The sequence below is a fragment of the Balaenoptera acutorostrata genome, chromosome 9, assembly GCF_949987535.1.
Source record: "Balaenoptera acutorostrata chromosome 9, mBalAcu1.1, whole genome shotgun sequence".
NCBI lineage: Eukaryota > Metazoa > Chordata > Mammalia > Artiodactyla > Balaenopteridae > Balaenoptera > Balaenoptera acutorostrata.
The window spans coordinates 55199245-55269830 of record NC_080072.1 but is presented as its reverse complement, the minus strand read 5'-3'; the positions used below and the strand labels follow the sequence as shown (position 1 = coordinate 55269830).

Genomic DNA, 70586 nt, shown 5'->3' with positions numbered 1-70586 from the left:
CAACTCCTGTCACTCTCAGATAAAGAGGGATGTCCAGCTTCCATTGGCATAAAGTCCAAGTCCCTTTCTTTGGCCAGAGAAGGGACAGTGCATCTGGCCTGAATGGAAACCTCCTTCCAGGCAGCCAGACTCAGCTCAGGCTCTGATGCAGGAAGCAGAAGGACAAGCCACAGCCCTTGTGCCAGCCACACTGGGGGCAGGGGAGGTCAGCTGTACAGCTGGAGTAGCTCACCTGCAGTGCTATCAACAAAGCTGTCCTGGGATGCTCTAAAGGATGATTGGCTTCCTGCCCTGGGACTGGTGGCTTGGACGGTGGGTTGGATGTTGCAAAGTTTCCCTAAACCCTGAGCAGCAAGAGGCACCGACCCAGTATTACAGGAAACATGATGGGATGGGGGGTACTAAGAGGGATGGAGAGCATGGGCATCTTGTTCAGAAAAACATCACTTTTTTTTAGGATTAGAAAACTAATGAATAATCAGAGAATTTTAAAACTATGGGAAAGTAGGAAGAAAATCCAAAGCGCCTGTCACACCTCCATCCAGATAAACCACTCTGACATGTTGAGCTTTTTTTCTACTTAAATAGACACATGTTCTTTTTTAAAAACCACAAAACTGAGGTCATATGGTTGATATGATTTTTAAATAATTACCTCCCAAGCATATCATAGCTATTTTTCCTTATCAGAATCCCTCAGTAACATGTCTTCTCATGGCTATGCTACATGGAATAGAACTGTAATCAAACCCTGACTGATGGGCCTTTAAAAAGCTTCTAAAATTTCCCTCAGAAATAATGCTTCCATAAATACCTTATTTTAGTCCTCATGTCTGCTTGCATTCTTGAGACAAACATCAAGAAAGACAGTTCCCGGGTCAAAGGGTATGACCGTTTTGGTCCGGTGGGCTGCCCTGCCTCTGGAGAAGTGGCACTGATGACATTCCCACCTGCAGTGCTTCAAGGTTCCCCCTGCCCTGCGCTGCTGCCAGCTGGAGCAGAGCCCCTGGCCACCGGCAGAATGTCAAGAGCCTGGGTTTTCTATGACTCCAGATTTGGGAACTCCCTGACTGAGGGGAGAACCTCGCACTCAGTTTGCGGGGGTGGGGTGCTGGTGGTTGGCGTCCGGGAAACTGAAATCTGAATCTTCAGGTGATGGAGGCCAGAAGGGGAGGGGAGTGAGGGTGGCTGGCACCCCTCCCAGCTCTGTAACTGCCAGTACGTGTGACTGTGAGGAAGACCCCCTGTGTCGTGCCCTGTTGCTTGGGGCATTTGTACTCTTTCTCCCGTTCTGCCTTTGGCGAGCAGATTAAAGCTGCTCAAAACCCCAAGTGATCCTTAGCTGCCCACCACATAAATGGGGAAGAGCAGCAGCTGAATCCACGGCCAGTGAGGTGGGGCAAGCCCAGCTCTACATGAGCTTCGAGAGGTGTTTGTTCTGAGGTTTTGCCGCAGAGAGCAGGTCTGCCCTACCGCATTAGCTCTCGGGAAAGCCAGAAGGAAAAAGCACCTTGTCCCGGTTTCCATGGGCGAGGAAGGCACTGAGGTGAGAGCGGAGGCAGCCAGTACCACGTTGGAAACTTGCTCCTGAGCTGATGGCTGGGCCTGGGAGCCCCCAGCACAGAATGGGGTGGAAGACCCCTGATCTGGGCCATTCCTTTGATTACAAGGTAGAGACTAAGACCTAGAGAAAGGAGTTGCTGCTTCCCCGGAGGTCACAGCAAATCATCCTCCACCTCTAGACCAGGCCACCCAGCTGTGCTTTTTCCTTGGACCTGGGATACAGATGGGCCACCTGGCGGAACCCTACCTAGCTCTTTAAATCATTTCCTCCCTCCCCCAAGCCTCTATCCGGTGGGACATTGGTTAAATGAGGTGCCGTGGGGCACGGTGCAGGTTGATGGCCCTTGGTGCAGCACCCAGAAAAGTACGGGCCTCAGATACGGCTTTGATCTGTCTTCATGCCACACTCCCCTCGCCATGGGTGGACAGAGTGTCCATTCAGGAGGGAGGAGGGAGGCCACTGCTGATGAAGGCTCTGTTGACATACCTGCTCTCGTGTCCCCTGACTGTTTACCCATGGCAAAGTCTCAGCCCGAGGGGTTGCCCAGGTCAGGCCCGCTGGCTGACATGAGCCTGGGACACATTCCTGGCAAGTTGCCCCTCCCACCCTGCCTCCCCGGGCAGGTAGGGTGTTCAGATAGCCTTGTCCCAGCCTGGCACCATACAGAGGAGGAAACTCAGAACCAGAGAGGAACGAAGACTCGCCTAAGCTTACACAGCAGGGCACCACGGCAGGGGAACAAAGGAATGAGAACACAGGCCCTGAAGCAGACACAGCCTTGGTTTCTATACCAGCCCTGCTACTGACTTGCTTTGTGACCTTGGGACAGTCCCTCCTCTCTGGGCCTCAGTAGGTCCATCTGTGAAATGAGGCAGATGGACAGATAGGTGACTGTAAGCTCAGAGGGTGTTTCCTAGTCTCTTCTCCAAAGATCCTGCCCATCTCTCAAGGAGAGGTGACCCGGGCACTGCCCACTCCTCTTCCAGGTAGCTGGTGGTCCTGGTGGCTGCTGTTAACACATGAGCCCCACCTCTGCTGGGAGAAGGGATGCTCTCTGGGCCAGCTGAGCTGCCCTGGTGGCAAAGAGCAAACAGCTTCACCAATAAGGGAGTGGGGAGGGGTGGGTGGGCACAGTTAGAAATCATTACCCAACCATTGGCAAGAGGCTGGGAAAAGCGGGTGGGGCAGGAGGGTCATACATGACTCCACAGAGCATCAGCCCTGACATCAGGTCACTAAGGCCAAACCCTCCATGCACAGAAGAGGAGCCTGAGGCCCCAAGGGCAGGGGCTTGGCCAAGGTCAACCAGCAGGCAAGAGCAGAGCCCAGGTTGAGGCATAATGCCTCAGGCCCAGCTTGGCTTTGGTCCTGGTGCCTAGGGGCCCTCCCAGGGCCAGCTCACACGTGTCATGTGGCTCGAACTCCCAGCTGTCTTCTTGGAACAGAGGTGAGATAAGGGACACGGGGTTTTGTTTTGGTTCTTTGGGAAGGGCAGAGATCAGTGGGGAAGGGTACCTGTCTGTCCCAGCACTGACCAACGGTCATCAGGTCATCCTGTTCTGGATGGGGGGAGCTATTGGCCTTGAAGAGGTTTCCTGAGGGGCAGGCCACTCTGGGGCCTGGCCCCCAAGGTAAGGGCCCTAGCAGAGAGAAAGAGTACATAATCCCTCACATCCAACCATAATTTACCACTTTTTATCATATGAACAGCTCCATTTTACAGATGAGGGTAATGAGGCTCAGTGAGCTTGAGAAAGCATGCCCACGGTCCCATGGGCAGAAAGTGACAGAGTCTACCAAGATCCATTAGAGGGTGAGCCCAGCCAAGGGCAGGGACCAGGGCTGACTCTTCTGTGTCCCCATGCCCTGCAGGAGCCCAGGAGTACACGGGGAGCAACAGTGCTGGCCAGTGAATAGAGTGACAGGGCAGGACCTCAACCCAGGTCTCCAACAGCAAAGCAGAGGGAGGAAGACCCATGGAGTGGGGCTCAATCCAGTGGGGAAATCTGGGATTGGATCTCTCGCAGAGAAACAGGCAGTAGGGATCCAGTGGGAAAGAACCTGGGGCCTGGATTCTAGTACTAGCCCTGGCATGGAGTTGCTGTGCAATTCGGACCAGTCCTTGCCCCTCTTTGGGACTCAGTTTGCTCACCTCCAAAATGAGAGGGTTGGGTCCTATGATGCAACACCCTCCCAGCAACAACCGCCTTGGATTCCTTGCAGCCAGAGAGATGGGGTCAGGGAAAGGGAGGAGCAGGGATCCTGACCCCAAAGGTCCTGGGAGAACTGGGATCAGGCTGGAATGGGCAGAGGGAGCTGGTCCTGTGAGTGCAGTGGAGAAATGTAGGGTTACCTGGCCACCTCCCCCAGGCAGCATGCCAGGATGTCTCAGTTGCTGACTCACAACAGCAAACATACACCACCCTGCGTCATTCACACTTCCGCACACACACGCGCTGCCTCCACTTTCAAAATTTAGTCCGGTGGGATCCAATCCCAGATTTCCCCACCGATTTCTGCCGGGTTACCTCAGCAGCTAGGGTGTGCCGGGGCTGGGGTGCTGAGTGAGCTGGCTAGGCAGGTCTTTCCCCTGCAGGGAAAACCTTCAGGATTCTGCCAGAGTTACCCACAATCCACCAGCGTCACCAACATGCACCAGGGCCCAGATGCCTCTGCCCTGCAAACCTAGCTTGTAGACCACCAGCAGGGGGTCTGGTAGAATGTAACTGAAAGCCAGACCAAGCCACTTTTTATCTTGTCAGGACCTTGAGTTTGGCCCCAGAGAAGACAGGTGCTCAGAAAACCAGTATGGGGGACCCAGAGCAGCTAGTGGTGCAGGAGGAAGGAAACCCAGAGATCAACTTGGTCTAAACCAGCTTCATATGGGGAGACTGCACCCTGGCTTCACCCAGGGTCAGACTGCACTGCTTTTCCTGCCTCCGTCCTCCAAGCCTGAGGGAAGCCTGAGGATTCGTCCAAGCTTGTTTCCTACAGCTCTGCTGCATAGGGACGCAACATGCTGTGGTGGGAAGAACCCAGACTCTGAGGCAAGACAGCAACTGGAATCTTGGCTCAACCCCCTATTAGCCTCATTCTGTTGTGCTACTTTCTGACCTTCAGTTTCCTCTTCTGTGAAAATGGGATAAAATTAATACCCGCCTTACAGGGTACTGTGAGGGTTAAAGGATAGACTCCTTGGGGAAAAGTGCTGGCTTCTAGAAGCCTCCCAATAAATGGAGATCCTCCCTCTCCGCTCCACCTCCTCACCATCTGCCACATCCCAGGCTTCTTCTCAAACTCAGGTGCTCTCATTGTTTTCCCTGACCCTTCAGTGCTACTTAGCTTCAGGACGGAGTTCCAGCAGCAGTGCCTCCAGAAGCCTTCCCCAAGCACTTCTGCAATTAGGGTCTCACTCTCCATTCAGTGCCCACCAAATTTTCTGGGCCCTAATTCCCATGGCCAGAACCCCCAGTGACCTACCCATGACTGACTGAGGGAAGTGATATTTCTGTAAGAGCTTCAGAAGGAAAGAAAGCCCCTCACACCTTTTGCTATCCTTGGTTCAGCCCAGATGAACTTGGACTACCTTTTTTTTTTTTTTTGGTTGCGCCTTGTGGCTTGTGGGATCTTAGCTCCTGACCAGGGATTGAACCCAGGCCACAGCAGTGAAAGTGCTGAGTCCTAACCACTGGACCACCAGGGAATTCCCAATCACTTCCATTTTAAGTTATGACTTTAATATTCACTGAAAGGCAGACAAGCAATGGCCATAATCTCTGCTATTATACCTGCTCCTTACATCACCCAGGATCTCAGTATCTGAAACACCTTTTAGATCCAAATGCTAGAACAACTCTTGTTTCCCCAAGGAATAAACAAACTTCTTCCTTTCTCAAAATGAGGACCAATAACGATCATGTTTCCCTTTTTGCCTTGGCTGCCAGGAAGCTCAGAGGTGACCATGAAGCTCAACCACTGCAACTCTGTTGACCCTTATGGGTGAAATACTTGTATATTTTCCCCAAAGTCCTGATTTTCCTTTTTACCTGTTATAGCATTATACGTATCCTAAATTGCCTCAAATCCTGCATAAAGTGGGGTAGAGTATCAACAGATGCTCATAGTGGGAGATGTCACATGGTTCAACCCAGCACATGTGGTCACTGTGCATGGGTGGGTTAAGGCTTGAAGTCAGATTTCCCATCCATTCCCACCCTCCCAAGATAACACCCACAAGTCTTTACCTGGATGGGAAAGTAGTCTCGAAAGTAGCGCCACACAGCCCAGTTTCGGACCCACTGTGACCTCCTGCCACCTTCCAGGGAACAAAATACAGTGTTGGGAAGGAGTAGGAGTGGGAGAGAGTGATGTTCAGGCAGAGCCAGTGTGAACCCCTGAGCTAGGGGACCAGCGCCCTATGCAGCATCCTCCTCCCTCCCCCTGGGCCCCTTTCCAAGTTCATTCCCTCACGTTTTGCAAACCCTGGATTGAGTGTGAGCTCCCGTGAGGACCACTATGTGACCTCAGAGCCACTATTAACCTCCCCCCTCACCCCCCATCCAGAACCACAGCCTGGCTTAGCCCAACGCTATTCACATAGTAGGTGCTAAGCAAAAAAGGGGCAGCACCCATGACGAGGAACTTCAGCTTGCGCAGGAGGGAGTGTCCCAAGGGTGAGGGGGTGGGGCAGGGCGACTTGTGCTCTTACCTTTCTTGGGAGTGTTCCAGTCAAACACCAGCCAGGTGAAGTAGAGCACGGCAACGAGCCAGCAATCGGTGCAGAACGTGTACATGAGGATGACGCTGCAGGCCACTCCTGGGGGGAGGCAGAAGGCTCCCGGTCAGGCCTGTCCTCCCTGGGTGGGCTCCAGTCCCCTCTGGGCAGGGGGTCACCACGTGATTGAGTGTTTACCATGGCACTAAGCTAGGCACAGCTGGGGCCCTGGGCAGAGGGGGCCCACAGCCACGGTGGGGGGTGGGGCGGGGGGGCAGGGGAGGAGCCGGCTCGCGGGGACTTGAGCCTCATCTCCTAGGCTCTGATGGGCTGTCCCGGCATCGAGGGGCACGTGGGCTCCATGTTGTCTGGGCAGCAGTGCCAGGGTGGTGGATGTCTTGTGAAGCTGTCCTTAGAGCTGTTCTTTCTGCCCCTCCTGGCATGTTCTCCCCACCCGAGTGCCCAGCATAGTGACTGTGGACGAAGGGAGGGACCTGCCAAGTGCCTCTATGTCTCAGGACTTGGGCCGAGTCACTGTCTCAAGTGTGGGGCAGCGTGACTTTTACCCCATTTTAGAGATAACACTGAGGCTCTAGGGGGAGGTAACTTGCCCAAGGTCATCCAGCAGAAATGAGGCAGAGCCAGGATTCAAACTCAAGTCTGGGGGGCTTCCCTGGTGGCACAGTGGTTGAGAATCTGCCTGCCAATGCAGGGGACACGGGTTCGAGCCCTGGTCTGGGAAGATCCCACATGCCGCGGAGCAACTAGGCCCGTGAGCCACAACTACTGAGCCTGCGCGTCTGGAGCCTGTGCTCCGCAATAAGAGAGGCCGCGACAGTGAGAGGCCCGCGCACCGCGATGAAGAGTGGCCCCCGCTTGCCGCAACTAGAGAAAGCCCTCGCACAGAAACGAAGACCCAACACAGCCAAAAATAAATAAATAAATAAATATTTAAAATAGTGTGAAAAAAAAAACAAGAAACAAAAAACTTTCCTTTAAAAAAAACAAAAAAACTCAAGTCTGACTATTAAGTCCAAAATCTGTACCAGGCTTTAGAGATTCACTAAACATTAGAAGCCCCAGACTGCTACTGAAGGGACCTGGGAGAGTGGGATTCCTGCCCCAGGAGGAGGGCTGGCCCCCTTCCAATATAACCAAGCACCAGGCAGTCTTAGGCCAAAGCCCAGAGCCCATCAGTCCCTCTCTCAAAACCCCCAGCGGGACACTTGAAGACTCCCTGGGGCCAGCTTCCAGTGGTCCCTTTATTCTGGGCCTGCTGGCCATAAGGTTGAATAACCTGGCACAGAAAGCCCTCATCAGAGCTTCTATCCTTCCAATTTTTACCGAGCCTTCAAGGCTAAGCTCAGACCTCACCTCAGGAACTGTTCTCCAGTATCATACTATCCTCCCACACGGACCTCTCATCTCTGAATTCTCCACACTAGGGGGGCCACATCTTCTTTGCCCCCTGTCACTTAGCACAGGACCAGGGGCAACAGGTACTCATGCTTGGGAAAAGCATGGCCTCTGTCCAGCATCCCCTCCACTGCCTAGGAAGGGAAGCCAACCCTGGTTGCACACCCTCTGGTGGGCGCTGCACTAGTCACGGGTGCTCTAGGGCTGCCTGGCTTTGGATTCCATGCTCTCTTCTTCCCACCGTGCTCAGCCTCCTCTGGTTTCCCGAGGGAGAGGGGAGGGCTGGACACAGACACTCTATGAGGCTAAGGGCAGGAAAATGGTGGTCCCTTGTCATCCACAACGCGGTCCTGTTCTAAGCCTCTGAGCTAGTCTCTCCCCAAGGTAGCTAAAAGTGGTACAACTATCTTGGGAGAGGCAGTGAACATAGAGTGGCCAGGTGTCCAGTTTTTCAGGACCAGCTTAGGAGTGTGATGTCACAGATAGGGAAGGTGCGTCTCTAGGGAAGCATTTGCAGCCTGTAAAACCCTGTTAAAGGCAAACTGTGAAGTACTTGAGGCAGCTTGGTGGATGGCTATGACTAAGTTAAGACCACTTACAAAGTCACTCACATTGTTGAGCAGTTTGCCTCTGGTCCCCATTCTTAGGCCTAGAAAAGGGGTCACAAGCCCCCTAGACTCCACAGGTATCCAAGCGCCTTCAGCAGCTAGATGTATGCTCCAGGTGGGCCCGGGAAGGGCCATGAGGTTCGGGCTAGGGTCTGAGCAGCCTGGAAACCTAGCTGCCATCAAACGCCTAACTCTGGCTGAGGGGTAGCGGGATCAGAGGGGGCAGAGCCCCAGGCTGCACTGCCCAGATGTCTGGGCTCTCTGGGAAGGTGGGAGTCCCTACCCACTGTCCTCACTCTGGTGCTAAGGCAGCCTGGGAGGAGGAAAGAGAACAGATGGAGAGTCCAGAGAGTGCATTCTAGTTCTGGACTTTCTCAGCTGGGGGGCCCCGCTCCCTCTCACCCCTGTGTGTCCACAGCCCCTATCATCTGGCTCATTGTTATCTGCGTCCCCCATTAGACTCCTTCCAGCAGACGGCCCTTCAGCCCCTGAGCTCCTTGGGAGCTGGAACCAGGTCAGATGAACATCTCCAGCCCTAGCAACCAACACAGGAAAGGTTTATTGAGCAAAAATGAATTAAAACCACCAAACAACCTGCCTTTCTCAGAGTCTAATCCCAGTCCTCTGAACAGTGGGCTCCTTGATCTACCCCTGGGTCATGCGGCTGCAGCAGGAACCAGCCCCCCTGGGGCCAGGAGATGCAAACAACTTCTGGTTCCACATGCAGAAGGTTCAGGACCCACCTTTACAATCACCCCACCCCACACATCATGGTCAAGCTCGTGATTCACAACTCTGCTCCCCAAGGCCCGTTAGCGGGCAGCCTATGGCTGCTCACTGCAGGGACGCAGCAGTGGAGCCCAGGAAGAGCATGGACACGCTCTTCCATGAAGCCGGGGCCCTGCCGCTCACTGGCCATGGCCCATCCCTGAGCCTTGATTTCCAACAGGGTATTGGGAGGATGACATGAGATAGTGTGTGAAGAGGACTTAACACAAAGATAAGTGTCCAACCTGGAGATCCATGGGCTTGGATGGGGAAAAAAACCAACATCTTAATTTTCACCCACCTCTTACAGAAATTTAATGTTTCCTTCATTTATGAATGTACCAGACCACAGCAGTCTTAGCAGCAGCCCCTGGAGGTAGTGACGCCAATAGAAACCAAAAATGTTTCCGTATCACATTTATGGCAGTTGGGGATATCTTGAAAAATCATTTATTCTCATCACTAAAGAATTATAGTGGGATTTCCCTGGTGGCACAGTGGTTAAGAATCCGCCTGCCAATGCAGGGGACACAGGTTCGGTCCCTGGTCCAGGAAGATCCCACGTGCCGCGGAGCAACTAAGCCCGTGCGCCACAACTACTGAGCCTGCGCTCTAGAGCCCACGAGCCACAACTACTGAGCCCGTGTGCCACAACTACTGAAGCCCACGTGCCTGGAGCCCGTGCTCCGCAACAAAGACAAGCCACCGCCATGAGAAGCCCGCGCACCGCAATGAAGAGTAGCCCCTATTCGCCACAACTGGAGAAAGCCTGCGCGCAGCAACAAAGACCCAACGTGGCTAAAAAAAAAAAAAAAAAAAAGAATTATAGTAATGATTATGCCTGCTGCTAGATCTTTTTATTTAACGTAATAACAAAAAAGAGTGTGTCACTATATGTGGAATTCGATGTCTTAATGTGTACATGTTTATATTTTAATACCATTGATTTCCTTTGAAATCCAGTGTACTTTGTAGTACACGTTTAAAGACTCTGAATAAGGTTTATAGTCTTTACCAGAATACCAGAGGGATCCGTGGCACAAAAAACGGAGGCGAGTCACTTTGTTCGAGAGGGAGGCCCACGGGGCCACAGCAGCCTTTGCAACTCCAGGCGAGCGCCTGCCAGTAGATTTGGGTGGCAGCGGGAGCGAGTGGCCAGGGCTGCTCAGGACAATAATTAGCAGCAGCTCAGCACACCTGCCCAACCAAGCAGGCCTGGATCCCACCTACACAAGGGCTCGGGAAGATGCTGGGCCGGTCTCCGGGCTGTGGTTAGGCTTGATGGATTATTAACCTACAGCTTGGGGCCAGTCCCTGCCGCATGCTGCATGGGTTGAGGTTCTACCAGCTGCTCAGCTCCCCATCAGCCAAGCTCTGACTCACTAAGACAGTGGGATAGTGGTGGCTTCTGGGTGCACATGGGGACTAAGGGAGCTGGTACAGCAGACTAGGCAGGGGCCTGGAGGCTGGAGTCCATGGGGTCTTGTTCTGGTCCCATTACTTCCTTCTCATGTGATTCTGGGCTAGGCTCTTCCCTCACTGGATCCCTGCTTCTTATCTGAAAATGGAGGGGTTACACAGTGCTCTCTACTCCGGGATTCTAAAAATTGGCCAAGCAGGCCAAGTTGGAGGTTTGAGCCCTCAGGGAGCCAGTTTAATTTGCTCTGTTCCCTAGACCAGTGTTCCTTTATCTTGTTGAGGCCCATATGCCTCTGCAAAAATCTGAGGACAGTAATTGTCCTTCACCCCAGAAAAATGTGAACATACTTTCACATATAATTTTGCGCCTAATTTTAGGGGTTCACGGAACGCCCTAAAGCCCGCTCTTGGGCCTCAAGGTGAAGACTGGCTATTTCAGACCAGGTCCACTAATTCCGGACTCCCTGGTGAGTGCTCTGGGCTTCTGCTTAATCCTTCACTCTGCCTCTGAATGACCTTCACCATCTCGGAGAGTCACGGAAGCTCTGTGAGTCCCTATTTCCTCACCTGTGAAGTGGGAAGTCAAGGAAAGACGGACACATCAAGTGCCTGGTCCACTGAGGGGGCTCTATAAATAGCAACCCCCATCCCATCCCTCTGCCCTGCCAAGGGAAGGAGGGGCAGCTGCTGCCCTGGAAATGTGGTCTCAGAGGCCCCCATGCCTGCTGGGAGGACGCGGCTCAGCACTGACACGGTAATTCCTGGTGATCCCCATTGGCCTGAACGATCCTGAAGGGTGGGCTGCCCCGAGAGACTCACTCACAGGCTCTGGAATGTACTCTACAATGCTCGGCAGCAGGTTTGTCTGCCCTGAGGTGCTGGGGAAGTCACTTATTATGCTGAGGACACTGGGGCCTGGGGAAGAGGAGAGGCTGCTGGAAGGGCAGGGCCTGGCCCAGGCCAGGGGCCCTTTCCTCCTCCTGGACAACCTACGGTACCCTGACCCCGGTCTGGATAGCAACCCAGGGGACGGGGGCACCAACCTGGACCTGCAGGAGAAGCAACCAAAGCACTGACGTGGGAGGTGTTGAGAGAGAGAAGGAGAAGCCTTGAACGGGCTGCAGGAAGCAGCTGGGGACCGTGTTCAGCAGAGGGTGGCTGAGGCCTGGGAGGGGGCTCCGAGGGCGCTTCCCAACAGCAGCTCCCTACACTGGGGGCCCACCACGCCCTGGCCCCGTGCGACACGTGAGACAGTGTTTTCCTCACATTCAAAATGAGGAAACTGACTTTCAGGGAGTTCAAGGAACCTGTGTAAAGTCATAGAGCTTGTTTGTGGTGGAGTCAGGACTCAATCCCAGGACCACACCACCCTAAGGCAAAGCAACATACCTGTGGGAAAATGTCTGCTGGGAGGCAGGGCAGCATGTGGGAACAGCACACACTTTGGGGGTCCTATAGACCTGGACCCAAATCTGTGTGACTTCGAACAAGTTACTTACCTTCTCTGAGACTTGGGCTTTCTATCTATAAAATGGGAAGCATACCACCACCTCCCAGTGAATCTTGGTGAGTCCTCATGCATACCTGGGGTAGAGCACTTGATCGGGGACCCAAAAGCTGGTAGGTGGGAGGATGCTTTTACCCCTCACCTCTCCAACATCTGTTGGGGAGGTGGCCCCTGCCTGCCCTCACCCTCTAAGCCCCGGCTTACCCAGCATGAGGAAAGACAGGACCCACTGGAGTACCGAGATGACCTGTAGCTGCTTTTCCACCTTGGACCTATTGAGCCAAGTGATGGAGAAGAGGTCCTGGAGGGCGGAGAGGATGCTGGAGCCAGTGCCTGCGACAGAAAAGAGATGTCAGCCTGTCCACCCTTCCCTCCAGCCTCAGAGTCCCCATCACCAAGTTATCTCCCATAGACACCTTCCTAGACACGAGAGGAGCACGGGCCAACACATCAGACAGATCTGGGCTCACATCCCAGCCCTGCCACACAACAGTTTTGTATTGATAATTCTGGACTGTTCACATGCTTCACTTCCCTGTGCCTCAGTTTCTATATATACCCAGCGGGAATGATGTCCCCCCTCAAAGGATCATTTTGGAGAACAAACAGGGTATCCAAAGAGGCTAGGGGGAGGCTTGCCATAGTTGCCAGTTTTCTTCCCTCCCCTTCACCCCAATCAAACTCCTGTCTTTATCCTTTATCTGGATCTAGTACAAATATTTAATCTTTGCTCTCTGTGTCTGTGAGGCCAAGGACAGAGGGCCAACATCCAACCTGCAATGTTTTTTTCCTCCAAGTGTACTTTGCGCACCCCCAATCCTTGACCCACTCCCCACCCCTGTATCTCCAGGACTAATACCCTTTCCCAGTGAGCTAAGCCCTCCTGCCCCACCACCAACGCCACCGACACCACCTTCAGAGGGATTCACACTTTGCGCTTCATCTCAGTGCCCAAAGCTTGGGGCCCAGAGAGGAACCAGCCAGGAACCTCTGCTTCCAGTGGCCAGTGAGCTTCGGGACACTGAGGGCTGCAATTCTGTTTGCTACCAAGCAAGTGCCAAGCCTATAAGTTAGGACAAGATGTGCCCAGTTAATTGGCTCTGTGGCCGTGGCCCCAGGATGACGCCCTGGACTCCAGCGGCTGATGGGCAGAGGGACCGGAAAGCCTGGTGATTGCAGGAGAGGCAGCGCTGGGGAAGAGCATGGGCGAGGCTCCTGACATACCCCATTCCTTCCGGCAGCCGGACCAAAGGAGTGCCCCGCTTCAAACCTCCACATGTGCTGAGCCCCAACTGCACGCCCTTTGCTGAGCACATCTTCACCGAGTGCCTACCTACCGTGTGCTAGTCAAACACATTCCTTCACACGACCCACTCTGCCAGGCCCCCCGCTGAGTCACAAGCTTGTCCTTGAGGGTCTCGTGACCTTTCACCCTGGCCTACTGCGGAAGTGGGAGGGCGAGCAGTATAAGGGCTTACACTCAAGCCCTTGTGTTTCTTCAAAATCTGTATTTCAACAAGGTTACGGCAGAGATTAGAAAGGGACACAACCCTCATCTGCCGAAAGTTAACAATTACTTTGACTTTCGGGAGGCGTGTAAATAACAGCAGGCCTCAAGGCAGACACATCAGTCCTGCCCCCTTCACCTGGTCTAACGGAGCAGAGGGAAGGGGCCTCGGCATGGCAGAAGAGTCAGATCCCAGCGCAAACCGTGGTTCCACTCACTATGCGACTTCGGGCAAGACCTCGAGGGCGCACAGCCGTACCCCCAGGGCATGGCGCACACCGCGTGCCCAGTAGCATCTACCGCCCCACAGGACACCTGGGGCGGAGGTGGTGGTATGTGAACCCACCGAAGCAAATGAACAGGCTGGGCTACACAGGCATGCCAGGGGTTTAGCACATAAACCCTCTACGTAACCCTTTGCCCTCTACGTAAATATCCTACCATCACAGCCGTTTCTACCTTCACACTTTTCCAACACCCCATCCTGGAGCCCGAGGGCCCTCTGGGGTCATCTGGTACAGCCCAACTGAACATTTGGGGAGGCTGAGGACAGGAGCACTGACTTGTCTAGGGTTACCTAGCCAGGGCCAGAACCCAGGATTCCCGCCCCCTGCTCAGGGTACAGCAGGCCCAAGGGTGGCCTGTGCTCAGAAGTGGGGAGAGTGTACTGGGTGAGTACAGGTGGGAGGGAAGTGAGGCCAAGCATAGGCCTGAACCCCAATCCAAGGGCCGGCCTGCCAAGTCATTCCCTAGCCACTGGGAATGTGCGGGATGAAGGGAAGCAGGGGCCATGGTAGGCGAGTCCCTGCCCTGGGTCTGGGGCAGGCTGGTTGCCTTGGTTGCAGAGAGGATAGAATGTTCTCCAGCACCTTCCTACTCAGAGTCTGGTCTCGGAGCTGTTTAGAAATGCAGGGCCCCAGCCTGGATCTACTGAACCAAAATCTGCATTTTAACAGGACACTCAGTCCAAAGTCTTAGGTAGGGTAAGCTTGGGGTGGGAGGCATGCAGGGAGGAGCTGGGGGCCTCCACCTTCTACTGGGCAGGGGAGAAAAGGTGATGGAAGGAAAGGCATCTGACATTATCTCATCTGACCACTTCCTACTGCAAACAGGACCCCAAAGAGTGCTTGAGGAATGTTTGAGGAGTGCTCAGAGAAAGGGCTCCCTGTCTAGCCCCTGCCTTTGGGTCAGGACCAACCAACTGGTCACACTCACTACATGGAGCTCTCCTGCTTTGGAGGTGGGGTAGGCATAGTAAGTCCATATTGGTGACATATCCCCCACTGAAACAACTGAAAAATTCTTCCTTGTTTCCTAATCCAAATCCGTCTGCTATTACAGGTCTCTCACAATTAGATAAAGTCAGGGTGCAGGAAATGTAGACTGTCTTATTCAACCGTCACCCTATTATCCACACAGAAGAAGAAGGCCTGAAGGGCTCCCACAAGCCCCAGGGCAGGTTGGCCAGAGCTAGGCCTTTCCCACACTCCCCAGTCTGTCCTCCCTGCCTCGGCCCAACTACCGCCCACAGCCCGCTCTGCAACCAACTAGGAAATGCAAAGTCCACTGAGGAGTGGCAGGTGTTCCTGTGGGCGGCACAGTGAGGGGGCTGCCTGGAGGGGGAGGCCAGGAGGGTGTTGCCACTCTGTGTCCCTCAGGCCTGGGCCCACTCGGCTGCCTCCTGGCCAGACCATCCCGACCTGGCTGACCACAGAGTCCAGCCCTGGGAGCTGGCCTGTCCAGGATGCTGAACCACAGGCCCAGTGGAAGCCCCCTGTGGATCTAAGAAATATCCAGTCATTGCTCCCCTGCCTAGAAAGCCGCTCCTTGCCTTGCCCACCTGATGACCCCCGACAATGAGATAAGGCAGCTCGTCCTTCAGAACCCAAACAGGCGAGCCTTTGGAGAGAGGTCACCTTTCCTTCTCTGGGATTATCAGCTCTAAGGCCCAGGCAAGCGTGGAACCCTCTAGGGCCATCTCACCAGCCCCCACCCATCTTGGAAAGAACCTGTCAGTAGATGAAGTCGGGAGAGGCCAGCAGAACAGAGAAATAAGAGAGGAATGGAGTCCTCCTTCCAGGTTCCCACAGCCCCTCACCTGGTACCGACTGCTGATTACAAGTCCACTCTCCCATCACACTGGGAGCTGCCCAAGGGCCTGGGTCTGATCCATGTCTTGGTTCCCAGTGGCCTCTCAGAGTCTGGCCCAGAGTCAACACTCAGCAAGGTTTGCTGAGCAAAAGGACGAGCAGGTCTCTGCTCTGGCTGATCCTCAGGCCCCCCTCCCCCACCCCTGGCTCTCTCTCTGTGGGGCTGGGTGACAGGTAGGCGGCCCGCACGGCCCATGCAGCTTCAGGGCCTCCAACGCGCTTCCACAGGCACTCTGGTTCCTCACCAGTCCTGTGAGTTTGGCATCATCACTGCCATTTTGATGGTGATAAAGGCTCAGGGAAGTGACATAGCCAAGGTCACTTGGTCAGAGGGTGCCAAAGTTGGACTCAATTCAGGCCTAACTTCTAGGCCTGCGTTCTGTCCCTGTGCTGCAGGTCTCCCCACGTTCCTTCTCTCTTCTCCCCAAAAGGAAGTGAGGGAAGGCTGGGAGGCGACAGAAGAAAATGCATGACCTATTTTCCTCTAGAGGGGCAGGCGAGGAGCAGGCATCTTGTGCAGTAAGTTAAGTGGCAGCAGGCCTTGGGGTTCCAGTCCCAGTTGTACCACCAACTCCTGTGTCACCTTGGCCAAGTCACTTCACCTCTCTGGGCTTTGGTTTCCCCATATAGAAAATGGTGGTGGGGAGGATGAATTTTATGATCTCTTTGACTGCTTGGACTCTGGTGTCCACACTCCTGAGGATACCACCTAGAGGCTCACCACCCTGCAATAGCCCTGGTACAGGTGCTCAGCAGATGGGAAGTGGGGCTTCAGCTGGGCACCCCCAGGTCATTGCCAGACCTCACCACTCAGCCGTCAGCATCTCCTCTGCCCCAGTTTTGGCTGGGAGAGGTCCTGCAGAAGCTGGTATAGATGCCAGTGCTGCAATCAGATGTCACCACTGCCACTACCTTCATACCCAGCCTGACTATCCTCAAGTCCTGGGTGCGGCCAGCAGGGAGCCACAACCTGGCACCACAAGTCTCAGCGCCAACCTGCTCTCTGGCCACCGCTCCCCCAGCCTCCGCCGGCACACTGCACTCTCTGCACACCCTCTCAGCGCCAGTCCCACTGCAGCCAGTGTCTGCTTCCTTGGTCATCCTCCTTGGCCAGCGTCTCCTGGGTTCCAGGGCTGGTACCTGATTCATCCATGTGCCCAGAGCCCAGCCAGGCCGGCGAGAGAAGGAGCTTATAGAGGTTTACTGCATGAATCAACAAATGCATAAGTCCCAGAGGCAGCTGAAGGCCTGGATGCCCAAGTTAGACTGAGCTGCCTGACAGGAAGGCCCCCAGCCCTATCACTGAGGACCCCAGAGATGGGGTGGGGGAGTGAGCCTCTCTCGCCCTCTCTGAGCATGAGTTTCCCCCCACCCCACGATAAGAACAGAACCCACTTCCTACAGATGTCTTATTTTCATGAAGGAAGACGAGACAGGACACAGAGTAACTTGACTCATTCTATGAAGAGAAGCTGCCAGTAACCAATCCAAATAGCTGCTCCAGGGCACCACTGATTTCACCATTTATTTTATGCAGCTCCTTTGCTCCTGGATTTGGGGAGGGCAGAGGGAGTGGAGCGGCCAGAGAGGCCCAGAGCAGCTCTCTTACCTCCAGAGAGGAACCCCCTGCCCCCATGTCTATACGGAGCTTCCCTGTCCCACAGCACTCTCCGGGAAGGTAGACAGGCAGGGATGGGCAGCCCCATTTCACAGAGATGGAAACTGAGGCAAGTTGAGGCCAAAAGATGTTAAACCACTTGCTTGAGGTCAGGGTATAGGGGAGCCAGGACTCTCGGCAGGCATTTGAGTTCTGAGTCCCTCACCATTTCCATGATGCCAGGCTCTTGAGGGCTGGTCCCCACTACACAAGCCCGTCTACACCCCGACTTCAGGAACACACTCCTGGTGAAGGGAGGGCTGCCTCTCTGTCCCAACCATGTCCCAAGTTTCATGGCGGGTGGGGATGGGTGTGTAATGCCTCTTTGCTCAACATCTGATAGTAAAGGGACCAGGCCGCACCCAGGACTGATGAAACCAGGGCTTTCTCTCACACAGGCTTGAGGGGGCAGCGTCTGAGCCCCAGTCCCCGTAATCTGAGAAAGGGCCCTGGGCCAGCCCTGGCCCTGCATAACTCTGTGACCTGGGGCAAGTCACTTAGCCTCTCTCAGCTTTAGTTTCTCATCTGTAAAGTGAAGATAAGAATCCCTACCTGTCAGGGTGGTTGGGAAGGTAAAAAAAATAAATAAGAATAAAAAATGCATGTAAGTCCATTTGGCATCTGTTAGGTGACTGACACCTGTTAGGTGATTAGCTCTCGTCATAGCTTTTACCACTGACCAGAGTGGGAGGGGAATTGATGAACAAACACAAAGTTTTTCAAGATGTGTGTGGTCATGAGGTTGTGTGTTATGAGGAGAGGGAGCAGAGTGGGGGCATCGGCAGGGGAGGTTCCAAGGAGGTGACGAGGCCTCAGCAGGGCCTGGAAGACAAGATCTGGGAGGCGAAGAGGAGGAAAGTGGGCACTTGGGGTTGGGGGCAACTGCCGGAATAGAGACTCAGACGGAGTTACAAAGAGGCAGGCCCAAACCCAGAATGTTCAATGACCCAGGAACAGGGGTTCACATTTACCCAAAACAGATGCTGAGAATAGGAAAGATGGAAAGGGCTCAAGCAGCCCAAATTAGGCTCCTGGAGGAGGTGGATGGGGACAGGGATAAGCATGGAGCACTTATGAGGTGCCCAGCACTGTACCAGCCACCGGGGAAACAGCAGGGAACGCAGCAGGTCAAGTCTCACCTGTTAGGGGGCTTAAATTCTGCTGAGGGCGAGACAAAGCACCGACACATAAATGTAGGATGTAACATCAGGCAGTGATGAGAGCTCTGAAGAAAAATAAGCTAGAGGGATAGACAAGAGGATCCTCACCTGTGGAGAGGAGGCATGGAGCAAAGCTGACTTCCCTCCATGGGGACACTGGAGCACACATGACATTCCTGGGTCAGGCCTCTGGGTACCCCACACTGCCTCCTCTACCCTCCTTAGCTACTGGCATCCTGGGAAGGGATGCCAGCCTGGAGAAGGCGCAGAGGACAGGCGGACGGGCGTCAGGAGAACCTGACCTCCAACTCGCAGGAAGTGCAGCCTTGGTGAGTCACTTCCTGTGCAAGCCTCAGTTTCCTCGTCTGTACAGTGGGGCTAATACCTACCTTGCCAGATTCTTGGGAGAATTAAATGAGGTAATGTATAAGCAAGAGCATCATAAAAAGTAAAGACCTGGGTGAATGTGGGGTAATTACCAAGTAAGCCTGGGTTTCCACTCCTGTCTAATGGGTTTCACAACCCCTGCCTTGCCTTGGAGCAGAGGCACTGGCGTCAGTAGACTTAGGGTTCAAATCCTGGCTCTGACTCTTATTTAGTGTGAGACCCTGAAAGTCACTTCCCCCATCTAAGACTCAGCATCCTCCTTTGTTATGATCCAGAATTGTTGGGAGGAATCCAAACAACGTATGGCAAAGGGACAAACAGCATCTGGCACCTCTGTTAGAGAGCTAGAAAGATGCCAGTGAAGTCACAGAGATGTGGACAGCCGCCAGAGGCTCCTGAGTGGGGAAGTCATCCTGCTCATGTCTGCAGCCCCAAGGATGCCACACCTGGGCCCAGTCTGACCTAAGCTCTGCCCTGGTCCAGCAGCTGCCAAGTGGACAGTGAGGAAGTTGCCCCAAGCTACTCCAAAGGGCTGGGAACAAGTCTGCACAGAGGCACAGAGATGGACATTCTGACTCCTGGCAGACCCTTTGAGGTCCAGGAAGCTAGGCCAAGTGCCAAAGAAATGCCACATCTTCAAGGCCAGAGGCAAGCTCTCTTCCAGGTCCCCTCCCCGCCAAGCACCTTTCAGCAGGAGTCCACACGTGTGACGATGGGGGACAGTCATGGCTCTGGAGGGTCATGCCTGTTGATCTCAGAGGCCCAGCCCTGGGTTGGGCTCCAACTAGCCCTGCACATGAAGGTGTGACCATTCTCTGCCTTACCACATGCTCAGCCAGACACTTCTTCCCCTAGGAAGTCTCCCTACACTCTTGGCCCTGCCTGCCATCCCTCCAAATACAGTCCTGTCACCTCCAGGCCCAATCTGCTCAGTCACTGAGCTCACACTTACTGGGTACCTACCAGGCCCTGAACGCTGGTCCGTCAGAGATGGGCCTCATCCTTCCTGGCTGATTCTTCCTCGGGGTAGCCCTCCTCCCCCACCCCACGTGCCCCACCTCACCCTGCACTCAGCCTTTCTCATTCTGGGAGAGAGTGCGCATTTGCTCATCTGGGTCCCTGTGCCCAGCACGGGGTCAGGCACAGAGCAGATGCTTGGTCAACGTTTGCCAACTGGATGCTCGAGGGGCCTGCGATGAATAAACAGGGCCTGCACAAGAACAGAGATGACGGACCTGTGCCATGGCAGAGGGTCAAATGGAACTTTCTGGGGAATCAGGAGGGAAAGGTCTCCTCTAGCTGGAGGGGTCGCGGTTAAAGGCAGGGGCAACAGTGGAAGGTTCCAGAAGGAGGGAGAGAAGGGTGGAGGCCAAACATTAACATTCATTCAGCGAGTACTTTCTGAGTATCTTTTACAGGCCAGGCTAGGCGCTGCTCTAGGGTGGGAGCTGCCAGGCCCTGCCTTGCCTCTGCTTCTTGGGCTCTTGTGGGAGGAGGAGCTCCGCCCCGGGGCCACCCACCTCAGCTATGGCTGGGGAGACAGGGCTGTGAACAATGAGGCACAGAGGGTAAGCCAGGGCCGGGGAATCCATGGGAGGTACCCAACTGGCCTGGAGGATGCTGTCATGGATGGGTCAGGTAAGATGTAAAGGATGAGTAAGTTTGCCAGGCTGACAGGAGGGAGGTGCAGGGTCAGGACCCCAGGTACTGGAGTCCCATAAATGGCACCGGAAAAGGCATGGAAGGGAGAGAGCGCACAAGTTTGAGGAATTAACTGCAAATAGTTCAACCAGGTTGAAGCATAGCAACAGTGTGAATGGGTGAAGCTAGTCGAGAACGTGCAGGGGGAGTGAGCCATGGAGGACTGGAAATGCCAGGCCGAGGAGTCCTGGGCTCCATCCTGAAAGCGGAGAAAATTGCTGCCCACCCCTTCCATTCCCTCCACCAGCTTCAGATGGTGTCTAAGGGCCCCGAGGCAACTAGCCAGCCATTCACCTGGTCCCAGTCCACTGGTGATTTCTTTTCTCAAAAGACTAATAGTCTCCCCTTTAAGGGTTAGGTGTTCTTTAAGTAGGTAACCTTAAAGCAAATTAGGTGTCCTTAAAGCAGGGCCCACTGGGACATCTGACCCAAAGGTGTCCCTGGAGGACCCTGGAGGTGACTGCTGAGGACCCCAATGGCCTGCTTTCTCTACCCCCATCTTCTGACACATTAAAAAAATAGCTACTGAAGTGGGAGGGGTTGCCATGGCAACACCACCAGCTTGTGGGTATGTCACCACCAAGGAGTCCTCAAAATAGGCCCTTATCACAATACATGGGCAAGCGTGGGGAGCTAGGTTCTTCTGGGGCACTTACCTGGGCCCCAAGCAGGACATGAGCCCATTTTCACAAGGACAAGTTGAGGACAAGAATGAGTAGGAGGTTGACCCCCAGGATCCCACAGCCATCGGGCATGATCGGAATCACACTTCTGCAGCCGAGCTGGAATGAACCCAAGGGGGCTGCCTTATGCAGCCCTCCTTACTGTACAGATGAGGAGGCTGAGGCCCCAAGAGGGCAAGGTCTTGCCCAAGGTCACAATGGAAGCAGATGCAGAGTGAGCCTCCTGGCCACTAAATCTGCTCTAATAGTGAAATGAATTCACATTTCCTGCTTTTGTCGATTTGCCCAAAGGGTTTGTGTGTTCAGCTTCCTTGGGTCTGCACCATAACCTGGGCAGATATTCTTATCATGCATTTGCCCATTTTATAGATGAGGATACTGAGACTCCTAGCCCTAAGCCCTCAAAACTGCCAGTAGCAACTCCACACCCAGGAGGCTCCAGAAGTGGTAGAGGCCAAGAAACTCTGAGTGCACCAGGTGCCTCTCCCAGCAGCTCTCAAATCTCCACCCCCAACCCCTGCAAAGGGCATAGGCGAGCCACCCCAGGCCTGGATACAGCGACCTCTATCTCCCTTGTCTCTCAGCACACCAGGACCTCAGCTCAGGTTGGTAGCCCAGAGACCCTGCAGTCAGACTTTCCCTCCCACCCAAATCTCATGTCTCTATTTATGCTGGTCCCTGTACCTGAAGGTTCTTGCCTGTCTTGGTAACACCTGTTCATCTTTCAATATTCGGATTGACTGTCGCCTCTTCCAGGAAGCCTTCCCTGACCCCAGGATGATTTAGCTGCCTAACCCTCACCTCCAGGCCTCCACCCATGCTTCCTTCCCCTTTCACTATGTGGATCGCTGTGCACTGTCAACCCCCTAGTCTCACTTCCTCAAAGGCAGGGACCATGGATTGACCTGTGTGCAGCACAGAGTCTGACACACAGAGGTGCTCCATCAATAAACTGAAGGGCCCACACCCAAGTCCCCACGGTGAGGAGCCTTCCTGGATGTCCCAGAGCTGAGTCTGCCACTCTCCATAGTGTTGGAGGCTGTTGCACGTGACACACAAAATGAATGACAAGGACTATCAGGCAAGTCACAAGTTAGTTTACAAAGCACTTTCCATTCCTGTTAACCTAAACCCTCACATCCTTGAGAGTTTGAGATTTTCTGATCCTATTTTCCATTTAGGGGAAGTAGTGAGATACCCACAGGAGAAGTGAAGCCAGGGCTGGAATCCTGGCTCTCTGGCTTCTAAGCCTTGGAAGTAATGGTGGGAACTGTGGTGAGCCCCCCACCCTCGGCACTCAGCCCTGGAACCGGCTCCTCGTGAGACTGTGGTGTCTCCAGAGCAGGGAACAGCTGCAGGCCCAGCACCCAGCACAGGTGGGCACAGAGGAGGCCTGAGGAAGAATTGAGAAATCACACCGAAGCAAAAAGCAGGGCTTCCTGCCAAGAGGAAGGAGCAGTGCTCAGGAGGGCTGAGGTCCCATTAATGATTCATTCATTCAACAAATATTTACTGAGCACCTACTATACACCAGGCAGTGTGCTAAATGCTGGGACAAACACTGAGAAAGACAGACAGGGTCCCTGTTCCCAAAGGGCTGACATTCTTCTGGGGGAGACAATCACCTAAACAGATAAGTACACATGAGAATTTAGGTAATGAGAGGGGCTATAAAAAATAAAACAAGATGGGGAGGCTCTCCAGATGGTGTGGTCAGAGAAGGCCTCTGAGAGGAGACTGAATGGTTGGAAGCCAGCCATGCAGTGACCTGGGCAGAGGGCAGCACATGCAAAGGCCCTGAGGTAGGACTGAACTGGTGGGAATGCTGGGGGAACAGGAAGACCCCTGGCAGTTCTAGAGCACGACATGGTAGGAGAGGAGGTTGTGAGGCCATGAGGACTGCTCACAGGGGGCTCCACGGCCAGGAGGTTTGGAGTACGATGAGGGGCAATTGGCTGTTCCCCTGGCCTCAAAACTCTGGGGCTCGTGGTGCATGTACTCATCAAGGCAAGTTGGGGGAGCTTCCTGAAAAAGCTTGGGAAGGGGTGATCTGCCACTCCCATCATGGTCTGGGAGCAACCTACACTCATTCAAGAAACGACCACCTACAGTGGCCAGAGCCCTGCACTCAGCCCTTCGTGGCTTCACCACGCTTCTCTCTTGGTTTAAGGCGGCCAGTGACTGGCAGATGGATCTGGGTTCTAACCCTGGCTTTGATGACCCTGGTCCAGTCCCTTCTCTCTGGGCCCCTCAGTGTCCCATCTGTAATGTGAGGGCTGTGCCAGATGCAGCGCTCCCAGAGAGCTTTGATTTTATGACTCAAGTACTTGTTGCTGAAATCAGGGGTGGGAGGATGGGGGTGGGGCAGGATTGCCACACTGGCTAGTGAATCACCTAGCCTGCTAATAAAATATTACTCTTGGCTCTCCTTTCCCAGCCCAGAAGAGCCCTCAGTCGCACAGATAGCCCCAAAGTGGCATTTGTGCATTTGGGGAAGTGGTCTATGCAAGGAAGGAAAGCTATAAAGAATTGGGGGAGGGAGGAACATGAGAATGATGTTATCATCCTATGATTTAGGACTGGGTTAGGTGACTGTCAATCCTTAGTTCCAGAGTTAGCCTCCAACAATCCAGCCTCTTAGTTTCACCTCCTACCAAGTTCCTGCTTGCACACTCCCAGTGATGGAGAGCTCCATCCCCACCCACACCAAACCTGTTGCAATCCTCAATAGCTATCAGAAAGGATTCCTCCATTACATCAAATCTGCCCCCCATGATGCCACCCCTGTTCCTGGCCTTGCTTTTCGGAGCCTCACAGAGCAAATCAGCTCAGGATTTTACTGGGGCTGCCACCATTTCATGCTGGGTCCTGTGGTGAACCCTGGGGATAGAGGCAGGCATCAGAGGGCTTTGACCTGAAGAGCCTCATATCCAGGGGCAAAGGCACGGGTGCGAATATGACTAACTCTGCATTCTCCACCCCTGGCACAGGTAAATCCTTCAGATATTAGAAGATACCAACAGAGACGCCTGTCTCCCCGACACTTCCAGCACACACCCACCTACCCATGCACCCACAGCTGGCCTCTGCTTTTGGTCAAGAAACCAGACACCAAGGTACCTACTTCAATCTCACCCATTACAGGTCTTCCCTTCACAAAAGCCATGGTCTCTCCTTGAATACCACCACCAACAGGGTGTTCACCACCTCCCAACAATGGGACCTCACTGGCAGAGGCAAACCAGGCCACTGGGGAGTGTCTTCAAAGACTAAGGATGTAGAAAGCAGGTCTAATGGAGCTGCCAGATAACACAAGATTTCCTTCAGTCTCTCCCTTCCCCACCCAAGTCTTTCACCAAAGCGGAGCCCAGACACCTAAAGTAATTAGTTTGCATTTCATACCAGCCCCTGCTACATCCCATGATGGAATTGTTTGCAGCCAGTTTTTTCTTTTTTTCATGTTTTCAAGACCTGATAACAACATGGAGAAATGTGCCTGGTAGGATAGTAAGTGACTTGGTCAAAATCATTCACTGGAAGTCCTCCTGAATTACAAATCCTAGGTCAAAAACGAGGAAGTCAGGGTCGCCTGCTCCTGGAAGATAGAGCTCACAGTCTGTGGACAGCAGAGGTGAGGGAAGGGGATCTCCAGGAAGGACCACCACAGAGAGCACCCCTATCCCATTCTCTGGAGACAAAAGCATTTTTAAAAGCATGAACATGGCTAGGTCCCTTCCTTCCCCTGTTATGGGCATTAAATGGCACAGTGAACGGACAAGCTCTTTTAAGTGAGAGAAGGGGCTGTCAGAGGCTGTCGGGCTGGGTGTCTGGGGCAGCTCAGGCTGCTTGTCCCGAAGATGGTGACAGCAGCTCGGTACCTCTCCAAGGGCAACGAGCAGCACCCAGACCAAGAGGGGCAGATAATCACACCAACAGTCACACGGGGAACAACGCCAATGCCCCAGACATGGTTAAACTGTGACACAGCTCCAGGGTGCTCACCTAGCAGCCACTAGAATATTATAAGTGATTTGGAGTACCAGAAGGAAATACTCATGATTTAACATTAAGAGGGAGAAAACAGGATTCAGAACTATATCTACATCATGCTTTCAACTTTTATCTAAATAATGTGTACAAATAAAACTATAAAGAAATATACTAAAATGCTATTAGGAAGCTATCTTTGGATAGTCAGTTAACCAGCAGTTTTAAATTTTCTTCCTGTTTTTCTATATTTTTCAAAATTCCAATAATTCATATGTTTTATTTTTATAATGAAGATGTGTCGAGTAGGCTACTGTTAGTTACTGAAGAAAAATCCTAAGTAGGAGAGGTTCAGCAAGCAGAATAAAGACTTAGGTGGAGGGAGGGAGGATTCAAGCAAGACAGACACATAGACCAGGACAGCTGTGAGAATGTCCCAGGCTCTCCCCTGGCCAAGGCACCTGTTAAGGAAACCTTGGGTGGGTCATGCCTCCTCCCACCTCAGTTTCTCCAAGTATAGGTGAGAGGTGGGGGCATGGAAGGGATGCTCCTCCTTGAGTGGGAAAAGCTCTGGAGTTTGATCTCCACTCTGCCCCTGATTCACGGAGGGCCTCAGTTGCACACTGGTGGAACAGGGGCCCGGGCCACACTGGAGGGCACCCAGGGTCCTCTGCCCCACCTTCTAAGTGTGCCAGGCTCACAGTTGCTGCTGAATGGGCTCCCAAGCCTGGGCTGAAGAATGGGTGTGAGGAAGGAGACAGTGTGGGCACACCTGTCCCAGCCAGGCATGTTCCCTGTCTGGTGGCTGCTTCAGGGGATTGCAAAACCCTTGCCACTCTGCCCCATCCAGTGCCTCACAGCTTGATCCACCAGGTGCGGAGAGAGGGAGGGAACTGCCAGGGGCCAGGAGCAATGCTGGGGGTTGGAGAGGAGTTCTCAGCTATCACCCCATCTCACAGGCTGGAGGAAGAGAAGTGATGTAACAGAGGTCCCCCAAATCGATGAGTGCCAGAGTGGAGAATGCGCCCACATGACTACCATGCCAGGTTGCCTGGATCAGACCCGGTAATCATTATTCTAACCTCATCTCAGACCCAGGTGAGTTGGGGGGAAGAATGGGAGTGATGATGGGGGAGAGGGCGGCAAGCCGTCCCAAAAAGAAAAGAAAGGGGTTGGGACCTCGGCCCCCATAGCGGCCTGTCCTCCAGCAACGTGCCCCCACCTTACCAACACACTCCTGCCTGCCTTCGAGCCTTTCATCACATCCTTTCCTGAAAACCTTCTTGCAGCTGCACTGCCCCAGGAGAAAGCCCGCAAGGCCCTGCAGACCCTGGGCTGTGACAGCTCATCTCCCAGACCCTTAGCCCAGCTCCGAGAGCTCTCACGGGACAGCATGGTTCCTCAGTCAAAGCTCTCCCTCCGGCCAGCTGGGCCCGATGCTCACCTCGCAGGACTCCGGAGTAGGCGGCTATGAGGGTCTTCATGGCGAAGCCGGTGCACGTCGGGGCTCCGCGTGAAGCCGCCTGACCCCGCGCCCCTGGCCCGTGCCGCGGCCGCCTGGGCCAGGGCTTCGCGCCGAGCACGGGAGCGCGGGGGCGGCTACGGCCCGGGGAGCGGGGGGTGGGCGGCGAGACGGGCCCGAGCGGCGGCCCAAATTGGAGCCTTGGCCACGGCCACGGCCACGGCCACTGCGCCCGTGGCTCGGAGCGCGGCACTTTGTAACCTCATAAGGGGGCGGGGCCGACGCGGCAGGGGCGGGGTCGGCCGTTCCAACCTCGGCCGCACCAGCTCCGTTGGGGTGGGGGAGCGCCGGGCTCGGCTTGGCGCGGGAGGGCTGCTCGGAGGCCCCTGCTCGGCGCAGGTGGGCGGCTCGCGAAGCGGAGTCCTCCTTGCAAGGGGCTGCCTGGTTATTCCTGCCGCTCCCTCCGCCCGCCCCTCGCCGCACCCCCGCGGCGGTTGGTGCAGCCCGCCAGCAGGAACTTGGGCCGGGAGCCCCGGCATGGGCAGGACAGGCGGGGGCGGGCGTGGGTTTGTGTTTTACTTTGGGCAGGGCCTCGCCTTGGCTACAGATGCTGAGGTCCCGCCTCTGATTGGTGGTTGTATCAGGCTTAGTTAGGTAGGGGTGGGCTCCTGAAGCCCTCACGCTGCCTCTACTTTTCCATCTGTTTCTGTAGAAACTTCACAGAGAATCTATACACTGCTGAGTGCTGGGGACCCAAACCAGTCAGTCTCGGCCCTGCCCTGGGGATGCTCACGTTAGTGAGAGGCAGCCATAGGGATGCTGGCAGCAATGCTAGGGCAAGAGAGAAACCTCTGGCTGTAGACCAAGAGGAGAGAGGTCCTTTCCTTGGGCTGCGGGCCGGAGGCTGGGTGCACTTCCCAGAGAGATTAGTGCACAGCAGAGCTGGAATCAGACAGACCCGGAGCCCAGTTCTGGCCCTCCCTTTCTTTAACCTCAGTTTCCATATCTGTACAATGGGAACAATAACACTTATTTTGTGACATGCTTTGAGAACCAAATGAGGTAAAGTGAAAAAATAGCCTAGTATAGTGCCAGGCACATAGAAAGTGTTCCAAAATTATTTTCATTTCCCTTTGATGGGTAGTTTTGTAGATGGAGGGTGTAGGGGTAAGGCATAAAGTCTTAGAAAAGGCAGCATGTTTGGGGCAGGGTTAGGGCACCTGCAGTGGCTGGAGCCCAGGCAGCTGTGGGAAATGAGGCTAGGACTAGATCTTAGGAAGGTTCTTGACTGCCACTCTTGAGACATTAGGGAGGATAGCTTTGAGTAGGGAAATGACAGTGGTCACCTATGTTTTTAAGAATCCTCCAGCCATAGCGTGGAGAGAGGCTAGAGGCTAGAGGGCAGTGAGGAGCCTGCGGGAGGGTCCCAGGTGAGAGAGAATGATCCCTGAGCTCGGATGGTGGTGGAAGGATGGAAAGAAGGCCTGGTCTGGAGAAAAGTGCAGGAGGAGGTGAGATCTACTGGAATGTGATGGAATGAATTATTGGATGTGGAGGGTAAAGGGAGGTGTGTGGGCAACAAGCATGTGAGTGAAGAGACGGATTCCTTGGGGACAGCTTGAGCAAGCGGGGTGTGGGCTCACGGCGTAAGAGGAGAGGGAGTCTCTGCCGTTGAGGTCTTTACCATCTCTTCTTGTCAGAAGTCACAGTTCCAGGGCAGCATGTGACAAATGCCACTGATGGGACCTAGAAACATTGCCATTTGTTCAACCCACTCAAGGCCATAGGAGTAAACCTTGAGAAAAAGTCATGGAGCCCTGAGGCATGAGTTGGCTAAGAGTAGAAGGAAAGCATTCCAGGTAGAGAGGCCAGCACGTGGTGAGGCTCTGATGCTGAAAAGAGCTTGGTGCCTTTTAGGAAACTGGGGTAAAGCTAGCGGCTTCCAGGTTTGCGGGGGACATAGGGGTCTGGTATGTGCAAAGGCTGGGAGGTTGGGACAGGTGTGATGTATTTCTGGGGAAAGAGCAGTGCAGCAAGGTGGATGCTGAAGGTGTCGTGAATTCTTCAGTCCTCTCCCCAGAGGTGTTTTGGGTCCCCTTGGAAGCAAGACTCCTACTGGCCTGGAAGGACCCCAAGTCAGTGTGTGGCTTGTGCCTGCTCCAGAAGGGTCTCCTGTGGAGGAGGCCTGGGGCTAGAACACATGGCCCACCCACTCCCCTCATAGTATGATCTAAGGGGCAGAGCTTGGGCTGGGAGGCAGGAGGCCTGCATTTTGGCCTTTCCTGTCCCATTGACTTGCAGCGTGTCCTTGGGCAAGTCATCTTCCCAGCCCAGGTTTTAGTTTCTGCATCATGAAATGGAGGTGACAGTTCTTATCCCATATTTGAGGCGCAAATGAAACCACAGCATGTAGAAGGGTGTCACCACTGTGCTATGAAAGTAAGCTACTGAAATGGCAAGACTTTGGATCAAGACCAAGGCCCCTTTGAAACATTCAGATCCCAGGTTCACCTACTTCAGCACATTTTTCCTGTGCACCTTCCTGGGCCCGGCTCTCATTGGGACACAGAAGGTAATCAGACATAGTCTTGCCTTTGAGGAGCCCCAACCCAGAGATAGTGTCCCCAAGTCAGTGGTTGCAGCAAGACAGCCAGGCTATGGTGCAGTGAAACGTGGGAGGCTGTGCCGAGTTCAGTCCTTTCCTCTGTGCTGTCACTGTCTGCAGTGTCTGCCTCTCCCGTGGGCCAGGAGCTGTCCCAGGATCAGCAGGAACTTCATCACTCTGTGCCCCAGTGCAGGCCTGGCTCAGATTTGTGGCTCAGTTAACAGTGGACTGACCAGTGAATGAGTACAACAGAGTCATGGACAAAGCGCTATGGGGGAGCACCAAGGAGGGAATGGTGATCAAGAAGGTTGAGAGATGATGACATTTGCTGCTGGACCTGAGATGAAGAGTAGGATTCTGCCCAGCAGAAAGGAAGGAGAAGGCCTTCAGGCAGAGGCTACAGCCTGGGCAGAGGCCTGGAGGTGGGAACCATGAGCACCCTGATATGGCTGGAGGAAGGATGCTGGAAGAGGGAGGCAGGCAGGAGAGGAGTAGGAGATGAGGCTGGAGAGGTTGACTGGACCAGATCTGAGGGGCCTTGTAATCCCACCTGGGCTTCATCCTGTGGGACGGGACCAAAGGAGGAGTATGACCAGAGCACCTTGATTAGATTGGAGGGTTAGAAAGATCAGGTGGGTGGGTGGTTTGGTGGTGTGAGGGCTTGGGATGGAGCAATAACACCTAGTCCCAATTTGGGCCTTTCTCACACACATGGGAATATTCACCAAAGGATGCTGAGGCAAGTCCGAGGGCTGAGAGGGGCACTCGCTTCCTTCTGGGTCACCTCACAGAGTGACAACTCCCTCCCGTTGGTCCCCAGCTGCCATGCCCAGGGCTCCTGCTTAAACAGCTTGGTCCACTTTGGCTTGGATGGAAAACCAGACCCAACGTTAGAGTAACCCAGAGAGGATGTTTCTTGGCAGCTTTCTGTGTCCTGGGATGACTGTTCTTCCCTGCACGAGGTGAGTGTGGGGAGCTCACACCAGGCACTGGCTTCTCCTGGCCCCTCCCCACTCATTCCAGCATCCCTCTATTCCCGCCCTAATGCACTGCTCCGCTGCTCCTGCCGGTGTGTGGGCAGGACGGCTCCAGGACCTGGCTCACCTTTCCTTCATCATTTCCCAACCCAGTGCTTTTCCCACAGTGCTTTGGCCAAACCCCAGATGGAGAGGTCAAATCAAGCCACCAAGCTGGGTTTGACCAGGGTGGGCTTCCCCAAAGGTGGCATGTCCTAACGCCCCCTTCAGTCAGGAAGGTTGTGCTGCCATTAGGAATTATGGGTGCAGTTTTATGGTTTGTGAGGGGTTGGATACTGGCACCTCTGAGACCCCTAACAGTGATGGCAGCCTCAGCCCCTCCATTGCACAGAGGAGGAGGTGAGTGGCCAGTCTGCAAGGCAGAGAGGACACCTGTCCTAAGAGAGTCACAGGGCGAAAGGCAGAAACAAACAATTACAAGCGCTCTGCTCCATGCAGGCCCTGGCCCGTGTGAGCTCACCCGGTCCAGGTAGCCACCCTGCCAGGAGCGATTACCACCCCGCTTTGCAAATGAGGTACAGGGAGATAAAGGGATTTGTCCAAGATGAGACAGTGACTAAGTAGTGAAGCTGGGATTCACATCCAAGTCTTCCTGAGCCACAAGTCCATGTGCTTTCTCTGCTTCACAAGGCTGGGGTGGGATGGGGGAGACGGGGAGTTCCTAACACTGGAACTGCTTGACAAAAGGAAATTCCCATCCTTTTCCTCCTTTAAGCTTCTCTCATAGCCCTGTGAGGTTGTTGCCATTTTGTAGTTGGGAAAACTCAGGCTCAGAGACCCAAAGAGCTTGCCAGATGTCAATGCTGGGGCTGGGATTTGAACCAGTTCTCATAGCCCAAGGCTAGGGCTTGTCTGGGTCAAACTCATTCCCAGTGCTGGGCTCACTTGGAGGGTTGGAGGACAGAGGTGATGGCAAGGGGAGGGGGGCCTGGTATGGCTCTGTGGTGCCACATGTCACCCACCTTCTCCTTCCCAATCCAGGAATTTGCCAGGCAGGGCTGCTTTGGGGCGCGGAACTCCTTCCCTCCTGGGACTCCCTCCCTCCCTTCTAAATCTCTACTGTCCCCCGTCTGAGTGATTTCACCACATGCTGCTTGTTCATCGGGGCCAGATGGTGTACAGTCTCAGGTGCCAGGCTAAGGAGTCTGCACTTTATCCTCAGAGAAATGGGGAGCCATAAAGGGTTTTAGCAGGGATGACATAAGGTCAGTTTTGGCTTTAGAAGGATCACTGTCCGGGTAAGAACACCTTCAGTGTCACCTCCATGACACACTTCCTGGCTACCTCTGCCCTGGATTAGTCAGGGTCCCCACAGGAAACAGCATAGCTGTAGTTGGGTAATTTGGGGAAATTTTAATACAAAGATTATTTGCAAAGATGTAGGCAGGATATAGGGAAAAATTCAAGGGATGGTGCGGTACCCCAAGGCCAGTGACATTTTGGGGGCATGTGGCCTGAAGGGCAAAGGGAGGAGGCCAGCTGGAGTGGGAGGTGTGTGGAGAGGGCTGCCTGATGGAAGCTGTGGCACAGACAGCCCATAGTGACCTAGCAAGGTCACTCTCTGTCCCTCCCTCCCTCTCATCTTCTGCCAGGACTTCCCAATGGCCAGAAGGTAAAGGAGCCCAGTGACACAGTCTATACAGGGAATCCAGGCAGAGTTTAGGGTAGAGAAAGGTGGAGAGTGGGTCTGGAGGGTAATGGCCCTAGGAGGACCCTCTCCACCTCTGTGTCCCCGTCAGACCCCTAGCTTCTTTCTTTCAGAGCATCTATAACTCTGAGTGTCTACACACATGTCCTGCAGAGAAGAAGCTACTTGAGGGCAAAGGTAGAATCATTGTGCTCTCTGTGTCCCAGTGCCCAACACTGGGCCTGGCTCACCAGAGGGACTTGGCTAATGTTGGAAGGAAGAAAGGAGGAAGGAAGGGAGAGGTGATGAGGATGTAGACTGAACTAAAGTAGTGGTGGGTGAAATGTAAGAAGGGAAGGCTGGAGAGATGCTGAGGCCTTAGAATCTCTAGGACCTGGTGACATGGAGGTAGGGCTGAAGCACAAAGAGATGATTGAAGATAACTTCAGGTTTCAGACAAGAACCCGGGGGCATTGACCTCCAGCTCTAATGCCTGACCTGGGAGTGCGGGCTCAGCAGTGGCCTTTGGCCCTGTCTTGTGGGACAGGTCTGGCCGACTGGAGAGGAATAGGCCTGAGACACTTGGGAACCAGGCTTCAGAACAATCCCTGCCCCATTTTAGCATGTTTTTGTTGCAATACATGCAGAAAGTGCCCCTTGCATCATTCCGTCTGTAAGTTTTTTACTCAACTCTCCCAGGACCTTTCCCCTGCAGGGAACGGACGGGGAGTACATCTTCCCTCACACTGAGGGCTCCTCGTGCGTGCTTTGTTATCCATCCCTCCCTCTTGCTCACCTTTCCGGAGACCCTCCTAGCCCTGTGCTGATCTGGGGGTGCAGTCCTTACTCTCTGGGAGCCTGCATTCTGGGGCAAGAAACAGACACATTAAAAGACAATTACTATGTGTGGTGATGGATGTTAACTAGACTCATCGTGGTGATCATCTCACAATATACATATATCAAATCATCATGCTGTACACCTGAAACAAATATTATATATATATTTTTTGGCTGCATTGGGTCTTCGTTGCTGCACGCGGGCTTTCTCTAGTTGTGGCGAGCAGGGGCTACTCTTTGTTGTGATGCGCGGGACTCTCATTGCGGTGGCTTCTCTTGTTGCAGAGCACAGGCCCTAGGCTCGTGGGCTTCAGTAGTTGCAGCACGCGGGCTCAGTAGCTGTAGCTCACGGGCTTAGTTGCTCCGCGGCATGTGGGATCTTCCCGGACCAGGGCTCAAACCCGTGTCCCCTGCATTGGCAGGCGGATTCTTAACCACTGCGCCACCAGGGAAGCCCACAAATATTATATGTTAATTATATTTTTTAAAAAGACAATTACTTTTCAGCAGTAGTTTTCCCAGTTTTCTTTAGCAGTGAAATCTTTTCTTCAAATGCAGCCTTGTTCAGAAGCCCACAAGGCGACACAGATGACATGTGATTGTTACGTACCGTGTTCAGGCCTCAGTATCCCTATGCTCTATCCAGATGGGAATAAGTAAAGTATCTCTTTCCTAGGGTTGTTGTAAGGGCTAAAAGAATGAACGAAGTGCCCAGCACAGGGCCTAGCATCTAGTACTTGACAAATGTTATCAATAGAAGAGTTATGATTGAAAACAGAAATTGGGAGGCCAGATTTACGGGGAGATGGGGCAACCTGTCCAACAGGATTTGGACATACATAATGGCGGAGGGAAGGGTAAAATGTCCCGAGTAACCAGTGAAACTGGAGGACACTAGGAATGACAAAGAGACAGGCATCCCAGCACGGAGATGAAAACATACCCAGAGGAAAACCACAATGTGAGCGAGGGTCCCAGAGAGCAGAGGCCCAGTAATAGTAGCCTCAGTCAGAGGAAACTGGAAATGCGGTGTGCTTGATTTAGCTTATCTTTCTAAGCAAAGCCCAGTGCAAGCACGGAGATGGGTGAGACTCAACCCTGCTCTCAGGGAACTTGCAATCCGGGGAGGCACCCTGGGCACAAATGACTGCAATCCAGGGAGGAAGTTGGGGGGGGGGGTCAATGAAAGAGGGTTCTGGGTAAATCAGGGACAACTTCCTGGAGGAGAGTGCAGTCACTCTGGGCCAGATCTACCAAAATACACCACTATGCTACACTCTGCTGCAGTGGTTCTCAAACTTTCCTGTAAATCAGAATCACCTGGAGTTACAGATTGCCAACAAACACATGAAAGGATGCTCAACATCACTAACCATTAGAGAAATGCAAATCAAAACCACAATAAGGTATCACCTCACACCAGTCAGAATGGCCATCATCAAAAAATCTACCAACAATAAATGCTGGAGAGGGTGTGGAGAAAAGGGAACCCTCTTGCACTGTTGGTGGGAATGTAAATTGATACAGCCACTACGGAGAACAGTATGGAGTTTCCTTAAAAAAATAAAAAGAGAACTACCATACGACCCAGCAATCCCACTACTGGGCATATACCGTGAGAAAACCATAATTCAAAAAGAGTCATGTACCACATTGTTCATTGCAGCTCTATTTACAATAGCCAGGACATGGAAGCAACCTAAATGTCCATTGACAGATGAATGGATAAAGAAGTTGTGGTACATATATACAATGGAATATTACTCAGCCATAACAAGGAACGAAATTGAGTCATTTGTTGAGACGTGGGTGGATCTAGAGACTGTCATACAGAGTGAAGTAAGTCAGAAAGAGAAAAACAAATATCATATATTAACGCATGTATGTGGAACCTAGAAAAATGGTACAGATGAGCCGGTTTGCAGGGCAGAAGTTGAGACACAGACGTAGAGAATGGACATATGGACACCAAGGGAGGAAAACTGTGGTGGGGTGGGGATGGTGGTGTACTGAATTGGGCGATTGGGATTGACATGTATACACTGATGTGTATAAAACTGATGACTAATAAGAACCTGCAGTATAAAAAAACAAAAAAACAAAACAACTAATACTAACGTTTCATTGGGTTATTTGTATGGAAATATGTTAATATAAATGTTTCAGACATTACATGAAATTTCTAAAAATCTTATATGTTCTGGTATAATGTTATAAGTCACAATTCTAGTTATTACTTTAAAATGTATATCTCAGAAATAACTAAATTTCCTTGTCAATTGCATTATTATGAACTTTCATCAAATCTTTAACCGTGGTCATTTCTAAGTCTTTTGTCATTTACAGACAGTTCTGGGTGTACTCTGATGCTTTTGCAAATATGTTCATATAAAAGGGTTTCATCTTCAAGGAATTCATGGAAAAGACTCTGACAAGTACAGGTTTCTGGTAACTGACTGTACTGCTGAACTGAATGAATAAGCATTTTCAGAACTCTAATGAAAAACTGATGAACTCATAGAAGTGCTAACAAAATATCAAGATGAAAAAAAAATTAATTACATGGGACTGAGTGAACTGATGAGGATGATTATAATTTTTGTGACTTTCTGTTTGAATTAAAAAATAAAATCCCACAAGGACTCAGAGGCAAAGAATATACAAATCAATTTTCACTGCAAAGTAAAGGAGCTATTACAGTGGAGGATTACTGGACTGAATGTCAGTATTATGACATAGTATGAGTGTGTTTCGTGTTTGGTAATTGCAATCATTGTTGCTTTTGTTGTGGTCATCCATTTACAATGCTTGGTGTCAGTCTATTTATCTCTTGTAAAAATAAACTACAGTGTGTGTGTGAAAAAAAAAAAAAAAAAGACTGACCATAAAAAAAAAAAAAAAGAGTCATGTACCACATTGTTCATTGCAGCTCTATTTACAATAGCCAGGACATGGAAGCAACCTAAATGTCCATCGACAGATGAATGGATAAAGAAGATGTGGCACATATATACAATGGAATATTACTCAGCCATAAAAAGAAACAAAATTGAGTTATTTGTAGTGAGGTGGATGGACCCAGAGTCTGTCATACAGAGTGAAGTAAGTCAGAAAGAGAAAAACAAATACCATATGCAACACATATATATGGAATCTAAAAAAAAATAGTTCTGAAGAACTTAGGGGCAGGAAAGGAATAAAGACGCAGATGTAGAGAATGGACTTGAGGACATGGGCAGGGGGAAGGGTAAGCTGGGATGAAGTGAGAGCGTGTCATGGACATATATACACTACCAAATGTAAAATAGATAGCTAGTGGGAAGCAGCCGCATAGCACAGGGAGATCAGCTCGGTGCTTTGTGACCACCTAGAGGGGTGGGATAGGGAGGGTGGGAGGGAGAGAGACGCAAGAGGGAAGAGATATGGGGATATATGTATATGTATAGCTGATTCACTTTGTTATAAAGCAGAAACTAATACACCATTGTAAAGCAATTATACTCCAATAAAGATGTAAAAAAAAAAAAAAAAAGAATCACCTGGAGGACTTGGTAAAACACAGATTGCTGGGTCCCACCCCCAGAATTTCTGATTCAGTAGGTCTGGGGTGGGGCTGAGAATTTGCATTTCTAACAAGTTCCTAGGTGGACGCTAAAGCTGCTGGTTTGAAGCCCACTCTTGGAGAATCACTGTTGAACTGCTTTGCACTAAGGAGATGACAGTGCATCTCAGAGAAACTGCAGGAGGAATCTGTAGTCTCTGGGGGGTGATGGGAAGTGATGTTCAGTGGGAGAAGCATTGGGAGACTGGAGGTAGGGTGGAGCAGTCCTTATTTTTCCAAAAGGAGAAGCAGCAGCTTTCATGAACTACAGCAAGTAGTAACAGGTGCTAAACTTCAGTGAGTATTGTCTGCCAGTTCTGGTTTCAGGTATATTACATGCGTGGATTTATTGAAGCCTCAAAACAACCCTATGGAGTAGATCCTACTGTAATTTGTCTCGTTTTACAGTTGAAGAAATGGAGGCACAAAGGTTTAAAAAGTTGCCCAGGATCACACAGCTAGTAAGAGGCAGAGCCAGGATTTAAGTCCAGGTATTCTGGCTTCAGAGCCTATGCTCTATAATAGCTGCAAAGTCCTGGCTGGTTCTGAGGTCAATGGTATAAACCACATACTTTAAAAGGTGGCCCTGGAGAGAAGGAAACATTGGTTATCAGGAGCTGAGGTTGAGTTAGCAAGAAGGAGTGATATTCATGCACCAGTTCCCTCTCCGGTGGCTTCACTAAAGTCCCAAGCTGGCCCAGGCCTTGGCCCTTGGGTGTCAGCCTAGTTCATGAGCATGAGAGTGACCAGCAGACCAGAGTGGGCCGGGCCAGGGAAGTGTAGCTGTTCCAGGTGGGAGCTAATCCTAGGGTGAGGTATCCTGGCAACTCCAGGCTCCACTCTCAGCCTGGCATTGTGGGGCTTTAAAATCAGCAACCCACACAAGGATTTTGACACAGAACATGCAGGAGACAAAGAAAGGTGTAAAGCAAATCTTTTACCTGAGATAAGCAAGATTAGAAGACCCTGAAAGTCTGCAGTAGCGGGTTGAATCTGACAGGATGATGTTGAAGAGGAAGAAATACAGTCAGGAATTGACCAAATGCATCTCAGCTGCTTTCTTTGGTATTCTTGGCCTCCCCCAGGCTTTTAGGTTTGGTGGGTCGTGAAACTGAGTAGCGCTGGGATTTCTGATTAGGCTGACGCTCTGTGGAAGGATGCACATATTCATGGGCACGTTTAGAATCATACACACATACACCTCTGTCCTCAACAAGCAGGACACCGTTCTCTCCATCCCTGCTGCCCTGGCAGAGACAGCTGTACTAGACTCTTCACTGGTCTCCCATCTCCAGCCTTGTGCTCCACACTGACCCCCGAAATGATGTTTGGGAAACACTGTCCAGCCATTTTCTCCCTTAGCTCCCATAGCTCTTAGGATGAGGCCCAAGCTCCTTAACTTGGCATGCAAGACCTCACGTGATCACAGCCCTGCCACCCTCTCCAGCCTCCTTCCACTCTTCTCCCCACTGCCTCTCTCTGATATGGATTCAGTTCTCTGGTTACATCATGTCACTTGCTGTGTCCTTGAATGTGCTTTTCCACCTCTGGCTCTTTGCTCACACTGTGCTCTTGAACTGAAGTGTCCTTCCTCCAGCCTTTCTTTTTCCACACCCTGCCCATCCTTCCTATCTATGCATCTTCCTCCAAAAAGCCTTCTTTATAAACCCACTTTTTAAAAACTTTCACTTAAACTGTAACACTGGGACCTGGGCTGGGAATTTGAAGGTATATAGGGCAGGGTCCCTGCCTTCTGAAACTTCATAGCTTGAGAAGTGCATAGTTTGGAGAAGCATACATTTTGGAGAAACAGTTTATAGAACAGTTTATCTGTCTAAATTCCTCCTCTTGTCTCAGGCAGAGACAAGGCTGATCCAAAGGTCGCAGCACCTAGCACGATACCTGGTACAGGGAAGATACCACAAAGAATGTATTGATTTCCTTAAGGGCAAGGACTGGATCTTATTCATCTCATTGTCCACTCCCTGCCTCTGCAATCATGTGCACTCTGGGCACTTGAAAAATATATTGTGGGATCCAGTATTACATCTCATGTTACCCAGTATAATTGTCACCATTCATTCATTCATTCATACATTCAATACATTTATCACATACATGCTCTTTGCCAAGACTTGTGTAAGTACTGGGGATACAATGGTGAGGAGACCCAGCTGCTGCCATTCTGTAGCTTTTGTAGTTCAAGGTCAAAATGAGAAGAGGAAATACAGTCCTTTAGGGAAGAGACCAGAGACTGATATGAATTTAGCATTGACCTTGTGCTTAACACTGTACAAGCATCCTGTTATTTAACCTTCACAACCCTGGAGGTATGAGTTCACAAGAACCTTAAAATATGGATGAAGAAACTGAGGCTTAGAGAGATAATATCTAGTTAGAGGAAGAGATGGGACTGGAATCCTAGTCGGTCTGATGCCAAAGCCCTTGCTTGTTTTAATTCACCTGCGCTTGGATGGAAGGGAGGGAGAAAGGGAGGGAGGGAGAGAGAGAGAACCTGAACACAGGTTTTTAATCACCCTTTCAGTTCTGTATTGGGATGGTGCTGTCGAAGTACCTTCAGTGGAAGGAAAGCCTAAATCTGGGGATTTTCCAACACTGCCACTGGGCTATCCCCAGAATTCAGTCAAGATTGTTACCTCTTGTCTACCTGGTATCGGGAAAGAGGCTCAGACCTGAAATAAACTTAGAGGAATTTGAACCCAGGCAGCTAGCTCAGTGTGACCTCTATCAGGCCAATCCTCTTGGGTCTGGAGGCTTGTTCTTTATAGCAGTTTGAGCACTCTGTGACCCACACTTTCCCTCTTGTCTGCCAAGTCTCCATATTATACCAGGCACCAATGAGGAAGAAATAGCTTAGCCATTCTGAGAGCCTTCCATTAGGACATTTCAACTAAGATATCGAATATATTGGCACAAAGTTGTTCATAATTGTCCCTCATTATCCTCTTAATATCTGTAGGAGCCGTAGTGATGTCTCTTTTTCACTCTGGGTATTGGTAATTTGTGTGTTCATTCTTTTCCTCTTGACCAGTGTGACTAGAGGTTTATTAATTTTATTTGTTTGCCTAATAACAATCTTTGGTTTCAATGATTTTCTCCATCTGTTTACAATTTTATTTATTTCTGCTCTTATCTTTATTATTTCCATTCATTGACTTGCTTCAGTTATAATTTGCCCTTCTTTTTCTTAAGCTTAGACCATTGATTCCAAGCCTTTCTTGTTTTCTAATACAAGCATTTTAATGCTCTAAATTTTCCTCTACAAACTCTTCTACCTGCATCCCATAAAGTTCGATATGTTGTGTTTTTAATCTCACTGAGCTCAAAATATTTAAAAATTTCCTTTGTAATTTCTTTTTTGACCCACTGTTTTTTTAGAAGTGTGTTGTTTCCAAGTATTTGGGGATTTTTCAGATATCTTTTTGTTTTGAATTTCTAGTTTGATTCAATTTTGTTTAGAAAACATGCTTTATGTGATTTCAATTCTTTTAAATTTGTTGAGGTTTATTTCATGGGTAGAATGTGGTAATATGGTCTGTCTTGGCAAATACATATATACAAATACAAATCTTTAATATGCACTTGAAAAGAGTGCTTATTCTGCTGATATTGTGTACAGTGTTCTAGTAATGTTAGTTAGATCAGGTCTTTTGATATTGTTATTTGGGTCTTCTATATTCTTGTGATTTTCTGGCTACTTGTTTTTATCAATTATTGAATGGAGAGAGGAAATCTGAAATCTCCAACTATAGTTGTGGATTTATCTATTTTTCCTTTCAATTCTATCAGGTTTTGCTTCACATATTTTGATGAACTGTTATAGGCTTAGTGTATGTATTTAAGATTATAATGTCTTTTTGATAAATTGGCTCCCTTATCATTATATAATATCTCTCCCTATTCTTGGTAATATTCCTTGTTCTTAAATCTATTTTGTCTGATATTAATATAGCTACCCTAACTTCCTTTTGATTAGTGTTTGCATGGGGTAATTTTTTCCATCCCTTTTTAACATATATATGTTTTTATATTTAAGGTGAGGTTCTCATAGACAGCATATCATTGGGTCTTTTTTTTTTTTTTTTTTTGGTTTGACAATCTCTGTCTTTTAAGTGGGTGTTTAGATCTTTCACAACTAATATAATTATAGATGTGGCTGGATCTGAACCCACTGTCTTGCTAGATGCTTTCTGTTTTTTGCCATCTGGTCTTGTATCATTTTTTCCTCTTTTTATGCCTGATTTGGAATTAATTTAGTATTTTACTATGATTCCATTTTATTCTACTACTTGGTTATTGATTATACCTCTTTGAAATATTTTTAGTGGTTGATCTAGGGTTTTTATAAGCATCTCCTAGTTTTTGCTGGAATGCCAATCATTATGTGCAGAAAAAGAGAAGAAACTGGGGTAAATAGAAGTTATGCCTGAAAGTAGGCATGCCTCCTTTTCTCTCAGACAGTTAGTCTATTGGAGTCAATCTAGTCAGGAGCTGAGCTGGATTTGGGTCTTGTTGCTTCGTTCATTGTCTTGAAGGCATCATAGATTTCAAATGTTTCCAGTGGTTGACTGATGTTAGCTTGTGCCTCGAGTGGGGTCTAGGGTGTCAGAGGGTTCTTCTCAGTCCCCTCCCACCCTCCCTCCCTCTCTTCCTTCCTCCCTCTCTCCCTCCCTCCCTTTTTCTTTCTTTCTTCTTCTTTTTTAAATCTTACTTGGGGAGATTTAGAGCCAATTTCTTTAATATTTATTTATTTTTGGCTGTGTCAGGTCTTAGTTGAGGCATGCAGGATCTTCGTTGCGTCATGTGGGATCCTCCACTGTGGCATGCAGGCTCTTCATTGCAGTACATGGGCTTCTCTCTAGTTGTAGCCCGCATGCTCAGTAGTTGTGGCATGTGGGCTTAGTTGCCCCGTGGCATATGTGATAATAGTTCCCCGACCAAGGATCGAACCCATGTCCCCTGCATTGGAAGGCGGATTCTTAACCACTAGACAACCAGGGAAGTCCTTTCTTTCTCTCTTTCTTTCTTTCTTTCTTTCAGTCTTTCTATAGCTTTATTGATATATAATTCACATACCATACAATTCATCATTTAAAGTGTACAATTCAATGGATTTTAGTATATTCACAGAATTTCACAACCATCACCACAGTCAATTTTAGAACATTTCATCACTTCAAAAACAAAAACCCTGTGCCAGGGTAACTAGAGGGAAGGGAGAATAGGTATAGAGTTTCTGTTTCTGTTTGGGGGATGATGAACTTCTGGAACTAGGAACTTGTGTTGGTTGTACAACACTGTGAATATACTTAATGCCACTGAACTGTGCACCTTAAAATGGTTACAGTGGTAAGTTTTATGTGTATTTTACCACAATTAAAGTTTTTTTTTAAGGAATCCTGTACCTCCCCAATCCCCCATCCCTCCAAACCCTAAGCAACAACTTCTCTACTTTCCACATCTATATATTTGCCTATTCTGGACATTTCATATAAATGGAACCATATAATACATGACATTTTGTGTTTGGCTTCTTTCACTTAGCTTGTTTGTAAGGATCATCCTTGCTATAAATTGAATGTTTTTATACTCTCAAAATTCATATGTTGAAAACCTATTGCCCAAGATGATAGTGTTAGGAGGTGAGCCCTTTGAGAAATGCTTAGGTCAAAAGGGTAGCCCTCGTGATTGGAATTAGTGTCCTTATAAAAGAGACCCCAGAGAACTAGCTCATCCCTTCCGCCATGTGAAGACACAGCAAGAAGTCAGCAGTCTGCAACCTGGAAGGTGACCCTCACCAGAACCTGACCATTCTGGGACCATGATCTTGGATTTTCAGCCTCCAGAGCTGTGAGAAATAAATTTCTGTTGTGTAGAAACTACCCAGTCTGTGATTTTTTTTTATAGCAACCTGAATGGACTAAGACAATCCTTTTTGGACCATGTATCAGTACCTTTTTATGATCAAATAACATTTCGTTGTATGGGTACTATATTTTGTTTACCCATTCATCAGCTGATGGACATATGGGTTATTTCCACCTCTTGGCTATTATGAATAATTCTGTTATCAACATTTATGTATAATTTTTTGCATAAACATATGTTTTCATTTCTCTTGGTTTATACCTAGGGGTGGAATTGCTGAGTCATATGGTAACTCTATGTTTAACTTTTTGAAGTATTGTCAGATTGTTTTTCAAAGTGCCTGCACCATTTTAGATTCCTGCCAGCAGTCATTGAAGGTTCTAATTTCTTCACATCCTTGTCAACACTTGTTATATTTTGACTTTTTATTCTAGTGGGTGCCCATCCTGGTGGGTGTGAAGTGTTATATCATTGTGGTTTTGATTTGTATTTCCCTGATGACTAATGATGTTGAGAATTTTTTAATATGCTTATTGGCCATTTTTGTATCTTATTTAGAGAAATGTCTGTTTCGGTCCCTGGCCCATTTTTAATTGTGCAGTCTTTTTACTATTGAGTTATAAGATTCTTTACAGAGAGTACATATTGTAGACATGAGTCTGTTATCAGATATATGCTTTATAAATATTTTCTCCTATTCTATGGGTTGTCTTTTCAATTTCTTGTTAATGTCCTTTCAAGCACAAATTTTAAAATTTTGATGAAGTCTTTCCCAGGGCTTTTGCCCCACTCTCAGTTTTCCATAGTCCCTGTACTCCTATGCCACAGGGACATCTCTCTCCATGCTTGTCTCTCCCCTGGGTGGTCGACTGTTGCTGGCTTGTTACACTGTTATAGGGTCATGGAGGGCACAGTGGATTCTCAATTTGAAGGTTCAGCTGAGTCTTGAGCAGGCTCTATATACCTTGGTCATGGACATAGGGCTTTCTCAGCATTCCTGAACCTCTTCCCCATGGCAACTATTTGCTACCTTATATCTGTGGTTCGTCTTGGGTGGGAGAGAGTTTCCTGCCCCTCCCCCAGTGGTACCCACCTCTGCTTGGTACCAGTGCAGGATCTTGGGCTGGAAACAGTTTCCTGTGCCCCCTACCCCCAAGGGGAGAGGGGGGTTTTCTATCCTCTCTATGACAACAGTGGATCTTGGACTGTGTCCTAGGGGCAGTGAGAAAGTTTCCTACTTCTCTCCCAAGAAATAGATGATTTTGCTTTTATTCCTCCCTCAGAGGTAATGTAATTTTGCCTGGGTCCTTGGAACAAATTGATTTTCTGTCCCTTCCCAGAGGCTTAAGGTTTTGCTTTGTAGAAAAGAGGGTCAGAACAAGCGATTGGAGTGTTTTGACTGTGCAGAATGGTGGAGGGCAGGTCTCTGTGGTGCCCCATGTGATCTTCCTGTGAGGGAGTGATGGTGGAGGCCTGTGGCTAAGAGCTTGATGTCAGTCTGACTCCCCTGTATCTGAGGTTCTCAGTTCTTTCTACCTGACATGCTGGGCCCATTAGACCTTTAAGAATTCATTAGGTGCTATCTGATTTCCTCTATTCCACTTGCACAGTGGCACCTTTCTTCTGAGTACTGACAAGGTGAACTTGTTCCTGTGTTCTCTCTCGGAGGGTTTGCCCATAAACTTGCAGCAGAAGACCTCAAGCATGACGTCTGGAGCAGAAGTGAATGGTGTTCCACTGAGATTCACTCCTGACTGTGGGGATACATGTCAGAGCCTGAGGGTCAGGTACCCCTCTTATATGACCTTGAACAAACTCCTTCAGTCTTCCTGATGTGCAGGGCAGTCCATAGAAGGGTGAAGGTGGGATGTCCAGATCAGATTGCCCCACATGGCAGTGTGACCCTAGGCAAGTTACTCAGCATTTCCGTGCCTCAGTTACCTCATCTGTCCAATGTGAATAATAATAAACCTACCTCATAGGAATGATGTGAAGACTAAATGAGCCCATACAAAGCTTTCATCATGATGCCTGGAACAGGACATTAGCTACTATCATCATTAGTAGTAGCAATGTAGTAATAGCAGTAGTAGTGGAGTTACTGTACTAATAGTAGTATTTCTATTCCTATTTCTATTTCTATTATTCTTGATGGTCTCTAGGGTTCCTTCCAGTACTATTTGAACAATATGGAACTATTTGGGACAATATGAAATACTTACACATTTATTTTATTTTTATTTTTTAAATTTTATTTATTTATTTATTTATTGGCTGCGTTGGGTTTTTGCTGCTGCGCGCGGGCTTTCTCTAGTTGCAGCAAGTGGGAGGCTACTCTTCATTGCAGTGTGTGGGCTTCTCCTTGCGGTGGCTTCTCTTGTTGCAGAGCATGGGCTCTAGGTGCACGGGCTTCAGTAGTTGTGACTTGCGGGCTCTAGAGCGCAGGCTCAGTAGTTGTGGTGCACGGGCTTAGTTGCTCTGCGGCATGTGGGATCTTCCCGAACCAGGGCTGGAACCTGTGTCTCCTGCATTGGCAAGCGGATTCTTAACCACTGCGCCACCAGGGAAGTCCCTACTCATTTATTTTAGTAAGATACTCTGGTAGGCCAGGTAATAAAATACTCACCTGAGAAGGGGAGGGCAGGCTTCCATTTGTCGTGCAACCTTTGCTCAGTCCGTGGCCAACTCTGGACTGTAATGTCCTTCTGTAGAGGGCAGGTTGAACCGACAGGATGGGGCTGTTTGAATCTGTGTCAGGTGCAGGGTGGGAGGGAATCAAGAGGCAGATGTGGAGCTGTCAGCCCACAGAGATGGTCATGCCCATTCCTCTAAATTACAAATCACAGAAGACAGTAATCAGAGCCCTCATGTTCCCAGAGCACTTTAATCAGCAAAGTTCACCCATATTCATTATCTTATTTAATTATGACAAGGGCCACTTGGGGTGTGTGTGTCGGGGATTGTTGGTCCCAAATTGACAGTTAGCAGAGTGAGATCCAAAGAGGGCCGGGGATGAGGCTAAGGTCACCCAGTGAGACTGTAGTAGAGCTGGGCTGGATCCCAGCATCCAGACTCCCTGTGCTGTGCTCTTCCTCAGCCCAGGCAGTGGGGTGCCAGCACCCCTGCATCTCCGCAGCAGCTTGTGGCTCCCTCCACAGTAAGGTGTGTGGGATCTGTGAAAGCAGAGGCCTGGGGAAGGGAAGCCTGCATGGGTGGAGGTTCGAGCCCTCTTTCCCTGGACCAGATGTGAGCACCACTGGGGTGGGAGAGCGTGTCCTCCATCACTTCTTCCTGGCCCCCCCTGGCCAGACACGGTCAGGAGAGTTTTACTGAATGAAGAAATGAAAAAAAAAATCTCTTCGATTTTGTTCAGGCTTATTGCATCCTACACCATTGAATCCAGCGATGACCCTAGACTTGCTCCTGTTTCAGCCCTAGCACAGTGCCAGGCACATGGGAAACCATGGCTATATATTTATTAAAGAGATCACACCACAAAACCCAATGCTTGCACAGATTAAGAAAAAAAAAAAAGACATGGGGGTGGGGGTAATGAGGATTTTTTATCTAAAGGGTACAGAGTTTCAGTTTTGCAAGATGGAAAGGGTTCTGTAGCTGGATGGCGGTGATGGTTGGAACAATGTGAACATACTTAATACCACTGACCTGTACATGTTAAAATGGTTTAGATGGTGAATTTTATGTTACTTATGTTTTACCATATTTTTAAAACTGAAAAGAAATCTGACAAGATAAATACATTCTTTCACCTGAAGAAACAAAGTAAGCTAAGCCTGCATCACTTCTATTCATTTAGCAAATGGAAAGGAAACAGTTTGGCTGTGCCCTACAGCAGACGGAGTCAGATACTCACACACACATCATCCCCAGCCAATTAGCCCACCTATCCTGAGGACCTACTGGGCCCCAGCCCTGGCCTGGAGCTCCTGGGGAATCTGTTTCTTCTTTGTGAAGCCAGGGAGGCATTAGAGGCGGGGCCGATGGGACAGAAAGGAGGGGAACACTTTAAAATCTCCTCCCACCAGACGGTGTGCCCTTATGTGGGAAGTTCTCTGGTTTTCTGTTTTTCTTTGTTTGGTTTTTTAAAAATATTTATTTATTTATTCATTTTGGCTACGTTGGATCTTAGTTACAGCACGTGGGATCATCGTTGCAGCATGAAGACTCTTAGTTGCTGCATGTGGACTCTTGTTGTGGCATGCATGTGGGATCTAGTTACCCGACCAGGGATCGAACCCAGGCCCCCTGCACTGGGAGCGCGGAGTCTTACCCACTGGACCACCAGGGAAGTCCCAGAAGTCCTCTGGTTTTACAAAGCAAGGGAGTTGTGTCAAGTCAGCAAGAACACATGGCCAAGCCAGTCACACAGCCCTTATGTTATGGTCCATAACACGAGCAAAAATAGCTACCAGCCCCCAAAGCTGACTCTGTGCAGGACTGCCAAGGGCTCCGAGTGAGTTACCCTCTGTCATCCTCACAAGCCCTGAGGTCTGTCCTCGGGCATCTCCAGTGACACAGGAGAAAATGAAGGTGCTGTGGAAATGAGCAGCTGCTTCGTTCATTCAGAGAGAGAGTGCCACACTCATAGGTGGGTTTGCAGCTTGAATCTTGTGCTCTGAGTGTCATGTTCTCTGTTCTCCATTGCTGGCTTCACAGACGGGGACACTGAGCCCCTCAGATTGTCCGCTGACTCCCTAAAGCTACTCAGCCAGGCAATGGCAGAGGCGCCATTGGGATCAAGAATCCCACTTCCCAGACTGGAGCCTTTTCTACCATACGAGGCCTCCTCTGAGGAAGGGAAGGTCTAGATTTTGTCAACTGGACCCCCATGTGCCTCCCAGCTGGGCCCCTTGAAGGCAGCGTGGGGAGGGGTGTTGGCAGAGCAGCTCTTCCCTCACTGACCCCACCTGGTAAGATGTCTCTTTTCCTGCTTTCTGACCATGACTGCTTCATTCTCCAAGGGGAGGTGATGGTTTAAAGGGACACCCTGAGGAACGGGGGACCCAGCAGGCTCAGAAACCTTCCTAACCCAAGGCTGTGCAGGGTGCTGCAGACAGGGGCTGGGGTCTACAGTAAAGATGGGGAGTTGGAGGGGGGCTACAGTGAGGAGGGTAGGGTGCAGCAGGCCAAGAGGAGCCGCTGGAGACACACGTCCCCTTGTGGGCTCACCATGCTCCTTGTTCAGCCGGGTTGCGTGGAGGTAGTTGGGGTCAGTGTTTTCTAAGCCCAGCTCCCTGATTTAGGCCACGTTCCCCAGAAGCAGACCCTGACATAGGATAGGAGCGCAGTGAGCCTGGTTTGCTGAGGACATGCCCACGGGAGGAGCTGGAGAAGAAGTTGGGGCAGCAGAGCGAGGAAGGGGAAGCAGCTAAGCAGGGTGTGATCCACATCAGGAGCGGCCTCAGCCCCATCTGGCAGGGCAGCAAAATTGATGCCCCAAGCGTGTTACCGCTTAGAGCAAGGAGCTTGGCTTTCCCCAGTCAGTCTGGGCTGTGGGCTGCCTGGGTGCACGGGGCAGGAGGGGGGATGTGAACTCGCGGTGTTCCCCTACTCTGCGCGTGGAACTGTGTCCTCAGTAGAGCCAGGAAGCCCAGGAGAGGTGCAGGGGCAGGTGTTAGAAGGAAAGGTTGACAGAACCCAGAACGGGGTGCAGAGTTGTGGCGAAGGGAATCTGGTGGAGCACCAACTGTGTCTGCACACCACCCTCAGGATTCATCCTCACATTTCAGGATCCCAGGTCTTTCCCAGCAGCGCTGGATGGACAGGAGAAGGGGTGAGGACACTGATGGCCTGGGAGCCTGAAGCTGCAGGTGAGTTGGAGCTTTGGAGTGAGATTGGAGGGTACAGCGTCAGGGGAGTCCCAGGAAGCAGGATGTCACAGTTTGGCAGGACTGAGGGGCTTGACTCTCCTCCTGCTTTTTGACTCTTGCTTTGCACATGCACGGAGTCACACACACACCCAGGCACACTCAGACACACGAGCCAGTAACAGACAGGTGTGTGCAGGCTATATACTTATACACAGGCACATATACACACATTGATACTCCTGCAGACACATATCCATAGATTTTCACACTTGCTTGCATATTCCTGAGCTCATGCCAGACACATGGCCAGCCAGGTCCTTTTTATTCCTGGCTCTCCGGGGAGGGGGAGGTAAGGGGTTGGGCAGAGTCCAGGGCCTGGCTGTTTGCAGCTGGCCGCTGAAGGGCGAACTTTGGCTGGAATTGCTCAGATCACACAGTCCCAGAACCCACGCTTGGCTGTCCGGTGTTGCTTGTGGAGCACTGATAAAAGCATCTGGAAGCTCAGCTGCTGCCCCCTGCCCAGTCCATCTTCCCACTGTTCAAATCACACCTTGGACCCAGGTCTTAGTCCTTCGAGAACCAGGGGCCTCTCGGCCTCATTGTACAGATGAGGACCTGCAGTCATGGAAGGAATGAAATGGGCCTCCTAACGTGCAGCCCCAGCCCCTGACATGTAGCCTGCATCCTCCCCAAATGGCAAGAGCCAGCAGGAGCACAGCCAGTGGGAAGCAAGGACCATCAGTGCAGAATCAGAATGACCCTGGCTCAGAGGGGCTCCCAGGCTGATGGAGGCCATAGATATTTAAAAAGCTTGGTCACTGCTCTGCTGAAAGGAAATCAGGGGACTATGGTAGCCCAGAGGAAGCACCTGACAGCCTGGAGGTGGTGGGATCAGGGAAGGTTTTCTGGAGGAGGTGGTGTCTGAAAGGACTCCTGAAAGACCAAGACAAATGACATTTGGGTAAAAGGTCTTTCCCGCAGAGGCAACACCTTGTTGCAAAATGCTGACGCTAGGGGAAGCTCTATGTCTTAGGGAACTGGCAGAAGCTCAGCAAGGCTGGAGGAGGGCAGGGAGCAGCTGGCAAAGAAGGCAGAGCCTGCACTGCAAGGGCAGCAAGCCGGCCAAGGGGCTAGAGGCATCCTGAGGGCACAGAGAATCCACTGGGCAGTTTCATCAGGGGACTGATGTTGTCAGACCTACACTGGGGAGGTCCTTCTGGCTCCAAAGTGCAGGGTGGATCTGGGGATGGCTTGAGACTGATTTTTTTTTTTTTTTTTTTAAGGATTTTCTTATTTATTTATTTATTTATTTATTTTTGGCTGTGTTGGGTCTTCGGTTCGTGCGAGGGCTTTCTCCAGTTGCGGCAAGCGGGGGCCACTCTTCATCGCGGTGCGGGGACCGCTCTTCATCGCGGTGCGCGGGCCTTTCTCTATCGCGGCCCCTCCCGTCGCGGGGCACAGGCTCCAGACGCGCAGGCTCAGCAATTGTGGCTCACGGGCCCAGCTGCTCCGCGGCATGTGGGATCTTCCCAGACCAGGGCTCGAACCCGTGTCCCCTGCATTAGCAGGCAGATTCTCAACCACTGCGCCACCAGGGAAGCCCCTTGAGACTGATTTGAGTGGAATGTAGGGCAGCCGATTAGTGGGGGCTGATGGGGGTTTTGCAGGCCAAGAGGCAAAGGAAGGACTCTATGCAGTAGTCATCTAACAAGAGAGGAAAGAAATGGTCACAAAATTATAATAGACAAAATTCAAAGTAAATAATTGAGTATAGTTTTTTGTATTACGGGTCTACTAATGAGAAGGGCAGAATTTTTGGAGGATGACATTTCACCTAACTGGGGCTCAGTCAGAGTTCCCTACAATCAAATGATGGCAAATGTTCATCTGGACAAGTCATTCGTACCTCACAGGTCGTTCAGACACGGAGTGTAGTTTGCTGACCCTGGTCTAGACCAGTGGGCCTGGGTGGAAGCAACTGGGAAACAAAGAGGATCTCCCCTCCCCCTCCACAATAGACCTCCAACAGCCTGCCACTCCCTTGGGACACCACACTACTTCCAGGGGGCTCAGTGAAAATCACCCTTGTTACTAGGAGGGACCAAAATGCTTTAACAATAGGAAGACCCCAGGAAAGTGAAGGTCTATAATTATAACATCTCACAGTTACAGGGATCTGAGAGGTCCCTCCCCGGCCCTCCCCCAGGGCAGGACTAATATACATGAGTTTCCAGGAAATGCAAAATATTCCACATATGGGAAGTGACTTGCAAGTTGCCAACAGAGCTGGGATTTGAACACAAGTCTCAGGCTTCCCAGTTGGGGCTTTCCCTATGCTACCATGTTCTTATCACCGTGGACCCTGGCTAACGTGTAGTAGTGTCAGGACTCATCTGCCCAGGACAAGATGCTCTTCAGACTCCTCCCGTCCCCAGTTAGTGGTCCAGGGGGAGATCAGCTTTCCTAATTTACATATATTTGCATACATTAATTTCCCTGAAGAGGAATCTGAGGCTCCAAGGGAATGAATAACTTGATTGGCATCTGTGGTGGGCTTAAAATGTGGTCCCCCCAAAGATATCTGTTTCCTAATCTCTAGGCCTGTGAATATTACCTTATATGTGGAGAAAATGGGCCTTTGCATATGTGATTAAACTAAGGATCCTGAGATGAGAAGATTATCCTGGACTATCTGGATGGGCTCTAAATGGAATCACATGTATCCTTATAAAACAGGCAGAGAGAGATTTGACTAAATCCAGAAGGCAGAAGGTGATGTGACAACAGAAACAGAGAAAGAGATTTGAAGATACTTATTTTCTGGCTTTGAAGACGGAGAAGGAGCCTGCTAGCCCAGGGATACGTGTAGCTCTAGAAGCTGGAAAAGGTAAGGAAACACGTTCTCCCCTAGACTCTCAGGAGGGAGCATGGCCCTGCCAACCATTTGTAAACTGACATAGTGCAACTGATTTCAGACTTCTGGCCTCCAGAAATGAGAGAGAATAAATATCTCTTGTTTCAAGTGGCTAAGCTTTTGGTCATTTTTTACGGCAGCCTCGGAAAGCTAATACAGCATCCAACAGAATTTTTCTTTTCTTTTTTTAATTTTAATTTAATTTAATTTAATTTTGGTTGTGTTGGGTCTTTGTTGCTGCGTGTGGGTTTTTCTCTAGTTGCGGTGAGCGGGGGCTACTCTTCATTGGGGTGCGCGGGATTCTCATTGCAGTGGCATCTCTTGTTGCAGAGCACAGGCTCTAGGCACGCAGGCTTCGGTAGTTGTGGTGCACGGGCCTAGTTGCTCTGCGACACATGGGGTCTTCCCTGACCAGGGATCGAACCCGTGTCCCCTGCATTGGCAGGCGGATTGTTAACCACTGCGCCACCAGGGAAGCCCCAGAATTTTTCTTAATTTAAATCAAATTTTAATTTTAGAATAGTTGTAGATTTAAGGAAAAGTTGCAATGACAGTATACAGAGTTCTATACCCCTCACCCAGTTTCCTCACTTTACTCTGGTACATTTGTTACAGCTAAGAGACAAGATTGGTACATTATTACTAACTAAACTCCACAACTTATTCAAAGTTCACCAGGTTTTCCTAATGACCTTTATCTGTTCTTGGATTCCAATCAAGATACCACATTACATTTATTCATCACGTGTTCTTTGTGTCCTCTGCTCTGTGATGGTTTCTCAGTCCTAGTTTTTTGATGACCTTTAGTTTTGAGGAGTACAGCTCAGGTATTTTGGAGAAGGTCACTCAATTTGGATCTATCTGATGTTCTTCTCTTTGTTAGACTGTGGTTATGGGGTTTAGAGATGCAGACCATGGAAGAGAAGTGCCATTCTCATCACATCCTATCAAGGGTACATACTGTCAACATGACATCACTGATAATGTTGACCTTGATCACCTGGTGACCGTGAGGTAGTGTTTGCCAGGTTTTCTATTGTGCAGTTACTCCCTGTTCCTCCCCTGTCCCCAGCTCTTTCCATAGTCGACTCATGGAAACAAGCTACTAGTCTTACCCCAACTCAAGTGGGTGAGGGTTGTGCTCTACTTCCTTGAGAGGACAATGTCTACATGAGTTACTTGGGATTCTTCCGTAAGGGAGGCTGTCTCTTCTACCCTATGTATTCATTAATCAGTCATATTCATATCAGTAAGTACTGTGGACATTTATTTTATACTTTGGATTATAATCCAAAGAGTATGTTATTCGTTTTGTTGATCAAATTGTTCCAGTCATGGCCCTTGGGAGCTTTCCCAGTTTGGCTCCTGTGTTTCTTTGAGATGCTCTCATCATTTTGTGTTTTGAGCATTCCCTTACTCTGGCACTATAAGATGCTTCAGCCTCATCTTATAGTCTGGCCCTACCTTAGCATCAGTCATTTCTCCAAGTATCTCAGGAATTAGAAAATGTATTAGAAACAATGATTTGGGCTCTATGCTACTTGCTACTGGGGTGACATTTCTTTTAGGCTCTCTCAGAAGACAGAGCTTGGAAATACAGGTCTGTATACTAACCCATATTTATAATTTGGCAGTTTCCAGTCAATACACTATTTTCCAACGTTACTTTCGTCAGTCCTTTTTCTCCATTCAGTTCAGTGAAATTTTCTCATACATTTGTAATTCAGTTAAGATTCTTCTGTCACAGTCTGCATTCTATCCTGGGATCCATCAACTTCTTGGTTGACTTTTACGTTTTTTGTTTGTTTGTTTTTGGCCGCGCTGCTGCAGCATGTGGGATCTTAGTTCCCTGGTCAGGGATTGAACCCGTGCCCCCTGCAGTGGAAGCACAGAGTCTTAACCGCTGGACCCCCAGGGAAGTCCCGATTTTTAAGTTTTAATTTCTGTATTTTAAGGTTCACTATTTGTGGGTTTTGACAAATGCATAGTGTCATGTATACACCCTACAGTACCACATAGATTTGTTGTACCACCCTAAAGAACTCCCCTGCTTCCCCCATCAGAGGCTCTTACGCCTTAAATCCCTGACTTCTGCTAACCTATTTTCCCTTCCTATAATTATCCTTTCCCAGAAAATCGTATGAATGGAATAAAATACATTGTAGCCATTTCTACGGCTTCTTTCACTTAAAATGTATTTATGATTCATCCATGTTGCTGTGTGAATAGCTCATTTCTCATTATTTCTGAGCAGTGTTCCATTGTATGAATGTAGCACAGTATGTTTCTCAATTCACCCACTGAAGGACATCTTGGTTGCTTCCCATTACTGGAGATTATGAATAAGGCTGCTATAGATATTGATGTGCAGATTGTTGTGTGGACTTATTTTCAAAACCCTTGGGTGTATACCTAGGAGCATGATTGTTGTGTTATACAATAAGCCTATATTTCACTTTGTCAGAAACTGCCAAAAAGTCTTCCAAAATGGTGTGTCATTTTGTATAAATTAGAGTTACTTTGAATTTCACAAATTAAATCTAACTTTTCTCCCTCTGCCCTTTGTTTCCAAGCTGGTAGTCAGGAGGTCACACTCACAAGGCAAATGGTTCAAGCTTTGCAGTCAGACTTGTGTTCAAGTCCTGGCTTGGCTCTGCAAGCGTAAAAACCACTTAAAATCTGAGTGACTTTGGACAAGTCAGTTAACCTCTCTGAGCCTCACATTGGGAATTCATTTTTCATATATGCCTGATGTCCCAGTGTAGGTTCTCCAGAGAGTGGATTCTGAGATGACGTTTAGTCTGCAGGATGTTTGTTAAGGAGAGCCTTGGGGACAACACCTGTAAGAGGAAGGGAAGGCAGTGGAATTGGGCACAGGGGGAAGGTGAACTGAAATGGCCCATCCAAGTTGTCCTGATTTGGGCTAAAGTGGCCGAGGCTTACATCCTGCCTGGATCAGTCTAGGATCAGTTGCCCCTGTGCAGGTAGCTCTGCAGCTGCAGCCACGCGTCCTTCCTTAAAGGTGCAGCTGGGTGGCGTTTTCCAGCGTCCATCTTCAAGGCAGATTGGAAGAGCCCTGGATGAGAGCTAAGACCAGCCCTGTGTTGGCCACTTTCAAGCTGTGTGACTTCAGACAAGTCCTTCCCTTCCCAGAGCCCCTCATCCTACCAGGATATAAGGGGCTAAGACCACGGCCCCAACTGACCCGTGTTCAGCACTTAGCAGTTCACCAGTGGTTCTGTGCACCTCACCTCACAACCACCTTACATGTCAACAGCGAGTCAGCACCACAGGTCCTGGGGCGGTGCTGCTCTTGTGTGGTCTGAGGACCTGCCCGCATCCACCAGCTGCTTCTTACTGGTGCCAGACAAAGGAAGTACAGAACTTGGGAGTAACTGTTCAGAAATGTTAGGGCAATGTGGCAGAGTAATTTTATGTGTATTGAAACTAATAATAAAAAATTTGATTTGCACTATGTTTGCTTTGTTTTCTTATTTCATTTCTGGGGTAATTTATATTGTATTTTACAAATGGATAGATCAATGGTGGATTGGAACAAAAAATACAAAATCTGGTCCTTTACCACAGACATTTTGAGAAGCACTGATCTAGCGCATCCCCAATGCAGGCTTCTGACAATTCTTACATTTTTTAAGCAGGGGGCAGGGGGCACCTTTGATCCTTAATCATTGACATTTTGTTGATAGGGCCAAAATTTGTTGCTGTTCATTGCATTTTTCAGGGCCCCTTTGAAAGGAGCTGCTAGAAGGAGTCTTCCTGCCCATCTGTTTCTATCCATTCTCTCACTGAGGGTGTAACTGGACGTACGTGGCACCAGGTCAACAGACTGAAAAGGGAAACACTCGGGTCATCTTTCTGGCAGGGAGTGAGGGGAAGAAATAGAATCCAAGAAAAGCCCAAATGTGGTCTGTGATAGACATGAATTTTCACAGCTCTTTCGAAAACTTTTCCAGGCATGTATAAATGGAAGGGGTGAGGAAGAGCTGGCATTTACTCAACGATCATTTATGGATGAACCATTTAAAGGTGAAGAAACTGAGACTCAACGAGGGAATGTGTCCTGTATGGGGTCCCACAGCCAGTGGCAGCGGGCGCTGGGCGGGGGGTGGGTACTGCGTGCCTGGCTGGCTCTCAGGCGCCTGCCATTTCCAATGTACCATTCTGTGCAGCTTCAGTCCAGAACCAGACAGGATGAGCGCAGCATGGGATAGCTGCCTGGGAAGGCAGCTTTCATATCGGGACCAGGATGGCTAAAATTCTTTAACCTCTCTAACAAGAACCTCATTTGTTATGAAGAGGTCACTGTAAGTGTCATCGACATAATGCATGTGAAGCATCCACCCAGAGCCCAGCGTGTAGCAGGTTCTCAGGACGGGGCTCAGGGAGCTGACTCTGCCCTTCTCTGGGGTCACTAAGACAGATGCCCAATTCAGCCTGAGGCATCCACTGCCCCTCTGACCTGGCCCATGACCCGCTCCAGCTCAAGCACCTCCCAGGGCTCCTTCCTACCTGGGGGATCAATTCTTGACTCCTTGACTGGACATTAGTTCCCCCAGACAGCAGGCCAGGCATCGTCAGGGACCCTATCTGCCTGCCCCGCCTCTATCTCAATAGAAATTTGCTGCACAAAGGCCTAAACCTCAGCCTCCTGTTCCCTAAACCTCACCTTGACCCTGACCCTCCCCAGTACTTCTCACCCACGTGTGCCCTGCCCCCTCCCTCCTCTCTGCTTTGCTCGCTCAGCAGCTCCCGTGTTCCCGCCTCGCCTCCTCCTGATCCCTAGCAAAGCCCAGTCCGCCTGAGAGGGTGAGGCTGGGCCGGGCCACGTGGCTGCTGGCAGAGCTGTGCTGGCTGACCCCTGTCCCACCCGTCACCCGCAAGCTGTGTCATCAGGCTGGGCCCCAGCAGGCTCTTTGTCCCCGGTGGATAATGATGCCTGAGAACTTCTCCCAGGTCAAAGGGCAGCCTGATTTCAAGAGGAGACTGCAGCTCTGCCCATCCCTGAGGGCGTTCATTCTCTGGCTGGTCTGCCCAGTGTCTTTACATAACATCCCCCTTGTTTCCTACAGAACAGGTCACAGGAGGTAAGCTGGAGTTGACTGTTCAGTGAGGAAGAGGCGACATGCCATTCTCTGGCCCATCTGATCCACCATCTGGGAAGGGGAGACAGGGCAGCAGGGCTGGGGGGCCAGGCTGGGGGACAAAGGTGAGGCTTTGACCAGTGCTCCCAGGTGGAAGTGGGGAGGATGAGAAAAAAAAGTAAAATAGAATCTTTCATTTGATGAATTGACATTTATGGAGCCCATTTTTTATACCAAGGTCAGGGCTGAACTTACAAAGGATGGAGTAGGAGTTGCCTCATGGAGCCCTCAGCCCATGTGACATCAGAGCTGAGAGTCAGAGGTCATCCTTGTCACTCGGGGAAACTGAGACTCAGAAAGAGGGCGAAGAAATCCGCCCCCGGTCATTCAGCTGGTGACAGAGTGCAATTCTTCTTCCCTACCTTCTGGGCCCCTCTGGCTGCCATTTCAGGGCTCAGAGGACTCAGAAACTCAAAGGTGCCCAGGGCGAGTGCAGGGGCTTTGTGGCCTCGCCCTCCTCTCCAGCTCAGGGAGGGAGGAGCTGGGACAGGCCGGATGCAGGACGAGGGAAATTGTAGGAGAAGGCTGCAGCTGGTGGCTTCTTGCAGCTGTCACTCAAGGCAGAGGAAGAAAAACCTGGTAATTTTTCCTGCCCACTGAGTGACAGGACCACAGGGGACGGAGAACACAGACATTATTCTCTCCCAGCATCTCTCCCATTTCTCAGGTGGGCAGACCAAGGAGAGGGCTCCTTGCAGAGGGGTCACAGCAGGAGTGCAAATCACCGATGCCAGAGTCTGGTCTCCTCTGCCACGTTGCCAGTTGTGACTCGGGGCCTGGCATGGGTTAGAAACGCAGGAGCCATCGAAGGCTTTGGAGATGTGTTCAACGGACACCTCCGGGAAACCTTCTGGGATCACAGCCCCTCCCTCTATTCTCCCTAATGCCAGCCCTGTCCTTTGGGGCAGCCCCTCCTCTGGGGAGGCACTAGCAGAATTCCAAGTGTTGGTCACTGGGGACGTTGTACTTGAGCTTGTGGGCTTCGAAGAGGTTGCTTAGCTCCTTCATGTAGCGCTGGTGCAGGTTGTCCACCTCTTCCTGAGAGGGACACGGTGTCTTCTGCACCTCGATGGGCGCCCCCACTGCAAGACACAAAGGAGTGAGGTGGCCCAGAGCAGGAACCACCGGAGTTGCAGGGCACTTGGGGTTCACACCACAATGGTCTTCGGTGCAGGAAAGTGCTCTTACTGTCTCACTTTCAATTCTATTTTGGGTGATAAGTTCTAAGATGTTAGGGCAACTCCAAGATTCTGATATATTAACAATACCACCAGCTGGCATTTACAAGCAATATCTCCTATAATCGTCCTAACAATCCTATATGGATAGAACCTGCTATTATTCCTGTTTGACGGGCCAGGCAATGAGGCTCAAGGAGGTTAAGTAACTTGTTCAAGGTCACATAGCCAGGAAGAATCAGTGCCAGGTGGTAAGCCCTGGGGATGTGCTCTTAACCTCCAGGCCAGGTGGTTCTGAGAGTCTCAGATACCGTGATGGGAAGCGCCTGTATGTCTTGGGGGGAGGCAGCCCACAGCCCAAGCGCCCTTCTTTCCCCCTCTCTCTCCATGCTGGCCTGCAGTGCCCCCTTTCTAGGGAGGAATCGGGAGGCCCTATCTACCTCCTTCCTCTGGTTCTGCCTGGCTCAGAAAGAAGCTGCTATGTGTTCTCCTCTTGGGAATGGCTCTGGAGGCAGCACTTGTGAATTATATTCATGAAAATATTACCACACAACCCAGGGAAAGTCATGGTGTAGGGAGCTGACCAAGTCTGTACTCAACTAAGAAATGAGTGGGTGGTTGGAGATGAACAGACCTCTCTCTACAAGCTTTGCCATTGGAACCTAGGTGGCATCCAAGAAGAAAGCAAATGAGCTGTCCAAATAGCTGGAAAGATGGTGCTAAGTCCATGCACTGAAGCCCATGCCCATTATTTACAGGAAAATCCCTCAGGCTCTCTTTCATAGCCTGCTGATTGCTACTTTACACACAATTCTAACACCTGGAATGCCCTTCCCTTGTATCCATCTTCTCCAATAAGCCTTATGAGATCATCTGGTCCGAATTAAACCTTCCTTCTTTGATGTAATAAAAAAGTCAAATAGATCCTGACCAAACCTCAACTTAGTTACTCAAGGGCAGGGTGTTCTTTTGGAAATGATTTAACTTCTCTGAGTCTCAGTTTGCCATCAGTGAAATGGGGATGATAGTCCCTGCCTCCAAGGTTGTTGGAATAACTGAGCTGCTGCATGTAAGGAGTCAGTACAGCGCCTGGCACACAGCAGGTGCTCGGTACTCAGTAGTGGCTACGGTTCTTTGTGTCTCTGTTAGAGTTCTCCTCCCAGACTGCCTTATATCTGCCTGTGTGACTGTTTCCCAGTCTAGAATGTGAGTTCCACAAGGTCAAAGATGTGTCTGGCCCATGTGCATGTCCCCTTGCAGCACACAGCCTGGGCCCCTTGCCCTGTAGGCTTCCCCATCCCAGCCTGGGTCTTGGCTCACCCACGGTGGTGATGGGCTGGCGGTAGGGCATAAGACCAAAGCTGTACTGGAAGACACCACGGCCATGGAAGAGTGGGAGGGAGACTCGCATGATCTTCTGCAGTCGGTTCTGGGTCCGGCGCAACCAGGAGCCAGGAGAGTTGTCAACCTGGTCAAATAGGTCATTCTCCCCAAAGGAGAAGATCGGCACCAGAGCTGCCCTGGAGGGAGACAGGAGAGAGGGTTAGGAGGTGCAAGAAGGTGCAAGCTTGTCACCTAGCTTCCTGCAGGGACCCAGTGACCAGGAATTGGGGTAGAGAACAGAGCCCTGGGCCAGAAGTAGGAGGCCTCTGGTGTCTCCCAGTCCTGCTATGGCCTTGCTTTGTGATTGTGGGCAGGTCCCAGCTCCTCTCAGGGCCACTGCCTGGCAGTTGTAACACGACAGGGAGACTAGAATGCTACAGAGAGTCCTCCCAGATAAAAAAACATTTGCAAACTTTGGAAAAATCTCACCTGCCCCAGTTAGCTTGTATTCTTCAAAGATGATCCAAGGTAGGAGAATAGTTCTAAGCAATGCCCCAAACTCCATTCTCCCAGATCCCCTCCGTCTCAGACCTAATGCAAGCTTTCAGCAGTATGACCCTTGACACTTAGTCCCTTTAATCACCAAATCTCCCTTCTAGACTCTTTTCCGGGTATTTGGGAATGAGACAGTACATCGTCACCAACACAGAATCTTCATTGTGAATGGATTGAAAATCTCCCTGCCAGGGCTTCACTGGTGGCACAGTGGTTAAGAATCCACCTGCCAATGCAGGGGACACGGGTTCAAGTCCTGGTCCGCGAAGATCCCACATGCCTCGGAGCACCTAAGCCCATGCGCCACAACTACTGAAGCCCGGGCACCTAGAGCCTGTGCTCTGCAATGAGAAGCCTGTGTGCCGCAACGAAGAGTAGCCCCCGCTCGCCGCAACTAGAGAAAGCCTGTGTGCAGCAACGAAGACCCAACGCAGCCAAAAATAAATAAATAAAATAAATAAATTTTTAAAAAAAGTCTCTCTGCCAAAATAGGATCTGCATTAATCTCTGCTGTCTTCCCACTAAAATACAATCCTTGCCGATCTCCAACTGAACCGAGAGCCCTCTGCCCCGATACCCGTGCATCAGGGCGAGCCTGACGAAGCCCTTGCGGTTCCGCAGCAACAGCCTGTAGGCTCCAGGCCTGGCGTCCAGTGCCTCCTGGGCGCCCCCGACAATGATGGCCAGCAGGCTGCCACCTCCCTTCCTGTTGAGAATGTGAGTGGCGCTCTCCTTGTCTGCTGAGACCAGCCCTGGGGAGAGGAAGAAGGTCAAGTATGGTGTGAAGGGGGCAGGGATGGTGGAGGAGGTGTGCTCTGGGCTCCACCCCCAAACTGGGAGTTCCCTGAGGACTGGGGCTGAGTCCTCCTCCTCTTCCCGACCCCTTGCCGAGCTCTTTGCTGGGCACGGAGCTGTGGGAAGTGCTTCCTTGGGTCTAGCCTCCTTCTCCACTACACATGTTCTTGGATTAAGTACAGAATTGTTAGAAGTCCTCCTTAAAATCCCTCCTCCATGCCTCCAGCCCTCATCTTCCTGGGCTACCCAGGGGTGGGAAGACTCACCCCCTGACATGATGTAATCCCTGAAGAAAGGGGCCCAGAACCACAAGTTCAGCATCATCAGATGTGGGCGGATGCCGGGGAACAGTGAAGAAAAGCCGGTGCTCTCGGTGCACAGGTTGGTAAAAGCTCCGGCCGCCAGGACCCCATGGGGGTGGAAGCCAGCGAGGTAGTTCCGGGAGGGGTCCAGCTCCACGGTCTTGACCAGCTGCAGGGATAGCAACCTCGTGAGTCGGGGCTGGATCTCAGGCCCTCCCTGATTCTGCCATCACCAGTGTGACCCTGAGCAACTTGCTCCCCGTCTCTGAGCCTCAGGTTCTTATGAAGATGGAGATATGCATTTGAATGCATCTAGGGAGACCGTGGTGCCATCTGTGTCTCTGACTCACTGCTGGCTTCGGACAAATTGCTTCCCTCTCTGGCTTTTAATTTATCAAATGCGGGCATCTGACCCTGTCCCACCTACCTCCCAGGACCGCTGAGAAGCTTAGGTCCGTGAGTGCCATGGAATTACCAAGACTGCAGGACAGGATAATCATAACTGATACATTGAATTATAATTGGTATAGTTCATACACCATCAAGGGCCACACAGGGGTGCCACTATGCTTGAAGAGCCCTATTTTAACAAAACTCCCTATGAGAAAATTTGGTGCTTAGGACCTGGGAGTGAGCATTTGCAAGATGTATCAGGGGTGGTTGAAAGAGCGTGCAGACCTGGAGACTGGCCCTAGTCCTGTTTACCCCGCTGTACAATGCAAATGTCTCCCTGGTGGTTCTCTGCTCCCCCCATGTCAGACCTTCGTTGCCATCCATCCACCTCTTCCCCTGGCCATTGGCAGCTCTGCCCTGGTCTGGTCAGTCCTGCAGCATGGAGGGTGCCGGGGAGACCACTAGATATTGTAGAGGGAGTGGGAGAGGAGAGCTGTTTGTCATTAGCAGCTTCCAGGCAAAGTGGGGTGAGGGTGGAAGGAGAGGAACTGAGTTAACAAATGCTGCTCCCGCCATTTACTGGACAGGCTTCAGTGTGCAAAGATTACTGCCGGGGCAGTGATTGTGTGTGTGACCAACCCCTTCCCCACTCTGCCAGTAACTGCCGGGCCTGCCCTTTAGGAGCCCTGTTATCTGGGAGGCACAGCCATCAGAGTTGGAGGCCCTGAGGCCCCCGGCCCAAGCCCTAAGCCCCTGGCAGGAGGCTCCCTGACAATTCTGCACAGGCCCTGCAATTTGCACTTCCAGGCATGAGCAGTCCATTCCACTCTGGCTCAGCTCTGGCACCGTGAAAGTTCATCCTGTCACCAAGCTGAAATTTTCAGAATGACCCTGAGGATTCCTGTTGCCTTCGGGCCCCAGAGGCCTGGCTGCCCGCTCTCAGAGCAGCCTGGTGAGACCCAAGGGACAGCAATGGGGGTCTGATCCTGTCTGCCCTACCCAAGCTGAACAGCCCCAAATTGTCCTGTCCTTGACCTGGACTTGATCTCTGCAAACCCCCACCCCCCAGTATGCCCTCTGGTTACCCTTGACCCTTTGCAGAAAGGCTGAGGGGACCACAGGTGGAGGCGCCATTGCTTCCCAGATGAGGACAAACCTCTTCCACTCATTCGGTGGGGATTTATTGGACGTGAAAATAAGGACAAGAAGAGATAATTCTGGTTATTCTCATTGGGAAAGGTGTTTCCTTAGGAACACATCTCGGTGTGTTTCTTGAAAAACATACCTGGCTCCCTGCACTGAAGCACTTGCTTGTGAATTCTCTTTCTCAGCTAGTGGGAAAATAATTTTGTACAACCTGTCTAAATGCAATGAGGCAGTATTTATCGATATTACAATTGAAAAACGTAACTGACCTTTTAGGCCAGCAACTCCACTGCTGAGGAATTTAGCTACAGAATTTCTCATACTTGTGCAAAATGACATCTGAACAAGATTATTAACTGAAGCATTATTTTTAGTGATACCAAAACTTAGCATCCACTCAAATGTCCATCAGCGGGGCCCATTTAGACAAATTATGGAACATTCCCTCATGGGCCACTGTGTAGCCATAGGGATGTACGACATAGCTCTTCCTGTCCTGATATGGGGAGATGCCACAATCACTTGTCATGTGAAAAAGCAAGACAATGCGTGCAGAACGTCACCAGCTGTGCCGAGAAGGGTAACAGGAGGTGGAGCCAGCTCCTCCTGGGGGAAACAGTGCCTGATTCTCCACCATTAGCTCTTTAGGAAGGCTAAGGGTGAGGTTGGAAAGCTCCAAGACACAGAGACTGTGCCCTAATGTTGCTTGAAATTCACCACTAGATGCTAGTTCATAAAATCACAGTAAGAGCTGATAGAAGCTCAGGGATCCACATGCATTTGACAGGGAAGGCAGAGGCTTGTGAGTGTGGGGAAGCTCCAGCAGAGTGGGGACTCCTTATCCGGGACCCCCTACCTCCTGGCCACCCTAAGATCCCTGCAGGGCCTGCGCTTTGAAAGTATGTGGAAGAGTAGGAGGGTCTCCAGGGAGGTGGTGGGGTCCAGAATCCGCAGGCCCCAGCGCCACCCCTGCAGGCTCCCAGCCCAGGACAGGCAAGTCAAAGTGCTCATCTTCTCACTCCCTGCAGGCCTCTTGGTGGTACAGCCCGCCCTCTGCAGGTGGTGATGCCACAGGCCTGCAGTGGGCAACAATCCTGAACACTGTGCACGTGGAATTTCTGCAAAACAGGTCCAGTGTCCCACCAGTGTCAGTAGTGCCAGGGTTGAGAAACCCTCCTGGTGAGCTAACTGGCTGGGGGAGGAGCAGGGGGATGGTGGATAGGACAGGCACAGAGCTGCTCAGCCTCATTTTCTGCAGCTGTCAGCAGCTCCAGCTGTAAAGAGAGCCAGATGCTGTCCTTTGGAGGTCGCGGGATGGAGAGCTTTCAGTTGAAGAGCTCCAGTTCTGCGGAATGGCCTGCACTGGCCTCCATTACCTTATCCCTAAAAACCTCTCCAGCCTCATTCCCAGGCGCACCTTCTGCTTTAGTCACACTATTGCTCAGAAACCACGCGGTGGCAGGCTTCTGGGCCTGAGCTTGCGCTCTTCCCTTCGCAGGCCGCCCTTCCTTCTCTGGTGGACTCAGGATTTAGCTCACAGTGTGGAGTGAGACCACAGAGCCAGAATCTACAAAGCTCTGCTTGAGGCCAGAAACCACTTATAGTTTTCTTTGGCTTGGTAGCTGATGTCACAAACACTCTCAGGCTACAGGCCATACTTTCCCATGGAGACTCTGGCCTTCCTGGCACAGAAGAGCGAGCCTGGGAAGAGGAGAGGGAGGGATGGGAATTCAGAATCTCAAAGTTCAGAGGTCCTGGGGTGGGGATGAGGGACTCTGCCCATGACATTCCCATGGCTTCCCTCGGGACCCAGCAAACCCTGCTCGTTTCTGCTGACAAGGTCCTGGGAGGGTACCCTGCAGAGGAAGCAGATATGGGGTCGAGGAAGACTGCTCCCACCCGGGCCCCTCAGGTTGGCTCAACACTGCCCACTCGCTCTGCCCTTCAACATCTATCACCCCTAATGAGCATGGAAGCCTCTGCCAGCCAACTTCCTGCCCTCTGCCCAGCCCCTGCCCTGTTGCCCTGCCTTGCCCTGCCCCATCGCACCCTTTTCCTTTGCCCAGGAGGCCCTGCTCACTGGATGCTAAGGGCTCCTGTACCCGAGCTGTTGCCCAGCCCTTGCTAGTCCTTGCTGGGCCCCAGAACTCTCAGAAGGGAGCAAGGCAGGAACTCTGACTCTGCTGCTGAGTGCCCATGACTTGGCCAAGCTGTTTACCCTCTTTGAGCCTGTTTCCTCCATTCCCTATCGCTTTACCAGCTGGGGGCCTAATTTCTGGAGGGCCAGGAAGAGGTGGGGCTCCCAGACTGGGGTGGGAGAAGCCATGCAGGTGTGAAGGGCAGAACAGCCGGTCTCTGGGCTATCAGAGTCCTCCCTAGACCCATAGCCATGCCCACATCTCCCCAGAATCCCCAGCGATTCAGTAAAATAATAAAAACTACTAGTTTACTGAGAACATACAAAGTGCTTTACTTGCTGTCTCATGGAATCCACACAACCCAATGATGTATGTGGCATCATCTCCACTTTACATATGAGGAAACTGAGGCTCAGAGAGACTGTATAACTCACCCAAGGTCACACCACTTGTATGTTGCAGAACTGATAACAGAACCTAGTCTGTTCAGCTCCAGAGGCCACACTCTCTCTGTTTCTTCTCTCCTGTTTCCAGAGGAGGGCCACCTGCCCCTGTCTGGCACCTCTCTGAGTCCCCATTGCCTTCCCCATCCTATCTGGACAATAAATCATCCCTGCCCAGCTGCTTATACCCAAGAGTTTAGTCTGTCTGGGATTCAGGAAAGGAGCCAAGGTCAGTTCACTCAAATCAAGGATTCTGCTCCACTCAGGACTGAATTGGGTCCAGGGTCAAGGGTCCAAAAGGCCATGAGGTGCCCTGAGTCAGAAAGTCAGAGATTCAAAAGCACTCAACTGGGAGGGATCAGTGTGCTCACGGGATACATTTGTAAACTAAGATTTAGAATGGGGCAAGGCCTTGTCCAAGGATGCCTAACATACCAGAGTGAGGGACAGAATCTGAGAACAAGTTCAGGGTCCTCTCCCCTGTCCCTTTAAACTGACTTAATGTACAAACTTTAAACCAGTAAAAGAACTTTGTACGTGAACTTGATCACATCCTTGTCCCTCTCTAGGGGTTAGTCTCCTCCTCTTATGAAGTGTGGGGCTAGAGGGTCTCTTAGGACCTTAAGTTTATTACCTTCACCCCCAAGCATGGCTACTGAGGGGTTTATACCTATAAGATACACATGTGTGCCACACTACATGGCCCACAGAGCTCCTTCAAATCCTGTTCATTCATCAGTCCTCATACTGGCCCCACATCCCTGCAGGTGGGAAACCATGGCCAGACAGAAGCTGGACTCTTCCCCAGGCCACATAGTGGTGGAAGCCCGCTCCTACCTCCCAGCCCAGTATTCTGCTCACTGCACACAGGGCCACACTTCCCCACGGACACGTGGGGCACTACGGTCCTGGCCACACCCCAGCCAGCCCCATTACTCACCGAGACGGGGAAATAGTCCTTCATGTACTTCCATATGACCCAGCGCCTTGAGGCCTCAATGCGCCTGCCCCCCTGCCGTGGCTTGTCTCGGTCCAGGTACCACCAGGTTGCATACAGGATACTGAAGATCCAGAATCTTGTGAACAGGAGACCTATGAAGACCACAATGCAGATCTGGGCTGGGGAAGGAAGCAGGAACCATCAGTGGTCAGAGGGGTGAAGGAAGGATTTCTCCCCCTATGCCCATCACTAGCAGCACTGTCCTGTCCAGCCCTCACCCCAGGGAGAAGGGGTTGGCCTCCCCTGCCTTCAAAGAGGAAGGAATGCACCCATGCAGTGTCACACTGGGAGCCTGGATTTAAAGCCAGGTAGGCCTAGCTCCAAACTCATTTTTTCCCACTGCACCAGGCTGCCTCATTCACTCCAGTCTTCCCCCTCCACCTCCTCTCTGTCCAGTTAAGCATCTGTATTCACCAGGTGCTCAATAAATGCCTGGGGGAGAAGTGACTAGTTTAACTGTTTCTCATTTCCACCCTTTGGGCCCTCAGAGAAAAAGGAGACATTCTCTCTGCCCAGCCCTCTCTCTGTCCCCTCGCGCCCATCTTTCCATAGATAAATCCTGCCAGATCCCGCCTCTAATTAAAGTCCTTCCATGGTTTTCTCATAACTTTAAAAACAGCCCATGTAGCTCAGCCTGGCATTCAGGCTCCCCACGGCTGGTCTGATCCCCCTCCGACTCCGGCCTCACTCACCCACATGCACCCCATGCTCCGGCCACATGAAACTGCTCAGTGTACCTACACTGAGAGACTGAGTTCCTTCAATCTCTTAGCTTTTGCTTATGCTGCTTCCTCTTCCTGCCATGCCCTTTCCTGGTGAAGGAGGGAGGAAGGAAGAGGCCAACTTGTGGCTGGCCCATGGGTTGGGGTGCAGCATGGCTAGGACCAGGCCAAGTGAGGAAATACCTTCTTACCTATGATTCCAAGTCCCTTGCTGCAAGCTAATCCTGGCTTCATCTCAGGGTCAGGAGGTCTGTGGGGCTGACCCTAACCTGATGCTAATGGAACATCATTCCCAGAGAATATTTCTCCCTCCCCATCCCATTCCTTCCACTCAACACCATGCACCCACACTCTTAGAAATGTCAGCCTTCGGTTGTATTGCATCTGAAAGTGGGGTAGACTGGGTCTGTCATTCCTGGCAGGCTTCCAGGAGAAGGGGACTTTTGACCCAGTCTGAACAGTAGTAAAATTCATAAGCCAGAGAAAATAGGTTGGGGCTCACAGATGTTCACTTTACACAGAACACCTATGTGCCAGGTGTTGGTGGTTCAGCCGTGAACAACAGAGAAAAATTCCTGCCCTCATGGAGCTGACTTTCCAGTGCTGTGTTTGGGGGCACTTGTTTTGTTGTTTTAAATTTCTATGGTGGTAAAATATATGTAACATAAACTTTATCATCTGAACCATTTTTAAGTGTACAGTTCAGTGGCATTAAATTCATTCACGTTGACCATCGTGACCATCCATTCCCAGAACTCTTTTCATTTTCCCAAACTGAACCTCTGTACCCGTTAAACAAAAACTCCCATGTCCCCCTCCCCCAGCCCCTGCCAACCACCATTCTCTTTTAGGTCTCCATGAATTTGATTAGTCTACAAACCCCACATAAGAGGAATCATAAAATACGTGAGTGTGTGTGTGTGTGTGTGTGTGTGTGTGTGAGAGAGAGAGAGACTGGCGTATCTCACTTAGCACAACGTCCTCAAGATTCACCCATGTTGTTGTACGTTTCAGAAACTCCTTCCTTTTTATGGCTGAATAACATTCCATTGTGTTATTTGCGGCATTTGCTATACATTCATCCATCAATGGACCGATGGACACTTGGGTTTCTTCCACCTCTGTACTTTATTTTAAAATAGCATTGAATTAGTTACTAATAATGAAAAATGGGGAGGCTTCACACTCAAACCCATTCATCTGGCGTCTCTTAAACAGCCAGAAGGAGCGGTAGCCCTGAGTCACTGCCATCGCAGGCAGCTCCCCTCCAGGCATTTCCCCTCCTTCCCAGGCCTGCTGGCCAATGGCTGCTGGAACCCATTCTCTCACATCAGCCTCGTGATTCCTGGAGGATTCAGAAAAAGGACGAACCACACTCCTGGTGAGTTGATCACTTTTTTGTTTGCCTTTAAGTTTTTTTAATAAAAAACTTGAAAGGGAAAGTTGCAGAAGAGTGGGAATGAAATGCCACCATTTGCATGAAGAATAACATGTCCACCCTTGTGATGCCCATGCATAGAGGATGGAAGGACACCTGCAGATCTGGAGGGAGGAGGCAGGTGCCAGGAGATAAGGGATAAGGATGGCTTGGCAGTTGACTTAGATTTTATCATTTTTATTTACATAACAAATATTTAATGTGAGAAAATGATAAAGAACCTCAGCTAGGACTCTCTGCCCTTGGGCAAAATCAAAAGTCTATGTGGGTCGCTCCCCCTTTCAGAAAACCGCCTGTAGAGAATAAAACCGAGTTGTTAATAGTGGCTCCCTGGAGGGAATTCCCTGGCCGTCCAGTGGTTAGGACTCCGCGCTTTCACGGCTGCTTTCACACAAGCCACGATGTGTACGGCCCAAAATAAATAAATAAATAAATAAATAAATAAATAAATAAATAAATAAAAATAGTGGCTCCCTGGAGGGTAGGATTTGGGGAAGTCTTTCACTTTTAGGATACCTATTTTGTTTGGATGTGTTACAACAGCACATATTCATTTTTATAACTAACATTGCATGTTAAGGTTAGGAAAAAACCCACACAAGAGGAACTTGCACTTGACAGAAAGAACTCTCCACCATCCCCCTCACCCTGAGGTCACCTTTTAACTCCTGTCAGCAGGCAAAACCCAAACTTGGGGATCTTTTCAGTCCCTTAGGAAGGGAGACACCTTGTAACACCAAGGGGGAAAAATGTTAAGAACCCACTTTACTGAGACCCAGAGAGGGTATGCAAACTGGCTAAGGTCCCACAGCAAGCTAGTAGGCTGGGACCTGGCATTCAATTCTACTCTTTTGTCTACATCATGCTCCCAACATTCATTCATTCAACATTTATCAACACCAACTCTTCTAGGAGCTGGAGATGCAGCTGAGAACAAGACCAACTATTTGAATGGAGCTTACCTTCTTCCTGTGTGGGTGTGTGAATTATAGAGGAGTGGAAAGGAAACAGAGTAAACATGTAACCCACTGTAAAGTATTTGTTTCTGGGCCCTGAGTCCTCAGTGACAGGTCCTGGTTGACCTCTCCGGCCACTTCTTTGCCCCTCCCCAAAATGCCTGCTCTATGTCCAGCGTGAGCCAGCTGTTCACAACATGTGTGGTGTTTACTCCCCCACTGGAAGCCCTTACTCTCCTGCCAGCCTGTAAATCCCACCCTGTGGACTCATCTCCTAAGTATCCTTGAAAAGGGGCCCTTTCTTTCCACCCACTGCCAGACCAGGGGAGGCAATCTTTTTCTTAAAGGGCCAGATTGTAAATATTTTAGACTCTGAGGCTATATGGGGCAACTTGGAGGGTATTACACAGGCACATAATCATTTGAATTATGCCAACATTTAAAATGTAAAAACTATTCTTGGCTCATGGGCTGTACAAATGCAAAAGCAACCAGTGAGCTGGATTTGGCCCATGCCACATAACTTGGGGACCCCGATCTAGCTGGCGGCTACTACCTGCTATTGGTCTACGCCCCACACCCCAAACACAGCAGATCCATAGACTTCAGGCACTGAGACCTGTCCCACACAGATTGGACCTTGTCACTCCTGTACCAAAAAGCTTCCTGGGCTCCCCTTTGTCCCCAGGATAAGGGACAAGGTACAAGCTCCTGCTCCTGGCACGAGTGGGCTCAGATCCCTTTGCTCAGCGACCCTCCCTCTAGCTCCAGCCCCAGCGCTGCTTGACCTCCCCGTGCTGCTCCTGACATTCCCAGGATCCCGGGCTGGGCTGGGGGTGGGCACGGACAGTCAGACACACTCCTGCTGGGAAAGCTCTCCCAAGGCCAGCTGGGCAAGATGTCCCTCATCCCCTGTAATCCCCGGGCCTCAGCCCACCTGGCTCTGGGCCCCCAGTGCCCCATGCCCAGGAGGCAGCCTACTTGTCGACTTGTCGCCTCCTGCCCCTGCTCCACACCTCCTCCCATGCCCTCAGCCCTCTCTCCTCCCTCTGCCGCCTTCCCTCTCCTCCTCTGGCAGTAGGAGAAGCCCAGACCTACAGCCTTGGACATTTAAGGCAATTAGCTTCTCTGCTCATCTGTGGAATGGGGTAACCGGGGATATTTTAAATGTTTTAACAACCCTTAGGGCAGAGACACAGGTCAATCATCAGGGATGCTAGGGGCAGGGAACTGGAGGCTTGCTTTAGCTGTAAAATTTCGGGGAGCTTCTGAGAGAGGACATGGGGTATGTGTATGGTATTTGTGTGTGTGTGTGTTTGTGTGCGCGTGCACGTGCATGTTTGTGTGTGGGTGTGTGAAATGGCTATTGACCAGTCTGTAAAGAGTACGCCCACAGTTTAACGCCAGTGTAGTGGCCTCAGTGTACAGGCTGAACACTAGCCCTGGGGGGAGCAGTCCCTACCCAGTCTGGCGCCAGCAGGTGAGATGAAGAATCCCATGGCCTCCCGTCCCCCCAGCCCAGCCCGCCTTACCCAGAGCCAGAAAGGAGAAAACCCACTGCAGGACCACAAAGGTTTGCATCCTGCGCTCCCATGGCACGGACAAGGGTGCAAACTTCACCATGCTGTCTCTTTGGTTGATTCCGGTGTCTTCTCTGAGCTCTGCTGTGGTCTGAGGCACCTACTTACTGGTTTTTGCTGCTGCCAGAGGTTGAGTAAGCGTTAGTGGTTGGGGAGGAGGGTGCCCCACCCCACACTGCCCAGCCCAACGCCTCCCTGCCCCCGCCCTGGCAAGGATCTGTTTCCTGGTAGAAACCTTTGAACCCACTTGCCCTGGAGCCAGGTAAAGGAAGGAGGAAGGCAAGGACATTTGCCTCCTCAAGCAAAACCTTATCTGCCAGATGCCTTTCTCTGTTTGCTTGAATCTTGCCCTCCACTTGGCAGGTAAAGCACTGAGTATAGGGCAATCCTGTCCCTCTTCACCTACCCAATGACATGGCTG

The 70586-nt window shown here is 50.6% G+C and overlaps 2 protein-coding genes across 2 annotated transcripts in view; both read right to left on the bottom strand.

Moving 5' to 3' along the window:
* DGAT2 (diacylglycerol O-acyltransferase 2) overlaps positions 1-26917 on the bottom strand; it is a 32360-nt gene extending 5443 nt beyond the window's left edge. The window contains exons 1-4 of the mRNA XM_057552028.1: positions 26673-26917; positions 12201-12329; positions 6273-6380; positions 5809-5879 (exon numbers count right to left, since the gene is read on the bottom strand). Coding sequence (XP_057408011.1) covers positions 5809-5879; positions 6273-6380; positions 12201-12329; positions 26673-26712 — 348 coding nt within the window. The 5' untranslated portion in view covers positions 26713-26917. The remainder of the gene's footprint in view (positions 1-5808; positions 5880-6272; positions 6381-12200; positions 12330-26672) is intronic.
* Positions 26918-57123: 30206 nt separating this feature from the next.
* Positions 57124-70246, bottom strand: MOGAT2 (monoacylglycerol O-acyltransferase 2). Its single transcript, XM_007194067.2, has 6 exons — positions 70118-70246; positions 65410-65588; positions 60314-60518; positions 59830-60004; positions 58695-58894; positions 57124-57278 (listed from the first exon to the last, which is right to left on the bottom strand). The coding sequence occupies exons 1-6, from the start codon at positions 70206-70208 to the stop codon at positions 57124-57126; spliced, it is 1005 nt and encodes a 334-aa protein (XP_007194129.2). The 5' UTR covers positions 70209-70246.
* Positions 70247-70586: the final 340 nt, after the last annotated feature.

Bases quoted from the DNA above. Each gene is read 5' to 3' on its own strand.
- MOGAT2 (XM_007194067.2), bottom strand. From the start codon at position 70,208: ATGGTGAAGTTTGCACCCTTGTCCGTGCCATGGGAGCGCAGGATGCAA. The intron at 65,589-70,117 runs GTAAGGCGGGCT...TTCCTTCCCCAG, and splicing joins TTTCTCCTTTCTGGCTCTGG to CCCAGATCTGCATTGTGGTC. The intron at 60,519-65,409 runs GTGAGTAATGGG...CTATCCCTGCAG, and splicing joins AGGACTATTTCCCCGTCTCG to CTGGTCAAGACCGTGGAGCT.